General features: G+C 33.2%; 2 protein-coding genes across 6 annotated transcripts; both read left to right on the forward strand.

The window, feature by feature from the left end:
* The first annotated feature begins 14,690 nt into the window (after positions 1-14,690).
* On the forward strand, positions 14,691-34,760 carry LOC133173610 (H(+)/Cl(-) exchange transporter 4-like). 4 transcript variants are annotated; one of them, XM_061308588.1, is made up of 22 exons: positions 14,691-14,966; positions 18,626-18,844; positions 22,463-22,605; positions 23,977-24,138; positions 24,351-24,557; positions 24,848-24,928; positions 25,578-25,760; positions 25,851-25,940; positions 26,852-26,907; positions 27,063-27,131; positions 27,428-27,590; positions 27,803-27,888; positions 28,079-28,203; positions 28,470-28,584; positions 28,787-28,882; positions 29,025-29,048; positions 30,854-30,912; positions 31,165-31,272; positions 31,469-31,587; positions 31,807-31,901; positions 33,818-33,899; positions 33,941-34,760. In XM_061308588.1, exons 1-22 carry the CDS (start codon positions 14,744-14,746, stop codon positions 33,947-33,949), a joined length of 2,514 nt encoding a protein of 837 aa, XP_061164572.1. In that variant the 5' UTR covers positions 14,691-14,743; the 3' UTR covers positions 33,950-34,760. The 4 variants fall into 4 exon arrangements, with proteins under 4 accessions (XP_061164572.1, XP_061164573.1, XP_061164571.1 ...); XM_061308589.1 differs by having other exon boundaries at positions 33,818-33,889; positions 33,931-34,760; XM_061308587.1 differs by having other exon boundaries at positions 33,818-34,760.
* Positions 34,761-43,981: 9,221 nt separating this feature from the next.
* LOC133173611 (H(+)/Cl(-) exchange transporter 3-like) lies at positions 43,982-58,326 on the forward strand. 2 transcript variants are annotated; one of them, XM_061308591.1, is made up of 21 exons: positions 43,982-44,057; positions 44,874-45,092; positions 45,179-45,321; positions 45,836-45,997; positions 46,127-46,333; positions 46,650-46,730; positions 46,904-47,086; positions 47,239-47,328; positions 47,470-47,525; positions 48,568-48,636; positions 48,890-49,052; positions 49,256-49,341; positions 49,498-49,622; positions 50,027-50,141; positions 54,351-54,446; positions 54,546-54,569; positions 55,186-55,244; positions 56,302-56,409; positions 56,904-57,022; positions 57,659-57,753; positions 58,048-58,325. In XM_061308591.1, exons 1-21 carry the CDS (start codon positions 44,051-44,053, stop codon positions 58,136-58,138), a joined length of 2,298 nt encoding a protein of 765 aa, XP_061164575.1. In that variant the 5' UTR covers positions 43,982-44,050; the 3' UTR covers positions 58,139-58,325. The 2 variants fall into 2 exon arrangements, with proteins under 2 accessions (XP_061164575.1, XP_061164576.1); XM_061308592.1 differs by lacking the exon at positions 54,546-54,569 and having other exon boundaries at positions 58,048-58,326.
* Positions 58,327-60,948: the final 2,622 nt, after the last annotated feature.

Below are 60,948 nucleotides of genomic sequence, written 5' to 3' on the forward strand. Positions count from 1 at the left end.
AATAAAATATTAAACTTTGCGCACTATCTGAGAATTGTAATCTTATAGTTCTGTAGAGTTTCCAAGGATTATTTTTAAGGGAAGCCTGGATAGCTCATAGATCAAGAATGTCTTGTGACAGTCTTACTTGTCTGAGTCCAGGACTCATAGCTCATAGGTCAAGAATGTCTAGTGACAGTCTTACTTGTCTGAGTCCAGGACTCATAGGTCAAGCATGTCTAGTGACAGTTTTACTTGTCTGAGTACAGTGTTTATTGGTATACTAGACTAGCTTAAGTATATTTTTCTTTCAAATCGTTTAGATGGATAGTATTACACTATTTATATCGTGAGTGAAAAAAACAGCCCATAATCAGCTGGGTTGAAAATAGTTCTTGGCTTAACAAAATGATCTACACAGATTCACTAAATGTATTGAGATTTCTGCATGTTACAATTTGACAAAATAAAGCCATTACTTTTAAATTCCTGAGAAATAATCGTGTCTGAGAAACCTGAAATGTTATTGTTACTTACTTGTCCACATTACATCCGTAGGTCAAACTAGTATGAACTGTTAGTACAATGTAAAGCTGCGCTGTCAGTATTTCACTTAAGATTTTCTCGTACTTCATGTTGTCACTGGCATCAGTTTTGTAATAAACAAAGGAAACACGTCAGGCTGTTCAACAGGAAAATTTAAAATCGATTATGATCGAAATTTCCGTTAAAAATAAAAAACAGGTCTGTTACATCATTCAATACTTTCAAAGCTATTTACATATCTCTTGACCTGTGCAAAGCTAACATTATGTCTTTGACAACTACCAGGCCATGGATTTACACTCATACTTTTTTTAAAGCATTCACCAAAATAAAGGGATTGTTAATTTTTTCTGTTTGCGATATTCACCATTTACGGTAGAAATCCGTAATTTTCTTTTATAGTATAGTAAATATGATCGGATCTTGTCCAGTGACATATTCTCTAAGAAACAAAATAAAGACAATTACATTAGTATATGATATCCTCGCTGCTTAGTAAAGTTGTTACATGTTCTAAATGGTAATGCAAGAAGAAAATTTAATGCTTTAACGATGTTATTATATTTAGCTATAGTAACATCTTTCAGACAGAGTACATGCACATATTATATGTTCCGTCAAAAATCCATCAAGATACTTCGAAAGCCTATTATAGGATCAAAATAAAAACGCGTTATAACGCGAAAAAATGCGTAATAACGCTTATCATAAATTTATAATCCACTCGTATTGTTTTTATGTTAAGGATGACGTTTACTCAGGGTTTCAGATTAAAGAAACGAAATGTTATATGAAGTACTATATGTTAATCAAAAATTGTTCTAAATGGACAAAACAACAAAGTTATAACTCAATATCAATTTAAAAATTTAATAGTTTATCATTTGAAGAAAATATACAAGAACAAAAGTAAATATATGGTGGTGCAGAGGAAATTCAGATTAAAATTTTAGTTTTTTTCATTTTTGTCACAAACTTTTTTTTTTGCAATATCATTCACAAAATCAAGATTATATGTGTTTTAAAACATCATTTTGCAAATATTATGTGTATTTAAGCCCATGTTTTATTTCAACTAATTGAATGACATGCAATGAAGAATTTCAAAAGTATGAACAAAAACCATTCCAGACAATAAATCTAAATAATTTGTTCATTGACCTCATATAATCTTAATACATGCAGAATAAGGGCAACAAAAGTAAACTGAGGCGATAAATAAATATAGAATTCTTATCATTCAGATTCTTGTAATATTAGATTTAAAATTAGTAAAAATTAGAAAATTGACAGAGGAAATTCGGACTGGAATAATAAACAAGTTTATGGCTCGAACTCTAATTGTTTATTTATATTTAGCAAAACTTTTTCATTCCTATTACATTTTATTATCTAAAGAGTTTTGCTGCTTGTAATATTTTGTGAGTTAAAGAAATATTGGTCGTAGTATGAAAAATTGAGGTATTGTCCGAGAAATATTCAGGGTCCACTAGCATGAAAAGTAGGTCATTGATCTAGTTAGTTGAAAGTGAATAATAACACAACAATCATAGGTATACAATGTACAATAGGTGGTTTTTCATTCTTATCAGTGGAATTTTTTTGTCTTCTGAATAAACGTCATCCTTGATTTCAAAGACAGGGAAATTCATCTTCATATCACTCACGTTATGATACACCAGCCACTTATTTTGTAAATATGCTTAATAATCATAATTAGATAGGCGTGAATTATCAGTTATCTTGTTTAGGTTATTTGAGAATTATGGTTACTTTCCATAATTTTATAGTTACTTTCTATTTCAGGAATACCAATACTCCTCCTTTCTATTTTTATAAAGTGGGTTTTTTCTCTTAATTTTATCTGTTCTTCTGTATTGAATTGAATTAATTTAGCTACAATTTTAGGTCCGTAAGAAGCAATATCAATTGGGGGGACGCAACAGAAATTCTTGACAAGCGCAAGAAGGGGGATGCCATTAGACGTTTTAGAGGGGACACATGCTAGTGTATTTTATATACATAAACTGGCAAATTTGAGGGGGCACAAATTTGAATTAGCTTTGTTTTCTTTAATAAATTATATGCTGAAAAAATTATTGGGAAAAGTACGTCTCCTACATCCCCACCCTGTTCCTACGGGCCTGATTCTAAAAAGCTAGGGTGAATAACTTTAGATTGAATATTGTGTGTTATATTTATTGTATATAGAGTATCTTTTGTTTGCTTATTTATTTCTTTAACGTCCCTTCAAGAATTTTTCACTCATATTGAGACGCCACCACTTGCCTGTGGAGTGCTGCAAATTTAGACCTAAACTCGGCACTACTACGGCCTTTCAGTGGTGAGGGATCCTTTTCGTGCCAGCACCTACTGCGACACGGGACCTCGCTTTATACGGTCTCATCCGAAGGACAGGTCCCCATGTCCCGCAGTTGGATTCGAAACCGCGACGTAAGGATGAACTCCTTACTCCAGAACAAACGCTCCAACCAATGAGCCATGCGACGACGAGAGAGTATCTTACGTAACTAAAGGATATGCATGAAAAATCGTTTGATAGAAGAATTACATAAGTAAGGTACAATTTGATCATTATTCGTCATACTTGGAATCACAAAGATAGCGCCTACACTACCTACAAAGGGATTTATTCCATGTATACAAATTCTCAAATATTTGTTTTGGCCCCTTCACATATTTCGTCAATTTAAAAGTGTTATTTAAGTTTTATTTCACAGTCTTATACTTTTTAAGGAGGAAATTCTTAAAAATCAAATGTCAGTTTTAAATGTTTTTAATATTCCCAACAATCTAATTGAATTTGAATTATCATACCTACATGTATGCTATTCGGATAGTATGGAATCCGGATAGGGCCTTGTTATTCACTATCGAGCATCGACTGTTTGGTCGATGGCGCAATGGTGCGATAACGATGACGCGATGCAACGATAGCGCTATGACGATGATGCAATGGCGCGAAAATGCAATGACGATGTTGCGATAGAACGATGAAGCGATAGTGAGTATGGATGCATCGTCATCGTACCTTTGCTTCATCGCCATCGTGTGATCATTTTATTGTGCCATCGCACCATCGTTATCGCATTGTCACCGGTCACGGTAGCCTAGTGGTAGAGCGCTCGCTTCGTGATCGGGACGCCTGGGTTTGAATCTAGTTTGCCGCGCCGCGTCAAACCTAAGACTTAAACATAGGTAGTGACTGTTCCTTCGCCAAGCGCCCGACATTAGAAGTAAAAGACACGGGTCTTTCGGGTGAGACCTTAAAAACCGAGGTCCTGGGTCACGGTAAGCATTGGCACGATAAAGAACCCCACTCCTCAATGGCCCTGAGTGCCGAGTATAGGTCTAAATTTGAAGCCCTTAAAATTCACCGGCATACGGTGACGTCTCTATATGAGAAAAATTCTCGAATGAGACTTTAAACAACAGGCAATCAATCAATCAATCATCGCATTGTCGCGCCATTGCATCATCGTCATCGCGCTATCGTATCATCGCTTCATCGTCATAGCAGCATCGCTTCATCGTATTATCGTGTCATCGATGGTGATAGTGAACAACATGACAATATCCGGATTCCAATTTTATGACACACGTGATGACTTCAACTTTTCTATCGTCAACTTCCCTTATTTTTGTAGCAATATACCATTTCTTTAAAAAATGAAAATCGTGCCCATACTTTTTTGGAGGAATAAATTTCTAATTTATGTGTGTGTGTTTGTGTTCTTTATGCTTGTACTAATTAAAAACTCAGCAAAAAAGGTCCACTGCATGCGGCGTTTGACTAAAGCAATCAGTATGGTGTCTGCAGGGGGTTCCTTTGGAGAAATTCAAAAAAAAAAAATTAACAAAACATAGAAATGTTTATGACATATATCCACGGCATTAAGTAAGCACCACACGACAATTTCAAGATTGTTTCACAAAATTGGGGCAGCCGGAAGTTGGGTGAAGTGGCCATGGACACCGAGGCACTGGATGGATATATACTAGACAATGATAGTCAATCGTTGCAAATTGTTTGATTTTTAATTGGGAGACTGCTTCTGGTTTAACCCTCGGACAACCATCGGCAATTACCAACTTCATATCTTGGCACAAACGTTGCGCAGTGCACATCGCGATCGAGAAATTGGTTTTCGAGCTAAGAGGTCATTTTAAGGGTCTCGTCTTTGTCAATTCCACTGTATTTGCAAAAGGTGGCATATTAGATATACAAGTACCGTTTAGGCTAATGTTCAATTCACAAAGAAGAATAACAAGCGGTGCGTTAGCAATTTTGTCTCGTGTGTAGAGAGGACTGATATAGGCAATACCTGCTGTCCAATCCTTTTATGTTCCATTCATAATAAAATATTGTCTAAATTAAATTAAAAATCTACAACCTCTACTGAAAGACGACTGGTTGTCACAAAAACATTTCTAAACTCCCTTGGTAGTAAAGTTAAGTATTCTTCTCATTTGAACTTTGTTTAAATACCTTTACTGGAATTGTTTATCAGCTATTAATATCACTATACCATTTTTTTAAATAAACTGATTGAGATTTTGATTTATCATTATAATCCACAGAACAATATATTATAATTACTATAATTAATATTATATTACATGTATGTATATATACAAGTCATCCACGGATTACTTATCACATTTTTGATACGATGATAAATTTGAAATCACAAAATTTTACCAAAATCAGTAAATCAAAACTTAATACTTTTCAACACTTATACAAGCATTCTCCACGATAAATTAAAATCCAGACTCTTTTCATCACAGACAGCTGCTTTTTCATTAAAAATGGATTTCTTAAATTTACATATCTTGTTATTGGTCATTTACAAAATTGTTTTGTTTAAAAACATTTTGATAGTTCACACACAAATACTCTGAAGTTGAAATTTAAAAAAAAACAGTGCTCGAGTTTCTGATTGACAATATCTTTATATGTAGGTTTTAGAGATCAGGTCTTCCAACAATCTGTCGGAATGTATTCATATGAAGCAGAATTTATTCAAAAACTTGTACATGAGAAGAAAACACTTGTTTTGGCCTTGAACTCGACATTTATATATATATATATATCGACGACGTTTTACAAATTAACAATAGTAACTTCCATTAAATATGTCGATTCTATATAATCCCAGTGAACTTGAAATAAAAGAAACCACAAAATCTAGCACATCTGTTTGATATTTGGATATTTTACTAGAAAAGGACGTTAATGGTAGTCTAACATCAAAACTTAATGATAAACGTGATGACTTCAACTTTTCTATAGTCGACTTCCCTTACTTGTGTAGCAATATACCCTTATCACCTGCATATGGGGTTTATGTCTCCCGATTGATTCGATATATATACGCAAGAGAATGCTCTACGTACGAACAATTTCTAAAACGAGTCAAGCTATTGACAAACAAGTTGATGAATAAAGAATATCAATAGTCTCGTTTGGAGCCAACTGACATTTCGCAAATTTATGGTCGATATAATGACCTTGTCAGCAAATGCAATCTATTATTAAGTCGAATGCTTAATGACATTTTTTCACACTAATTGCTATGCCTTTATTTACATTTTGAACTGTCTACGAATTTTCCCGTTTGCCCGATCATGAAAAGGATCACACGGCGGGTGTGACCGGTCGGCAGGGAAGTGGGATGCTTACTTCATCCCACTTCTGATGTTTTAAGAGGTCCGTATTTGCTCTGCTCCTGATTTGTATTGTTTGAATGAACCTTGGAGTGTAATAACTGTTCGTTAAATACCCATATTTGATTCCCATATTTTATATAAAGATATCAATAAATAATTCTACACAATTTATTCTTATTTCCCCCAGAAATATCATAGGCGCTTGGTTTCAGGACCGAGCATTGTGTGTTACATTTTTATTCCATGTGAAAAAGTCAAGGAAATCTTACCATTATATTGTTTAATTGTGGCATAAACGCCGATGCCATTATTTGAATATTTTTCGAAATGGATATTGCTGAGTTTTTTATTAGTGCAAATCGCTAAAATTTATTCAGAGGTTGATAAATGAAAATATTCCAAAAGAAAAAAAGCTTTTTAAGATGCTTATCGGAATAATAATGCTAGTAACAATGTTTAAAAGGATAGGGACGGGCAATATGCGAGAAATGACACAATCAAGGACTTGAAAAACAGAATTGAAATTTTCTCGAGCTCGTTGACTTGAATCCTACAAATAATATAGCAAACTCCTTAGAAAAGTGTCAGATAAATGTTTTCAGAAATTGATGCGGGCAATATCTGAACATTTTTATTGTGTATTGAACTTTGAAATATGACATAAAGTTATCAAAATACAAATTCTGAATAGTTCAACATTCCGAAGAAAGAGTTTGGCCCCTGCATCAACTAGATCTCAATCTTTCTAGACTTTTTTTTTCTGTGGGGGTTCCATAAGAATAGGGTTTACAATCCTAGATTTCAGATTCTTAATGAAGATTCTTAATGAGCTCGAAAAGAACACAAAACTTCAAATGAGTAGTGCTTAGTGACAACGGTTATAAAAATTTCAAAAATTTCAAGAAGCAAATTTCTTTTGTAGTTGAAATAGGGGGAGATCATTTAGAATATGTATTTTGAGGCTTAGACGTTGTGAAATTCAACGTAACAAAAGTGAAGCAATTTAGAAATTTCGCTTATTTTCTTTAAAAGTTGAGATTTTCGTCCAGTATCTCAAAATTTTATTGGTAATTTTAAATAATGAATCTACGGAAGCCCATTTAGGACCTATCAAAAATATGTTTAGAATCGATATAACGAATTGTCGAATTTGTTTTAACGAATTTAATTCTTCATAACAATTTCTATAACACATTCTTTGATATGTCTTATATCCCTAAAAACTATATTCTCAAAATACTTTTTCAAATTATTTTCAAAATCATTTATTGATAATGTATTAGCATTTGAACCAATAACTTCATCAAGTATAGTTTGTATACAGTTTTTCCAACATGTTTTTCCATTTCCTGCAAGTTTTTCATCCTCTAAATACATGTATGCATGTTGCAAAAGCAAGTTTGAGTTCTCTTTGAGTTCTCTATATGTTTTATCAAAGTCTTTTAGCATTTTTTTAAAATCACTTATCCAAATTTCCGAAGCATAAGTCAAAATTGGCATAATGCATGATTCATATATCTTAAACTGAGCCTTTCCTGAGAGACTAAGATTGCTTGGTAATTTTGATTTGATTGTAAAATATACTTTCCTTGCTCTACCTGCTAAATTCTCGCATGCATATTTCAATTTACCATTATTTTTTAGGATAACACCCAAATATTTATATTCATCAACAAAAGCAATAACATCTTCTTTAAACTTCATTGTTTTACAACTCAATTTTTTAAGGTTTTAACCAGAAAATGCAATAGCATTAGTTTTTTGTGTATCTACTTCTAACTTCCAGTCACCACAATATTTTTCCAATGAATTAAGACATTGTTGTAGCCCATCTACTGATTCAGATACAAGTAATAAATCGTCTGCAAAAAATAAACTGTTAAAGTTTATGTTGTTCAATTGAACAGGGCATGTTTTTGAGAAATCCAAATATTTTGTAAAATCATCGATAAATATGTTAAAAAGTGTCGGACTCAAATTGTCTCCCTGTTTTACTCCGCGATTTGTAGGAAAAAAATCACTATGAACATTTGATTGTTTTACAGCGCATACAGTAGTAGAATATTCATGTTCAATATTAAATTCTATAAAAATTACCTCCAATACCTTTATTTAATAGCTTATGAAGAAGACCAGGTTTCCACACTCTATCAAATGCTTTTTTAAAATCAACAAAGCAAGCATATAACTCTGTTTTTTGCAGTAAACATATTTGTTGATTAATGTTTTTAAAACAAATATATTGTCAGTTGTACGACGTTGTTTTCTAAAGCCAGACTGGAAAGGACTTAGAAGAGAATTACTTTCTAGATAATTTGACAATCTTGTCTGCAAATAGTCCACTAAATAATTTTCCTAGACAACTATTTACACTCAAGCCCCTGTAATTGTTACAATTATTTGGATCACATGATTTATGAAGAACAGTAATAAATGACTGATTCCATGCTTGTGGTATCTTACCAGTATTAAGAATGTTATTAGATAATTTTACCAATGTTGGTAGGAGAATATTAGAACTTGTTTTTATAAACTCATTCAAAATCAGAGTCAGGTCCACAACTTTCTCCATTTTTTAATTTTTTGATTCCTATATTTACTTCTCTACAGGTGAAAGGGAAGTCTAAGGGCGATAACCCATCTAAATAGGTATTATCTAAGTCACATCCAAAAGGATTATCTTCTTTGGATGTTAGAAGTGTTTAGAAATGATTCACCCAATCCTCCATCCCAATAGCTGAAGTGCTTTCGTGCTGTTTAATTTTACAATTGTCGAAATTTCGCCAGAACTTTTTTGTATTGTAATAACTATCATTGACTTTATCAGCAAGAGATGAATAAAAATTTGATTTTAACTGTTTTCGTGCTTGATTATATTGTTTCCTAAAAGATGTAAATGTTCTGTGTAAAGAATAGTTATTCTGAGAGGTTTGCAACTTTCTACCTAGTTTTCTTACTTCATTTCTAAGTTTTAAACGTTCAGCAGTCATCCAAACTTTCGTAGGTTTTGCTTTTCTGTTCCGACATTGTTATAACAAAGTGAGCAATTCGTTATATCGAATTCAAAATTATTTTTTGATAGGTCCTAAATGGGCTTCCGTATGAATCTAATTAATACATGCATTAAATAGATGAAAGCACTTGTCTGTATCTTTTTCTTGTGTTTGTCAATTTTTACATTCAAAATGTAACATATATCCCCTACTACCCAAACTCCGTCACCATAAGCGGAAAACACGTCAGGTTACTCTCTGAATTATTTTTTGATTTGTTTCATGTTTGCTACACTTAGTAATGAACTTAAACATTGTTTTCAGAACCATTTAAAAAATTTCAGTTATTGAACTTATACAAAACTACTATAAATAGAACGCGTATCAATCCGTGTACATTACGTCCACTGAACCCTAACTCCGTCACCAGGGCCCTCTGCAATATGTCAATGTATTAATTAGAATTTTTTTCCAGTTTAGTATTTTCTCCCTTCATCTTAAACTTGTAAACATAGAAAATTAGTTTTTACGATTTAAAAAATTATTAAATTGTATTTTAGGAAAAGTATCAACAACAGAGAAAATAACGTTAATATAACGTATTTTTTATGTAATAACATCACGCTACGTTATCTCTAAGGTGTAGCGTATTAGGGAAAATTGAGACGAAAAATAAAATATTTTTAGCCGTATTCAATATGGTATGTCATATTAATCCTTTGGCAAAGACCTTCATAAATATGACTGACATGTAAAAATGAGCATATTGACGCACCTGTTGGAGGTATCGATGGAATAGCGCATAAAGGAAAAAGTACTTACTGATTTCCCATAAAATATGATAGATACAATAGATCATGTGTAATTGTTTTTATTTTTGACGCATTCTTGAACTTGACTGTAAAAATTTATCGGCATTTGAAACAAACACCGCGGAGTTTCCCGAAAGTGACGCAGTTAGGGTAGTGACGGAGTTAAGGTGTTCGGCGATATTATGAAACACCTTGCACATAAATACGGTATCTTTAAAAAATTCTAATTTCAGCAGTTTTTCATTTTTAATGGATGTATTTAGACAGACATAGAAAAACACACAATACGTAGACAAATACCCCATCCTGAAACCAAGCGCCTATGAGAAAGATATCATCGTTAAATTCAATCCGGAATATCTTTGTAATGGTTTTGTCCTTTACGTCGATCTTTTTTCTTCCTGTTCAAAGAAGCCAAGCGAAAAGTGTCAAATTTTGATGAATTACTATTGTGCCCTTCTGTTCAGGTAAATTATGCTCATTATATTATGAATTAGATGTTTGAATAATACCTTGTGCCTGAGCATATGCCAGTTCGCTTGAAAAGAAACACAGGCAATGTACTGTAAGAAAGTGGATCGATATTGCATAAATCACTGAATTTCTCATTTTGTCTCGTGACTAACTCCTCGTTTTCTATTTTATCCGTTGTTTTATTATTAGAAAATGATAATGACTTAGAAACATAAGTCCTTTTTTTTTGTTTCTGAAATAATTTGTTGTTATATCAGACCTAAAATATTGACTAGCATGTTTCAATGGCAAAATTTCAACTGTTATGTCATGTGGGTACCCATAGAAAATCAAAAAAAAAAAAAAGAATAACTTCATAGAATATTCCATAAATCTATGATATATGATTTTCAAGTTTGTGGGGTATCATATTCAACTTCTGGTTCCTGTAAATGGAAACTTACGAAAGTGACATTTTTTAAATTTTTGGACCCCTTGTTAAAATTACATTTCCAACCTAGTGACCTTATTATATTGGTCAGTAAAGTTTTTTTAAATAATCAAAATTCTTAAGTTTGATAATTTTTCTTTTTTATGTAAATACAGGGTTTTTTTTAGAGTCTCTCCGGGGCCGAAATTCGGCCCCATTCCCAATGCTGAAAAGTGCATATTTTCCCCAAAATTATACCTAAAAATTCCCAATATGAATAATGTATTGAGTTGTAAATTATTGAAATAATGACAAAAAGGTGTTTATGTTCTCTATGTGCAATGTACAAGCCATCCGAGGAGTTCCGAGAAGTTATTTGGAATAATAGATGTTTGCATGCATACTTTTTTTTTAAAGCGGGATTGATGTTAAAAAATTAAAGTCGGGATCGTTATTTAATAAATAAACGTGCATCATGTCAGTCTCTCAAAATGTTCAAATGTTCCAGTTTGCCTAGGATGGTAATTTTCAGGCTGGGTTGAATCGCTCTTATTCTTTAAATTGGTCAAACAATACCCATTAACCACTCATCTGGAACAAACCCACTATCAAATTTTATTTTAAAGAACTTCTTACATAAAGGTAAAAAAGATGACAAAGTATTAATATGTTCATTTACAATGTTATCATACCGTGCAGCTTTGTCATTTTTAAGCTTCTGAACTTCAACAGCCACTATTATTTCATATCACTAAAGCTGGTTTAAGCCAGCTTCATACTATTAAAAATAAGAAAAATGATTAAATATTTGACTTTTGCTTGTTTTTTCCTATTTATTTGTATGAAGCTATTTTTCCCAATTTTAACCAAATATTGCTATTTTTTTCCAAATCTTGACAGCCCCGGCTCCTGGAATCAAAGGGTAAAAAAATCCCTAAAATAGAGATTGAACAAGAAATAAAATTTCATGCATTTTTACATGAAATGCCCAAGTGACAGGGTTGGGGACCTTGTCCAAAAAGATGTTATGAAGCTATTGTTGGTCTGTAAATTAATGTTTTCATATAATTAATTAAAAGATGAATACATTGACATAATGAATCTTTATAAACAGAATGCAAAGTTATGATTTATGATTTAATTTATAAATACATTTTTGAGCTAAGAGACCTTTTCATTGATAAACTGTATTCATGTGTACTACTTTAAATACCTGCAAACTCGCACTGGAGGTCTCTGAGCTGTTAAAGGTGAGTGAATTCATTGTGACCCTTGTTTTCTGTTTGCCTTGTGTATATGAGATGTTGCATCTTGATATGGCATCTATTCATATTAGTTATACATAGTACAATGAATGTTAGTCTACCCTATATATATACATAACGTATGTTCTTCCCAATAACAGTCAGCCCAAGCTGATTTAACCAAAAGTGAAACAAAATTTGTCAATGAAGATATTTAGCCCTTTGACATTAGCTAAAATGCACATTACATTTCTGATTTTTTTTTTTTTTTAAGTAAAAGGGTTATTGAATTACTATTAATAATAGGAATACAAATCATCTTAAAAAGTGAGAACAGGTAAGGTAATTTTGAATTTTGCTTACTTTTCTTCAAAAAAGTTTCTAAAGCATTGATTGAGAAATAATAGTAACTGTGTCAGTGTGCATTGTTAACATAAAGTGTTAGAGCACAGCTCAGGGGGTTTTAATGCTTTTGTTTTTGTGTAGAAAAAAAAACATTGATGTAAAGTTAATTTCTAAATTAAGCTCTTGTAGTAGAGTTAACTATTTTAAACTTCTAACATTTGTTCTGCTAATTTTTTTTCCTTCCCATTGTAAGCAATTTACCTAAAGTGAGTGAAAGTATTATTGATTGATACATTTACTGGAGGAGCCATGAAGCAGTTGAACTTTTACACTTCTTAACAATACGAAGTTTATTAAGAAAAATTGTAGCCCAGCAGGATATTTTGATTTACATCGTATACACTGAATCACATCAACATGATCAAGATTTGCAAACTTGCTTAATATGAAGTACTCATAAGTTACAAGTAAAGATGATTATGTTAATCACTAGCATGTAAGTTGATACATGTAGATGATGTATTTTAAGAAAAATGTCAGTCCATCTTTAAAATTAAAAAAAAAAAAAATTAAGTTTAGTAATATTATAAAATTATACAATAATATTTTACATTCTACCATTTATTGGGCACTTTGACTTCTAAAAACAATCATTTTTCACTCACATGACAAAGCATCATACAATTCCTATTTTTAGTATAGGAGATTCTTGATTATTACTGTATGTTGCTTCAGTGCTTTCTACTCACTATGATTATACTTGATGTCTATTTTTTTGTCCCCATTATTATTACATGTATAAATTGTATGCATTGTATTTTACCTGTAAAATTGAACCAAGTTTACCCGGTACATGTTACATCTTTAATTTCATTTGCTAGTTTAGTATTCTACTTTCAATTGTTTTTCTTTTTTAATGAGCATTCAGCTCAGTTAGCTCTTTGCACTGAAGTTGTCAGTGAATTGACAAGATAAACCCTTATTATGTTCCCCAAACGAAGTTTGGGAACATATTGTTTTTACTCTGTTTCTTATTATTATTATTATTATTATTCTTTTTTTCTACTTTCTTCTCCGGTACTTTTTTGTCCGGAAGTGTTCTCATAGAACCACTCATCCGATTGACATGAAACTTTTTTAGGGTTAATAGGCATGTTGTGTAGGTGTTCGGAACGAAGGTCATTTTGCGCGCACATGCATGCACGTGCGCGCGCGTGCAATGAGTGAAATGACTGATATACTTGATGAAGCCGTAACTTTTATATTTCTTGATGAATTGCTTTGAAACTCAAAATATAAAGATATATAAGTAGTCTAGACAAGATAACATGGTCAAATTAACGTGAACTCACGCGCATGCACGTGCGCTCTTCTCTGATTGGCTGACACAAAAATCTCAAAAATTTCCTTGTTTTTTGACAAAATACTTTGAGATTTAGAATATAAGTATATATTATAAGGTGCTACAACATGTTATATAGGACATTCCTTGAAAACACGCGCATGCAGGTGTGCTGCAATCTGATTGGTTGAAACTTTAAATGTCTATAACTCCCTTGGTTTTCAACAAAACAGGATAAAATTTACGACACGGATAGGCACATAGAGCTCCTACATTATGATACTATCAAAACTGAGTGCAAGGCCATGCATGCGCGTATGCTGAATTCTGATTGGCTAATACTTAAAGGGTTACATCTCTCTTATTTTTCAATGAGATTCTTTAATATTTAACACAAATGTATGTATTATGAGACATATAAGAAAATTAATGTGAAAAATGTAGAAAACATGTGCAAGCACATGCGCTGAAATTTGATTGGCTAATACCCATATGGCTATATCGGAGTAGTTTTCCAATGAAATACCCTTAAAAATAAAGTGTCCATCTATATTACAAAAGTATTGTCTAATTTATTGAAGCTTGTAGGGAATGGGGCATCATAAGGGATTGGGGAGCCGTTTGGGGAACATCTGTAACGGTTCCCGTTACAATTAGCACTAGTTTACATTATTATAAGTTATTTATCTTTAAAGCTTTAAAGTAGACATGATGTTTAGAATTTGTTGTCAGATACATTTTACCTCTGGCTCCCTGCTGTGATTTCTTTCAATATCTTTCTGCAGTGAATCTGTAAATACATGAAATATGAAAACAAATTTTCATGAAATTGAACAATTCATAAATTGCAAATAAATTTTAAATGTTTGAATTTTACAGATCTAAAGACAATGTATGGGTAAAGAATGGATGAAGCAGACTATTATAGAGAGAGCGATCTGCTTCTTTCAGAGCATATGGATGCTTCCTTGAATAACTCCAATCTTAGGCGTGACGGGGCCAATGGGGACGTGGAGGGACGTCACAGCGTGGTCAGCACTGATGATGAAATGTTGGACATCAGGACAGATGCACTGGAGCATTGGCATGATTCTGACGAGGAAGAACTTTCAAAAAATCTAAGCACAAGTGAGTCTTTACTTTTATGTCATGCAACTTTCTCCATTTAACATGTTTAAAGTGCAAAATGAAGTGGTGTAACCTTCATATTAATAGGGCTCTGTATTGAGCAAAAAAATTCGAACCTTTGGTGATTGAAATTGTCAACTTTTTCGTAGAATTATAAGAAAATCTGCCTGTCCGATAGGTATTGGAAGTTATTTTTTCGATATGATACATTCTTAAATATCGATACGTATCGATTATTCGATATATATTGATACAGCCCTACATATTAACAACCTTATGTTGGATGGAAAAATAAACATATTTTTATATATACATGTATATATTATTATGATGAGTCATCAAGGGGAAACCAAATTTTCAATACACAAAATTAACTACGTGTACAGTGTGATAGGCTTTTTTTTTTAATGCTATATTGTGCAGATGTCCTGACAAATGCTACACAAAGATCCAACCTCACAACTAATGCACATGAATCATTTCTTATGTTCAATTATGGATAAAAATAATTCAATTAATTAAGCTACCACAGCTCTACTATGCTTCAGCCATTATACCTCCACTTCCTGTTAGGCAGTAATGGCTTCTGTGTCATTTATGTTATAGGCCATTGTAAAGGTCACAGTGAATAATTACAGTCTGCAGGCAATAAGTGATCTTTGCAAAAATTGTTTCATGCAAAGCCTTTGTAATTATTACATGATCAAATTATCAATTTCATACACCATAAATATGTACTACATAAATAACAGTGTAAGACATCAAAATCTGCCAGTATTGTGAAAATTGTGTTAAGTGACAAACACCAATGTGGAGGTATAGCTGTATTTTTTAGAGCCTGTCTATATGCTGTTTAATGTCTTACAACAAGTGTTAATAACCACATGGTGCAATGAGGTGCATTATAATGGCATTTTATATAACATTAAGCAGTTGTAACAGGTGAAATATCTTGGTCCAGTAGGCACAGATCATTCTGGGCTTATACGACCAGCCAGTGCTCATGTCATCCACTGTCCAGCAACAAAAAGTCCAAGATGACCTGTCCACCTTGTCTCGTTTTAGTGTTCTTATCAATGATCTTTTTAACTCTGTTTCGGAACATAAGTCAGATTTGCTTGATGAAGCATCCAGCATCAGTATTGACAAAATTGCTGGTAAGTAAGAGCCAATCGAGGTGTAAAATCAATTTACCTAAGTAGACACACAAAACCTGCTGCAAGTGATTAAATTGTTTCATTCCTTTTTAGCTCACCTGAACCAAAGACTTGAGTGAGCTTTTTCTGATTGAAGGGTGTCTGGCATCTGTCTGTCATGTGTTGTCTGTAAACTTTTCACATTTTTGACTTCTTCTAAAGAACCACTAGGCAAATTTTAATCAAACTTGCCACAAAGCACTCTTGGGTGAAGGGGATTCAAGTTTGTTCAAGTGAACATCCACATTCTCTTTCAAGTAGAGATAATAAGAATTAGTGAAAATTTTAATTGCACCTTTAAAAAAAAAACTTTTTCTCAATAATCACTGAGCCAGAAAAGATAAAAAATTATGCAAAAGTTTCATTACATAATGTATAGATTCAAGTTTGTTCAAATCATGACCCCGAGGAAAGGCATGATTAGTCACATTTATATGGAAGCATCATCAGGTAGTGTAGATTCAAGTTTTTTTTTCAATTCATGACCTCCAGTAAGGGTGGGAGGGGGAATACATATAAAAATCTTTTAAAATCTTCTCAAGAACCCCAAAGCTATAGTTAGTCATACTTACATGGAAGCATCCTCAGACAATGTAGGTTCAAATTTGTTCAGTATTTGACATGATGGGGTAGGAAGGGGCCACAATGGGTAATCAAAGTTTTACATAGGAATATATAGGGAAAATCTTAGTCATATTAATATGGAGGCATCTTCAGGTAGTGTAGATTCAAAAGAGTAGGCTGGGACCACTTGTATATTTATACTTTTCAATACTGAACTGATTTCTGTTTTTCTTTAGCCAAAGAGCACTGAGGCCCAGGGACTTCTTGTTACATTTCTGCAGATTTTTGTAATAATACTGGTCTTTTTATCCCAAATTAGTTTAATTGGCAAAACCTGAGGTATTTTCTTTCTCCCTGTTTTTTTTTTCTTTTTTTTTAACCTCTTTGAAAAGTATTTCAGTATTTTGAAGTTTTAAGCTCACCTCAAGAGGGGACTGGAAAAGGTATGCAAAATGTATAGGATTTTTTTTTTTTTATTTTGAGAGCAGGGTAATTCAATTCTAAATCCTATTGATATGCAAACATTCCCATAGCATTTCACATGTAATCATTTTTTTTTACCTTCTTGGTAGATTGATAGAGAGAGAGAAACTCAGCTTTTTAGTGTATTAACTTTGTAATAATTAATTGATAATAATAATGGCATTAATGGACAGTTTAACCCCCTACCTCACAAATGATGATAGCTAGAAATTAAATCAAGTAGTTAACTTTTTTTTTTTTGGTAAAAAAAAAATCTACATATTTCATGTACACAAAAGTAATATTAAAGACTCTTCCTTTAAATCTCTCTCAGAAAAGCTAAACTGTATAACAATTAAATTTAAAACCAACAAATAGGTGTACACATACCTGTACAGTAAAGCACTTAGACTATTGCCATGTTCATTTAAATCTTTCAGGATATGAGATTTTGCAATGACCTGTAAATATTTTTGGAGATCGTTTCACTTGATCAATTGTATTACTAGTGTCTTATTTTTTTTAAATGGAAGGATGATTTATTTTATGAATGTCTGCAATGGAATAGCATTAACAATACATTGAAGCTGTTAGGAATCCCAATAATGACCCGTGGTCATTTTATATGGCAAGGTGTCACAGTGTTGTAGTGGAATAATTAATGTGTCAAGCACCCACTACTATTTGAATGTTGTCGAAATACTTTCAAAACAGGAGAATAGAATGCAGAGTTACAAGACATTTTCAGATGATCTTACCAGAGAAGTTCCAGGTAAGGTGCGTAATCTGTAGGGCCTCATGTCTGGTGCATTTAAGACCACGATGATTACAATGACTGAATAACTGTACCATCATTATTGTGTACACTAGTCCTAACCAGCTGGGATACAATGTAACTGTAGTAAAATTAGAATTGATATGGGGAAATATTACCATAGATAAAATTTTATGGATCGGGGAAGGTGTGTGCTAGGCTATGTTGATGCATTGGCTTTTTATGTTAACGTGTTTAATAAAATTGGATTATTTAAAGTATTTTGAAAGAGCAGATAGTCAGGTAAATTACTTAAAAATTAAGTGGGAGTTTTTGTCTTACTGAAATATTTTTCAAATGTCTTTTAAAGGTAATTTTTTCAAATAAATGTGATTTATAATGTCACCACCATGACATAACGAATCAAGAAAGCTACCTGTGTGTGTGTCGTTATGCTCTGTCTGTTAAAATGTTCAAGGAAATTGAAATGTTTATGTAAACACTGGATATTTAAAAAATTCTTGATTTATAATCACCCAGCATATAATTAAAAATTTTCCAATTCAACTGTAATCATGAAGTGAGGAAATGATCATTTAAACAGTCAATGCACACAATAAGGGCAAATTACCTTTGGTAAAAATCAGTGGATGTATTATATGAAGTTTTTTTCTTCTAAACAGGTTCCTCTAACCTTATGGACACACTGGATGACCTGCCTCCAGGGATTGGTCAATATGAAGATTTCCACACCATTGATTGGCTGCGGGACATTGCCAGAGACCGCATGCGACACCGGCACATCATCAAAAAGAAAAATGATGGAGTTTGGGAGAAGATAAAGAGTGCTCATGATGCCTGGTCAGGCTGGGTCTGTGTTCTTTTAGTTGGGGTTGCTGCAGGTAAAAATTATTTATAAGAGTACATAGTACCAGTATCTTCCAACATCTGCCCCTATTCCAAGTTATATTTTTGAGGCTTTTATAATTATTTGGTGAGATCGTTTTTAGATGCATTGTCATAATTCACCAAAAAAATGGATTCTTTTTCCTGTAGGATTGATGTTACATGGCAGAATTAATGTCTTGCTTATCTTATGGTCAATAATACGAATTATCATTCCCACTAGGTATTCCTCCTGTTCTTTAAAATCTGGTATACTTATTGTTGTTGTGGCTCTATAAGTACAAAATATCAGAAATGGGGGCAGGTATTGATAACCTTTTAATTATATTGACAGGCATATGTTAATATAAAACTACTAAAAAGACCAGCTTGCAAATGAAAATTATCAATATGATAAGTACATGTAGTATTCTTCTTAGGGTCTTTAATCATTTTTGACAAGTTTACTACTAAAGCATTGTATGTATTTGAATGACACATACTTTTCATAAAGTTCTGTGTGCAAAAATTATTGGATCATTATGGGTTTACACACCCTCTGGGAATTTCAAAGCTAAATATATTACTAGTTCTCATTCCAGATGTCCATTTATTTCTTTCAAATAACATGAAATGACAAAGGGTCTGTAGATTTTTTCCAATTCTATAGACTGAAGAAAAAAGTTAGAATATTCAAGCATTAAAGAAAGCTTTTTTTTTCGGTCAGTAGAGGCAAATAGAATTTATAATTGCATATTGTTATACATGTACCTCTAAAATGGTGCCCTTTATATGTTATAAATCTATCCTAAAATGAGTTTAACATTTCAAATGTAATGTATACAGGGGCATTTTTGACTCCCTTTTCTTTTCATCGCTTTAGCCCTTGTTACAAGTGGGCAAATTTTAAACGGGGCAAATTCAAAAAACACAGCATTATCTTTTGAACATAACTGTGTCTTGGCAAATTTAAGATGGGCCAAAATTGTTTGCAGGTGTAAATAGCAAAATTACCCTGTATACAGTATTTAGTAGGTTAAAAAAAAGGATGTTTAACTGGTCGGTGAGATGTTGGAACAGCCGTGTGATTTTGGACCCTATGATCATTGATGTTTTTAAAGTCACACTTAATTTGCATCAGTTAATTCTCAGCTTATGAAGGATCTTCTGACAAATAAAAAGCTATATTGGTATTGATTTGTGTTCAACAATGACAGAATTTACCAAATTAAATATGCATTGTGGGTGAACAGAATTTACATTAAAAAAAAAAATTCACATGCATTGCAAGATAGAAAACAGCACAAGATTTGTACAGGAAACAATTTAATGGTATAACAAAACATTTATGACTAAGTTCTCTGGCAGGATGTGTTTTACTTAACCCAAGAACAGAATTATTGCCTTTGGCCTAACAGCCTACCTCAGGCAAACAGTTTAGTTCTCAGTTCCACAAAAAGTATGTTGACCTTGAACCCAGTCAATAAATGTATATTGATGAGAAACACTTTAAGGCATATTGATTTTAATAATTTTGATATATATGAAATAAAAATATGATATACAGTCAAACCTCATTATCTCAAACTCGGTGGGACTGAGAAAAAACTGAGAAATCCAAAGATATCCAGAAGTTCAGATATCAGGGGTAAAATACTTAAAGAATAAGTGGTTTTGACTTTCAAATCGGTTTGAGATACCAAAGTTCAACTCTAGTATTACTTTTTAATATGAAGTCATCTCCCCTGTTTGTCTTTGTGCTGATGTTATTGACGTTGATCCCTCTGTGTGTAGGTCTTTGTGCTGATGTTATTGACATTGATCCCTATGTGTGTAGATCTTTGTGCTGGTGTTATTGACATTGATCCCTATGTGTGTAGATCTTTGTGCTGGTGTTATTGACATTGATTCCTCTGTGTTTGTAGGTCTTTGTGCTGATGTTATTGACATCGATCCTTATATTTATGGTCATTGTGCTGATGTTATTGACATTGATCTCTCTGTGTGTAGGTCTTTGTGCTGATGTAATTGACATTGATCTCTGTGTGTGTAGGTCTTTGTGCTGATGTTATTTACATTCATCTCTCTGTGTGTAGGTATTTGTGCTGATGTTATTAGCATTGATCTCTATGTGTTGGTCTTTGTGCTGGTGTTATTGACATTGATCCCTCTATGTGTAGATCTTTGTGCTGATGTTATTGATGTTGATCCCTCTGTGTGTAGGTCTTTGTGCTGATGTTATTGACGTTGATCCCTCTGTGTGTAGGTCTTTGTGCTGATGTTATTGACATTGATCCCTATGTGTGTAGGTCTTTGTGCTGGTGTTATTGACATTGATTCCTCTGTGTTTGTAGGTCTTTGTGCTGATGTTATTGACATGGATCCTTATATTTATCGTCTTTGTGCTGATGTTATTGACATCGATCCTTATATTTATGGTCTTTGTGCTGATGTTATTGACATTGATCTCTGTGTGTGTAGGTCTTTATGCTGATGTTATTGGCATTGATCTCTCTGTGTGTAGGTATTTGTGCTGATGTTATTAGCATTGATCTCTCTATGTGTAGGTCTTTGTGCTGATGTTATTGACAATGATCCCTCTGTGTGTAGATCTTTGTGCTGATGTTATTGACATTGATCTCTTTGTGTGTAGGTCTTTGTGCTGATGTTATTTGCATTGATCTCTCTATGTGTAGGTCTTTGTGCTGACATTATTGACATTGATCTCTGTGTGTGTAAGTTTTTGTGCTGATGTTATTGACATTGATCTCTCTGTGTGAGGTCTTTGTGCTGATTTTTTTGACATTGATCCCTCTATGTGTAGGTCTTTGTGCTGATGTTATTGAAATTGATGCCTATGTTTGTATTTCTTTGTGCTGGTGTTATTGACATTGATCTCTGTGTGTGTAGGTCTTTGTGCTGATGTTATTGACATTGATCTATCTGTGTGTAGGTCTTTGTGCTGATGTTATTGACATTGATCTATCTGTGTGTAGGTCTTTGTGCTGATGTTATTGACATTGTTCTCTCTGTGTGTAGGTCTTTGTGCTGATGTTATTGACATTGATCTCTCTGTGTAGGTCTTTATGCTGATGTTATTGACATTGATCTCTCGGTGTGTAGGTCTTTGTGCTGATGTTATTGACATTGTTCTCTCTGTGTGTATGTCTTTGTGCTGGTGTTATTGACATTGATCCCTCTGTTTGTAGGTCTTTGTGCTGGTATTATTGACATTGATCCCTCTGTGTGTAGGTCTTTGTGCTGATGTTATTGACGTTGATCCCTCTGTGTGTAGGTCTTTGTGCTGATGTTATTGACATTGATCTCTCTGTGTAGGTCTTTATGCTGATGTTATTGACATTGATCTCTCGGTGTGTAGGTCTTTGTGCTGATGTTATTGACATTGTTCTCTCTGTGTGTATGTCTTTGTGCTGGTGTTATTGACATTGATCCCTCTGTTTGTAGGTCTTTGTGCTGGTATTATTGACATTGATCCCTCTGTGTGTAGGTCTTTGTGCTGATGTTATTGACATTGATCTCTCTGTGTGTGTAGGTCTTTGTGCTGATGTTATTGGCATTGATCTCTCTGTAGGTCTTTGTGCTGACATTATTGACATTGATCCCTCTGTTTGTAGGTCTTTGTGCTGGTATTATTGACATCGGTGCCACATGGATGTCAGATCTGAAGGAAGGAATCTGTGCTGAGGCTTTCTGGTTAAACAGGGAGCAGTGCTGCTGGTCTGTTAGTAAAACAGAAGTGGATGAATACTGTCAACAGGTGAGCATATGACTTCCATGGATTCACACATCCCAAAGAAAATCAGACTTGGAGAAGCAATTTTTCATTACCATTTTTAGCTCACCTGAGCTGAAAGCTCAAGTGAGCTTTTCTGATCACCCACTGTCCATCGTCCGTCCGTCTGTCTGTCCGTCTGTCTGTCTGTCCATCTAGCTGTCTGTCCGTCCGTCTGTAAACTTTTCACATTTTCAACTTCTTCTCAAGAACCACTGGGCCAATTTTAACCAAACTTGGTACAAAGTATCCTTGGGTGAAGGGGAGTTTAAATTCTTAAAATAAAGGGCCAATTCTCCTTACAAGGGGAGATAATCAGGAAAAGACAAAAATGGGGTGGTGTCATTAAAAAATCTTCTTCTCAAGAACCACTGGGCCAGAAAAGCTGAAACTTATGTAGAAGCATCCTGGGATAGTGTAGATTCTAAATTTTCAAAATCATGACCCCCGGGGGTAGGGCGGGGCCACAATAGGGAATCCAAGTTTTACATTAAAATATATAGGAAAGATCTTTAAAAATCTTCTTCTCAAGAACCACTGGGCCAGAAAAGCTGAAACTTATGTGGAAGCATCCTGGGGTAGTGTAGATTCTAAATTGTTCAAATCATGACCCCTGGGGATAGGGTGGGGCCACAATAGGGAATCCAAGTTTTACATTGAAATATATAGGAAAAATCTTTTAGAATCTTCTTCTCAAGAACCACTGGGCCATAAAAACTAAAACTTATGTGGAAGCATCCTGGGGTAGTGTAGATTTTAAATTGTTCAAATCATGACCCTGGGGGGTAGGGCGGGGCCACAACAGGGAATCCAAGGTTTACATTGAAATATATAGGAATTTTTTTTTTTAAATCTTCTTCTCAAGAACCACTGGGCCAGAAAAGCTGAAACTTATGTGGAAGCATCCTGGGGTAGTGTAGATTCTAAATTGTTCAAATCATGACCCCCAGGGGTAGGGTGGGGCCACAATAGGGAATCCAAGTTTTACATTGAAATATATAGGGAAAATCTTTAAAAATCTTATCTTCAAGAACCACTGGGCCTGAAAAGCTGAAACTTATGTGGAAGCATCCTTGGGTAGTGTAGATTCTTAATTATTCAAATCATGACCCCCAGGGTAGGGCAGGGCCACAATAGGTATTACAAGGTGGGAAATCTGGTAAAGAACAGCATGGCCAAAGTTACTCAGGTGAGCGATGTGGCGCATGGGCCTCTTGTTGGACTTACAAAGTTTTGTTGTTTGAAACCATGACATTTTAGCATAAGAATCACAGAAAAATAAAGAATATTTTTATATCAATGCAAAGCATGCTACATCTTTCTACCAGACTGACTCTGACAAACTTTTATTTTCAGTGGAAGACATGGTCTGAGATTTTTGGAGGTAGTAGATCTGGGGCTGGGTCCTATGTCACTACCTATCTCCTCTATGTAGTGTGGGCCATTGTGTTCTCAATGCTAGCTGCCATGTTTGTTCGGGTGTTTGCTCCATATGCCTGTGGATCCGGTATCCCCGAGGTCAGTTATCCTGCATTCTCAAAACATACTTTTGTCTGGAGCCCCTACATAACATACATGTACAAAGCTATAAAGAAGATGAGGTTTTGTAAATATTTCAGAGAAAGGTATAATTTTATTGTTTTTATAAAACTATAATTGTGAAATATGTTGGCCTCACCTGTGTACCTGTCATAGGTAATATACTGCATGTATTTGTTTTCAATTTTTAGATTAAAACAATTTTAAGTGGGTTCATCATTAGGGGCTACCTTGGGAAATGGACCCTCCTTACAAAATCTGTTGGTATGATGTTAGCAGTATCAGCGGGCCTCAGTCTAGGGAAGGAGGGACCATTTGTTCATGTTGCCTGCTGTTGTGGGAATATATTCTCATATTTGTTTCCAAAGTATGGTTCTAATGAAGCCAAAAAGAGAGAGGTGAGATCAGAAAATCTACTTGATGAAAGTGATTGTAAATGTGTGCATCACTACATGTACTATTTTCAAATTACTTGATTCGTATTTACAAAAGCATTTATATGTGCAGTTAATTGATTAAATTGTACTAATCCTGAGTGATTATTTCATGATTATACAATGTATTTGTTTATGGTTAGTTTATTACATGTATTGTTAAACACCCACACTATGTCATGGTTAATACAGAGAATCACATGTAACAAGAACTTTATCAATGGAAAGTTCATCTATCCTTTTCTCATTTTCAGATTTTATCAGCTGCTTCAGCTGCTGGGGTCAGTGTGGCTTTTGGGGCCCCCATAGGGGGAGTTTTATTTAGCTTGGAAGAGGTAAGCTAGAGTCGTTACTCATTTTTATATTATTAAATTGATCAAGATTCTACAGTCAAATTAACGACTAAGGAGAGATACAAACCTACCTGCTCTCCTGATTTGTCTATACTTTTTTTTTTTTACAATTTTTGACTTAAATACAATCTACAATTTAGAAGCAAAATCTCCCTTTTTTCAAATTTCCAACATTTTTGTAAGTAATTAATAATAATATTCAAGAAATTAGATGTATATATGTACCTTTATATTGCTGATATATCCATATACAGTTTTCAAGTATTTAAATTTCAATGATTAGAAACCCCAGTAAACACCCACAAACATCAAGATTAAGGGGTGGTATAGTAGATATGGAAATATAATAGACTTCTACTTGTCCAAAGTATCGCACACCCAACTAAAATACAAGATGCATCTCCTTTGAATGCACAATGAGTAAATTTGTTTAAGTGAAATCACTCTAATTTTCTGCATAAAGGACAAAATCTTCTGCATAAAAGTCAAATCTTACAAACAAATTGATAGAAAACTTTGGTAAACATCTGCTTTGGGTAGTCAGGTCTTGAGATGAATATTTTAACTGGTAAAGATAAAAGAAATCCTTTTAGTTTATGAATTACAATTACATTTACTTATTCTTATATAGGTGAGCTACTATTTTCCTCTGAAGACATTATGGCGGTCCTTCTTCTGTGCTTTGGCTGCTGCATTTGTTCTTAGGTCTATCAATCCCTTCGGGAATGACCATCTAGTCATGTTTTATGTGGAATACAATGAACCATGGTACATACAGGAGTTAATCCCCTTTGTACTCATTGGTGTATTAGGGGTAAGTTATCATAATGAGGGCTATATTCTGGTGATGAATTTTTTTTTTTAATCTATTTTCTTAGAGAATTTTATCCATTGTACATTTCAGGGTTTATATGGAAGCTTTTTTATTAAAGCAAATATTGCTTGGTGCAGATACAGAAAAAACACAAAATTAGGAAATTATCCTATAGTAGAGGTGAGTTTTATAGACTGTTATTTCACTAATCATTAAATGATCAAATTAATTAAATATTAAATAATTAAATACTGTTCGTGTACATAAATTGGTGTATTCAAAATTTAGTGCAATCACCAGGTATGAAGTTGTTGGCGAAAAATTATGAATTAGAGCTATACATGTCCATGCCATATATTGCATTTATAAATGTTTTCTTAACGGTATTAATCAATTAGCACATAATTGTCTGCGCCAAAGCCGCTAAAATATCAAGCTCGTATTTTGAAGTACACATACAGTAATATTAAATGATCAGGAATTTCGATGCTCTCTGATTGGTTGATACCCTCTTTCCTGAGGTGTACCTCAGAGTGAGTTCACCTCAAAATGAAGTTCTTGGAGGTTTATTCAGGTTTTCTTTCTTGATCAACCATAGATTTGTTTACTTTTTTTTTTGGCCAATCAAATTGTACATTTTTAAAGCATGGGTCATTGTGAATATAAACACGGCACATGCCAGTACTGAAGAGACTTTACTCCTGTACTTTGTTTTATAATACTGTTTTCCACTTTAAAAACATTATGGCTGTAATGTGTTGATACACTACACATTGTATTATGAGTGTTTATACATTATATTAACTTACATTGTAAGTGTCAAAAATGTAAAATTCCTGATTATTCAATATAACGGGTACTGACTAAGACTTCTGAATTCAATCTAGACCTCAATAAAAGTCAAAAATTGTATATGTAGCATTACTAATAAATGTTATTGGTAAAACAATCAAGGTGTCAAGTTTCCATCCCCATTTAATTTGTTCTTCATTTTTATTAAATTATAAGTGCAAAATAAGAAGTGTATAAAGTATTATATTTATAAAAAAAAAATTATTATAATGATAATTATTTTTTTTTTATTTTAACAGGTTTTAGTTGTGACATTTATCACAGCCCTCCTGAGTTACCCAAACCAATATACAAGGTCAGAACTTACAGCTGTAGGATATAAGGGAACACATGGTTATATGCATGAAAATCAGTTATCTAAAATACAACCAAATGAAATGTTTGCTTACAGAATACATTTTAAAATTGCTGTACCAGTAGAAAAAAAGTAATTATCAGTGCTTTTTACAGGTTGAACACCAGTGAGTTGATCAAGATGTTGGTAGGACGCTGTGGACCTGAAGATGACACAGATCTCTGGTAGGGTTCAGTGTAATTCAGTACATGTATTAATTAATGCAATATATCGATCATTTGTAGAGTTCATTATAGTTCAGTATTATAATTTACTGCAGTATATCAATCTCTGGTAGGGTTCATTGTAGTTCAGTATTATAGTTTATTGCATTCTTATTTTCTCAAACACTTGCTGTAAAAAAAAATTACTCTGGGGATTAAGTATGTATTTTTGACAGGCAAACATTACACCTGTGTTAACTATACAGTCCTTGTATGGTAATGACAACTGTAATAATGACTGTGAGTGTTTATTTCAGTGACTACAAGAGAAATTATAGTTCACACCAGCTGAATGAGACTTCATTAAAAACAATGACCTCCAGCACAGAGATTGGAGACGGTGTAGAAAAAGCTCTGTGGATGTTAGCTCTGGCCCTCATTTTTAAGGGAATTATCACTATATTTACCTTTGGAATTAAGGTAATGATATTCAAGAGTCATCTATTTTCATTTATGAAATACTTTTTTTTTTTCATGAAAAACTTACACTTGACAGAAAATAGAACTGTTTTAGTATAGGAAAGGAAAGGATAGATATTTCAAAGGAATGCTACAAATTTTACAACTGGAAATTAAAATTTGGGGAAAATGTTTTGAACAATTGAGATGAAACATTTAACCTTCTATTGTAGATTCCATCTGGACTGTTTATACCTAGCATGGCAGTGGGTGCTATCATGGGAAGAATGATTGGAATAGGTTTTGAACAAATTGTGGTGTAAGTTAATTAAAATATGCAGTTTAACATGTCTAGATCAAATGCTGAAAAGAACTTATATCAAAATGCATCTCTGACTGTGAAGTGATTATGATTTTGGCTAGTACTATCACCTATACTAAATTCAAAAAATAACAATCTTTATCGTGCTTATCTAATAATCTCAGTTCTGATGAATTGTTCATTTCAGTGCAAACCACGACAATCCATTCTTTGAGAACATGTGCGAGTCCAAACAGTTCTGTAGGATTACTCCTGGCCTGTATGCCATGGTGGGGGCAGCAGCCGCCCTAGGCGGAGTCACTCGGATGACAGGTGGGTGTCATTGTAATGATTTTACTGATCTTATACTTTATCTTTCATAAGTCATATCTTTGTTTTCATGTAAATAAATGTGCTTTCTGTTCAAATGTTACATGTATTTATACTTGGACCTTTTTGAGTGGTAAAATAGATGAAGGTTACAGGGCATTAAGGGAGTGTGGCCAGGACTCATCATAATAATGAATCAATCATGCCTGCTATAAGTTGTGTCTCCGTTCATGATTTATTATCAATCATTGTTTTGATTGTCCTTTTAGTGTCCCTAGTGGTGATCATGTTTGAGTTGACGGGAGGACTTCAGTATATCGTCCCTCTCATGGTTGCTACCATGACCAGCAAATGGGTAGGAGATGCCCTGGGAAAAGAAGGAATGTATCCTTTTTTAATAAGAAAAATTAACCAATGTCAAAATCCTTAAACATCATGTTCTACAAAGTAAAATTCTAATTATCTTATATATGTATTTTAAACAGTAATTGGATAGTTGTGAATACTTTTGGTTTCAGTTGTTTAGACAATAGATACACAACAGAGACAGAACAGAATAGTTGTAAACTTTCCTTGACAAATACAGTTACGATGCCCACATACAGCTCAATGGCTACCCCTTCCTGGACAGCAAGGAGGAATTTACACACACTACCCTCGCTTCTGATGTCATGAGGCCAAGGTATGACAGATATATGTTTGTTGGAAGTATTTTACTGTATACAAATTGTCAGTGTTTCTGTAGCCACTTTGACTTTGTGAATGACTGGTTGACTTTTGTTTTTGTGCAATGATTCATAATTTGTTGTCTAATGTTTTACAAGATCTGCGCGCTATGGATCGGTAGTGTAAGTTATGTGTCCATTGTTTTGCTGGAATGTAGTTTTTGATGCATCTATAACATAAGCACTTCCAAATATTTTGTGGACACTTTAGTGTTCAAACTATATTATGATGTTCTACACTTATTGTACAAATGTAATCAGTTTTTGTTTCATTTTATTTCAAATTTTGAGGAGAAAAATTTTTTATAATATTTTTTGTGCATGCAGCATGACTTTAAAAAATATTTTTTATTACAATTTTAATTATTATTTTGACATTATTGTACAGGAATAGTATATAGATTTGGCTTTCATCCATTTTAGTTTGAAAAAAAAATTTAAAAATATTTTAAAGAGTGGGATAATCAATTATTATCCCCCCTCATAACAAAATTGAGGGGATATAGTAATGCGCTTGAGAGTGTGTGAGTGAGTGAGTTTGTGCATAACAGAAATAATAATTTACATTGAGATCGATGTGCTCTTTTGCAAGGGCATGATCCACTTTGTGGTGCACTTGTCTGAAGTATTTTTCTATCCAAAATAATACATTTTTTTAATTTTGAATATTTATTTTGAAATTTCCATCTACCATAACATGTGATATGCATCAAACAGACATCAAACAGATACGTGATTTGCTAGCAGTACACATTGGTCAAGAATTCTGCTTTTAAACAACCATTCAGTACAAGTACTTTAGAGTGCCATTCTAAATTAAATGCTTTTGCTTTCAAAGAAGCCACCAAGAAACAGTAGTTTATTTGCTCTGTACGCAGCATCATAGAAATCTGTGTTAAGGTATGCATTGCTTAAATCTTCAAAGTTACGGAGATTAGTCCATTGAGCTCCATCTATGTATAGTATAGTTAGACAGATTTTGACTCCTTGAATCAATAGAGAACTGCCATTTTGGAACTGAGAATACAGTCATGTAATTTTAATGTAAAATCAGTCCATGAATCAATCTTAAATATTATGAGGAATGTCCCAAAAAGTGCAAATGCTTTTTAAAAAATTCATAAACCAGTACCCATTCATAATTATTTATTTTTTGTACATTGTTTGGAAATGATATTTTCATTATTTTGGCTTAATGTTATGAGGTTGTAGTATCATATGCAATAATAAAAACGGCATTTAATTAAAGGATGTTAAATTTTGGTGGCTGGTACACTACAAATTTTTTTCACATAGAAATTGTATTGCATCAAAGTTTTGTTTACTAACAGATTGTATGAAAATATGTGACAAAATTTACATTGATGAACAAAAGTACAATATGTGAAAATTCATTCTTAACATCATACATGGTAATTCTGTTAGATATTGTCTAAAAATGACAATGTTGGGTGATAATATTATTTATAGAGTTATTTTATTAAACTTTCTGATAATGATGCATGCTGATTCTCAACTTTATAATTTTAGTGAAACAAAAAATATTGTGTTTTTCTGGGACAATCCTCATATCTTCAAAATTTGTAATTTTTCATGTCTTAAATGTAAAATGATTTCAGGTAACATTAAGTTTTGCACTAATGAAGTTTGATTTGATGCTAACAGTTTTGGATTTTTAGTGTTTTAAGTGAATAACATCTAATCTGCTGTATTTTAAAATCAGGAAAATATCTATTCTCTTCTTAATTCCTGAAATCAGAATGTATAGGCATCTGCCACCAACATAAATACCTCCGGTTTTCCTTGATTGCCAAAATAATGCTTCTCTTGACATTAAACAAATAAACTTAATATTTTGATGGAAGTGTAATTAAAAGAAATAATGTTTGGATTTTCTTCATTATGAAGTTTCACTGATTGCATTACAGGAGAAATGATCCCCCTTTGAGTGTGATAACACAGGATTCAATGACTGTGGAAGAAGTGGGTAGGTGGAATTCATATTCATAAATCAATTAAGTCTCAATATTTTCTTACTGAATTTTTTTTTCAGTTTATACAATTTAATTGTGAAGGACCACAAAGATAGAATTATTTGCTTGAAAATAATGCTGCTGTGTGTACTAAGCATTCCAATGAAATTGTCAGCTTATATACACAATTTACATGTATATTCTTTTAGAAATTGCATTCAATTTTAAATTGAAAAAGTATTTCAAAAAATTTTTTTTTTTCACAGAACATGTTCTAAAGAGTGCATCTCACAATGGGTTCCCAGTGGTAGTATCTCATGAATCTCAATATCTCGTGGGCTTTGTTCTCAGGAGGGATCTTAGTCTCGCAATATGTGAGTTTTAACATTCAAACATAAATATGTATTTTACTTGGGTGAACTTTCACCTTAATTTAAACTTAAATTTAAATGAGATACCCGTTTTGTAAGTTTATCTTTGACTAGGAAAAAAGAGAATTTTTATATTAAAGCATATACCAACAATAACCATCGATACATCTGTACCTATCTGTCATATTTTTTTTCACAGCCAATGCCCTGAAGCTACAGGATGGTGTTGTTTACAATTCAATCGTCTACTTCACCAATCAAGTTCCTGATAACCCTAATGACCCCGCCCCTTTGAAACTGAGGAAAATTATAGATATGGTTAGTATTCCTTGAAGTTATACAGACTGTAACAAAGATGCAGAATTATTTAGGGAATATTTTTAGTCTTGTGAGTGTGTAAATTCAATCATATTTTATCTTTCAGGCATATTTCTTGACATGTGCAAGTTAAGTAATTAAATTTACCAAAGAATTATAGCAGAAGCTTGAGATATATGGCTTTTTTAAATATGTGATTTTTTTATAAATTGTTTTTAGGCCCCAGTAACAATTACAGATCAGACTCCCATGGAGATGGTTGTAGAAATGTTCAGAAAACTTGGACTCAGACAAACTCTGGTCACACATAAAGGGTAGGTCTATGAAACAGTGAAATCAATTTATTCACTCTCTTTGCTAGATATCAACAGAAGAACATTTTTAGCTCACCTGAGCTGAAAGCTCAAGTGAGCTTTTCTGATCACATTTTGTCCGGCGTCCGTCTGTCTGTCCGTCTGTCTGTCTGTCTGTCTGTCCGTCTGTCTGTCCGTCTGTCTGTCTGTAAACTTTTCACATTTTCGACTTCTTCTCAAGAACCACTGGGCCAATTTCAACCAAACTTGCCACAAAGTATCCTTGGGTAAAGGGGATTCAAGTTTGTTCAAATGAAGGGCCATGCCCTCTTTCAAGGGGAGATAATTAGGAATTACTGAAAAAATAATGGAATCATTTAAAAATCTTCTTCTCAAGAACCATAGGACCAGGAAAGATGAAACTCATGTGGAAGCATCCTCAGGTAGTGTAGATTCAAGTTTGTTCAAATCATGATCCCCGGGGGTAGGGCGGGGCCACAATGGAGGATCAAAGTTTTACATAGAAATATATAGGAAAAATCTTTAAAAATCTTCTTCTCAAGAACAGCAAAGCCATGATAAGTCAAATTCATGTGGAAGCATCCTCAGGTAGTGTAGATTCAAGTTTGTTAAAACCATGACCCCCGGGGGTAGGGCGGGGCCAAAATGGAGGATCAAAGTTTTACATAGAAATATATAGGAAAAATCTTCTTCTCAAGAACAGCAAAGCCATGTTGAGTCATATTTATGTGGAAGCATCCTCAGGTAGTGTAGATTCAAGTTTGTTAAAACCATGACCCCCGGGGGTAGGGCGGGGCAACAATGGAGGATCAAAGTTTTACATAGAAATTTATAGGAAAAATCTTTAAAAATCTTCTTCTCTAGAACAGCAAAGCCATGATGAGTCATATTTATATGGAAGCATCCTCAGGTAGTGTAGATTCAAGTTTGTTAAAACCATGACCCCCGGGGGTAGGGCGGGGCCACAATGGAGGATCAAAGTTTTACATAGAAATGTATAGGAAAAATCTTTAAAAATCTTCTTCTCTAGAACAGCAAAGCCATGATGAGTCATATTTATATGGAAGCATCCTCAGGTAGTTTAGATTCAAGTTTGTTCAAACCATGACCCCCTGGGGTAGGGCGGGGCCAAAATGGAGGATCAAAGTTTTACATAGAAATATAAAGGAAAATATCTTCTTCTGAAGAACTGCAAACCATTATTAGTCATTTTGATATGGAAGCATCCTCAGGTAGTGTAGATTCTATTTTGTTCAAATGATGACCCGCAAGGGTAGGGTGGGGCCCAATGGGGGATGGAAAGTTTTACATAAGAACATATAGAAATATTTCTTCTCAAGAACAGTAAAGCTATGTTTAGTCATATTGATATGGAAGAATCCTCAGGTAGTGTAGATTCAAGTTTGTTCAAATGATGACCCCTGGGATAGGGAGGAGCCACAATGGGGGATCAAATTTTTAGAAAGGAATATATGGGAATTTTTTTTTAAAATCTTCTCAAGTACAACAAAGCCATTTGTTACATTGACAAGGAAGCATCATCAGGTAGTTTAAAATTCAAGCCCCCCCCCCCCCCCCCCCCCCCCCGGTCTTTTCAATACTGAACTGATTTGTGCTTTTGCTGAGCCAATGTGCTCAGGTGAGCGATGTGGCCCATGGGCCTCTTGTTTTATAGTGCCTTAGATTTTTTTTCATTTTTAATGGTTTTAAAACAATCAGTGCTTTTTCACCTTTTCTGATAAATAAATGTACACTGATGGTGATTATTCACTAGAAACTTCATTGCAAAAGGGTGATTAAATTGCTTGGAAAGTAGATTAAACTTCTTGTCTTTTAAAACATTTTTTTTTCTTTTATGACAGAGGCATGTTTCACATAGTAGTGCCATCTAATTGATGTATTTTTATTTCATACAGGAGATTACTTGGAATTATAACAAAGAAAGATGTTCTACGCCACATTGCTCATTTAGAGAATCAGGACCCAGAGTCTATCCTCTTTAATTAGTTCATTTAATCAGGACCCTGAGTCTATCCTTTTTTAATTAGTTCATTCCTTGTTATTGCCTCGTAGCAGATAAATTATCTGTATTCCAATAAGTGACAAATATGTTATTGTTCAAAGAGTGTGATGGATTAGTCTCAAACATGTTCCAAGGTGTCTGTGAGTATGACTGTGTTTATCGTACATTTAGTATTGTGCTATCATGTTGTTGATTGTACATTTCACTTGTGCATTGTGTGCAATTCTGTATAAATTGATAAACATATGACATAATGATTGTGTATTTAGTATATTTATTTATATTATGAACTAGAATGTGATACTTTACTATTAAGCATTTTTTCATTTCATTGTAAATCGCTCAGAGAGTGAATGGTTTTGTTGAATATTTAATGCATAAATGTGATGAACTGATGGAAGGTACAGCTTCTCCCTAGAAACAAATTGTTTTACTTTGATTACAATGACACTGATGCTTTTAAACATGAGAAATAGTCTACAATTAGCTAAAATGGATATTAATTTTTTATTTATTTTGATCATTCTCATAGAAGCTGGCAATTCATCCAAGTTTATGAACTGGATGACAAGATAAACAGTTTACCTACACTAGACCTCTAAAGCACTGTCAGATGCTAAAATGACTTGACTGACTATCCTTTCTAAGATTTTGTATTGATAAAGTGTTTTTCTGATGAAAGAACGAAATTTAAATATGAATTCATGCAATCAAGAAATGTACTAATGCATTGTATGACATTTGGCAATAGATAATACTCTTTTATTATTAATATATATGTATACTTTGTAAATGCATTGCATTGTAAGATGATCAAATAAAGAAGCTGTATTAAGTCTTTTCTGTGTTTAGATGAAACATTTTTGTTTCTTTCAAGAGGTCACGTGGAGCTAGAAAACTGTTGATTTACCTGTACCTCAAAAAATTATTTACAGTAATTAGTATGTATATTAAAAGTACTATTTTTTATGATAAAATATCCCATTATTATTTCTACCCCCCCCCCCCCCCCAAAAAAAAAAGGAATTAAAACATTTTTTGTTGTCTGGAGAACCAAGGAAAAAAAAATTGGGATTGGAAACCATATTGGATTGAAAGTGATTTATATATTCAAAAATGATATAACACACCAGGCAATGGGCCAAACATGAAAAAGACATTGACACTTTGTCAGAGTTGATTATAAGTGGATGTTGAAATCTCAGATTAAGCGATTGAGTAGCAATATGAAAACCATCTATCCTTCTGTACTCAATAATTCAGAAGTGAAAAAAGAATTAGATTACGCAAACATTATGTGCTGTCCTAGCTGGCAAAGCAGGTAAAAACATTGTAAGGTTCATTATCTTATTTGTATTTTAGAGGAACTGGGATTTATTTCTTTGAGTGGTAATCCAACTTTATAGCCATAGCTCCCTTTCTAAGGAGGATATGCTTCAAAATCATATGTCAGTTTTAAATATTTTAATATTCCCAACAATCAAAATGAATTTACCATATCCATACTGGATTCTTAAAGTTAATAAAAAATCTTTACAAACAAAGGTACAAAGCAGATTTCAGTTAAATGTTCTACCAAGCCTTTTTTTTTTTTACTCTTCACTAAAATATTAACAGCAGTGAAGGAGAAACTTCAAGAGTACTGTACAACAACATATTCAAGTAGTGGTGTTTATATAAGATGTCGAATCAGAAATCAAATCTCCCAGGAACTTTTAGAAAATCTGAAATCACAAAACTTTTGACTTCACATACAGCTGCTTTTTCAATAAAAATGGAACTCGTAAATTAAATTACCTTGTCATTGCTCATTTGTAAAATTATTTTGTTAAGAATCATTCTGATTGTACACACAAGTACTCTGAAGTTGAAATTAAAAAGATGCTCGAGTTTCTGACTGACAATATCTATGTCGTATTTGTAGATCAGGTCTTCCAACAATCTGTCGGAATTGCCTAGGGTACTTATTACGCCCCGTTATTAGTAGACCTATTTTTGTATTCATATGAAGAATTTATTCAAAAACTTGTACATGAGAAGAAGACACTTGCTTTGGCCTTCGATATCAACTTGACATATAGATATATCGACGACGTATTATCAATTAGCAATACATGTAGTTTCTTCCATTCGTATGTCCACCCGATATATCCCAGTGAACTTGAAATTAAAGATGCCACAGAGTCTGACACATCTGTTTCATGTAAGTCATATACGGTACCAATTTTGATGCACCAGATGCGCATTTCGACAAATTATGTCTCTTCAGTGATACTCAAGCCGAAATATTGGAAATCCAAAATATTTAAATAAAAAAGACTTGGAAGAGCTGAAAAAATTACCAAAAACTGTAGCCAAATATCTGGATATTTTACTAGAAAAAGATAATAAATGACTTCAACTTTTCTATCGTCGATTTCCATTACTTTGTAAGGAGCAATATATCCTTATCACCTGCATATGGGGGGTTTATATCTCCCAGTTGATTCGATACGCGTTCCACTTTCGAACAATATTTTTAAAAAAGGAATATTATCGACAAACAAATTGATGAAACAAGGATATCAACAGTCTCGTTTTAAGTCATCATTTCGCAAGTTTCTATAGTTGTGAAGAAGAAGAGAAGTGCAGAAGTAATATATGCTGTTAAGATACAGATTTTGGAGAAAGTTGGCTGTTCAGAAGAAACAGGGTGTCCACTTTTACGGCTAAAGGACGGACATATTTTTAAGCACCCCTGTAAAATTATTCAGTTGGAAGAGGTTTTTCACAACTGCAAAGATGTTCAGTGTCCTGTAAAAAAAGACAACATCAGTAACACTATGTTTGTAAAGCACAGAGAGTTCAACTCTTACATTTTGAATAGATTCAGGTTGTGAAACTCTTTGCTTGGTTTTTCATGTAAAGTATTAAAGTGACCCCAAAGTTGGAATTACAATATTTTCAGTTTTTTGGGGGAAATAAGACAATAGATGGTTTTTGTAGTTTTGTAATGATTGTCAATATTGTGTGAAATCAATGCATCAAACAGTAATCAAACTCAAAGGTCCATTGAAACAACACAAATTGTGATTTAACAAGATATTTAAAAATCTATTTTTACAAAATATTATTTAACGTTATTTGAAAGTTTTATATTCTTCCTGGTCTTTTACTTATATAGCTTAATATTTGAAATAGTGGATTTTTGGATGTGAAATATAAGTGTAAAAAATCCACTCTCTTAGGAATATGTCACCCTTGGAGTGATGCAATGTGTCTACCACCATTAAAGAAAGTTTATTGATTTTCAACAATTAAAAGTCTTGTCAGTAATTTTAAGGATAGTGATTATTCCATATAATATTTTGGAATCTCTGTGAGAAACTTATCTTTTGATATTTATAACAAAGTAGAATTATTAGAATCCATATGAATTCTGGTAATTATTCATGTGGAGTGATTGTCTCAAATGAGTGAATAGAAATTTAAGTCCGAGTGTTTGATCTGATTGTTCCCTTTGGGGTCTTGACATGCTTCTATTATGTTTCCTATTCTTATTTGAATGTTTTGATGTTTCAAAGTATATATGTGAATCATATTTGTAAAGGCTATGTTCTTGATTACTTTTTGAATTTATTCTTTATGAACACTGGAGCATATATATAACATTATTGAAAGTCAAATATAAGTACAGGTGACTCTCGATGGCTCGAACTCCGATCTCTCGAAGTTCTCGATCTCTCGAAGTGAACCTCCGGTCCCGTTTTTTTCCTCTATATAACTAAGCAAATTTACTTCCGATCTCTCGAACTTCCAATCTCTCGAAGTTCTCTATCTCTCGAACCAAGACCTGGGTCCCGTTACACACATTTCATTGTTTTTTACTCTCTATCTCTCGAAGTTTTGATTGCGCTTTGTACACGCCAATCAAGCGTGAAATTAATGCAGCTTGGACTTACCTGGATAACAGTGAACGCCTGGGGCTGGCATGGAGGTGTTAATTGGGTGTTTACATAGATGACACTATACCTGTGAGCATCTGAGTGTTGATATAAATAATTGGTTATAATTGGTAAATTGTAAACGAATTGCTTCACAACTTATTTTTTGACTTGACAGCGCGACGAAAATTTTTAGAAAATAATTTAAGAGGCGTGTCAATAATTTTCCATAGATTATGAAGTTTTTATTAGAATGTACATAATCCCAGTATGACAAACATTGCACAAGAAATCCTATCTCAAGAATTAAATACCGATTTAATACGAGAAATCTGTTAAAGTACCCGATCAGGCCCGTGGGTTAACCACACCGACGATTGATATTCAGATTTTATGTAATCGTGAAATGGGAACAAATAAATATTGAAACTTAAAGAGATCGTTTTATTTATTCAAAATACGATCATTGTTGTTGAAATCAAGTGAATTATCTGTAAACTACGAATGAAAACGTGCAATGCTATTATCAACATATACTTCCGGTATTTATAATAGTGGAACAATGATGATCGGAACTGAAAATTCCGGATTTTATTCACTTTCTATCTCTCGAACCCCTCGATCTCTCGAACTTTTCTTGCGGTCCCTTGAACTTCGAGAGATCGAGAGTCACCTGTATATATACTTTGACAAGTGTTTTCATTTTCTTTTCATAATGTAAAAGGAGAATCATTCAAAGAAAGAAAAAGTAGTACTAGTATTCTATTTTCCATTAGAATATGTTCATTTGAAATTTGCATTAATATCTTAATTATTTTGAAATTACACCCCCCCCCCCAAAAAAAAAGAGAAAGAAATCAATTGCTTAATATGCCTGGAATATTCAACCAATTAAACATGGATATAACTTAACATGTGTATTACATGTGTACATGAATACACATATATTTCATATAAATCAAACATGTATAATTCATCTGTATTTTTCCACACATGTATAACATATATAAAATATATATAAAATATATGTTATACATATGTGGTGAAGAACATGTGTTCAACATATATATTTTCTCACAGGTGTATTACACATGTATATTATATATGTTTTACATATAAATGAAACACATATTTTGCATGTGTATATTTACACACATGTATTACATGTATAAAACATGTGTTGAACACATGTGAAACCAAACATATGTTTAACACATGTGGACATTTTTCCTGTGTAGTCGATATAATGACCTTGTCAGCAAATACAGCCTATCATTAATTAAGTCGAATGCTGACTGATAATTTTCATACTAATTGTTAGGCCATTATTTAAACACCCCGATCATGATAAGGAGCACACAGCGGGTGTGACCGCTCGACAGGGGATGCTTACTCCTCCATGGCACCTGATCCTTCCTCTGATGTATTTAAAGGTACGCCCGTATTTGCTCTGTTCCCGATTCATATTGTTTCAATGGACTTTTGAGTTTGATTATTTGCTTTAGATCTATGGTATTATAAATGGTATAATCAAAAGATTTGGAATATGAATGTCAAGTTTACGAATATAAATAACAGGTTTTTGAGTACTAGTACTAAAACGAGTACAGTCAAAATATAATACAAGAGTTGTAATATTTCAGCATTTTACACACCATATACTAGCGGATCAAGGAGATGGGCGAACATAGCGTGCAGAAAGCCTATAGCTTCAGAGATATAAAAATCATGTTCAGTTTGTGAATTTAATATTTAGAGTAAAGTTCTCATTATTGAAATTTATGACATTGTGATAAACAAAACTTTTCTGAGGAAAATTTTCTCGGAAAAATTTATTCTTTTATTAAAAAAATTAATGTGGTATTCGTGGGGTTCGAACCCTAGCAATAAAAATCCTGAGTATCATTTTCTTTCGAGACTAGCACGCTAACCACTAGACTACACAAGTCCTGACGAACAGTGGCATTTAAATCATGTTTGTGATATGACCCTTGACTTAATGGACTTCAAGTATTTCTCGAAAAGATGCGAATGTTATGTCATAAAATTATGTTTTTAAGGTATAGTGGGTCATTACTCCATATTTTTGGTAACCAAAAAATGTATATTTTTATGCAAACTTTGAGAATTAACTTTCAAAAAGGTGGAGCGAAGACCCACTCATATCGAAAAATAGTGTTATAGTATGCGAAAATGACTCTTTTTGCCCGCTTTAGTGTGTGTCTAATATTTCACAGGCAAATAATTTCAATCTTTGAGGGATTTTTGCAAATTGTAGAGATTTTACATAAAGTATATTTTAATGTTAGATGAAATATCAAGGAAAATTTTTATATAATTGAAATTTAATTTTTCATCTCCATGGTTGTCACACTATAGGCTTATCGCTCGTCATGTTCACCCATCTCCTTTCAACCCGGGTCAGTATTGTACAGGTTCTTACAAGGAAGTACAAGTTTTGGTTCTAATAATGAAAGTCAGTTGTAATACAAAATTAAGGTTCTCAGCAGGAAAATCCCAGCCAGCTGTTTGGTTTGTGATAATCCAAAATGAAAATAGCAATGGAAGGATATATTGATCTATACTTAGATAATGACGTGTTTTGTCATCCTTGAGATGAGTTAAAATGAGAGGAAATAGCGTACATGTTTTATATCAATTTCTGACAAAGTTTCCTGCACAGTGCATTATCATTCTGGATGTCGGAGAAGTTAAAAAATTGAGGCTAAATTCATGAAAATATTCAACAATGCTATTCATATAAATTTTGTATTTTGTATGTGTTTATAAATGAAGGAAAATAGCTAAACTATTTTATATAAATATCAGTTATCTAGAGAGAAAATGGATTTTGAAACTGATATATTTCTGCAGAACGATTTTGAATCATTTTGTTTTTCATATATATAACTATCCTGATTAGAATATTAGGGGAGCGCTGTAAATAGTGCTTATTAACTTCAGTTAATATCGACTGCTTTGTTCGCTTTTGTCTTATTCACTTTCAAGAGTAAAATAAAAGAAATGTTTTTAAGTTGCAAATTAAAAATCTTTATAGCCGAATATTTTTTGCGGTTTTCGACAGAATCTGTGATGTGATTGGTTAAATACATAATTATGAGGGTCAAATAAAATTATACTCATCGAAACATGGAAAAAAACTCTAAAATGGCGAAGTGTATATATACAGTGATACATTCCTAGATTCATAGAGCTTGAATGTTTTGAAAATCTCTGACTGGGCAGTAAAATGTATATTATAAATGAATTTGAACTTGACACGTCATACCCGTAATCGGTGAGGTATCGTGGTCCAGTGAATGTTTAACCCTCAGTCTGGATCCACACGACATGTTCTGATGTCGTCCACTGACCAGCAGCAGAAAGTCAAGAATGACCTGTCTAGTTTGTCACGGTTTGCTAATGTTCTCAGTAATGTGCTTACTTCTGTATCTAAACACAAGTCAGATCTGCTTGATGAGACATCCAGCATCAGTATTGAGAAAATTGCTGGTAAGTAATTGTCACGTGCGATGCTCAGATTACTTTAAAAACTTTCAATATTTGCTTTCGTAAAAAGAATGCCATTTCATATGCTTATATTTTTATGACATATTTAAAAGAAATTCTATTCAGCTTCATAAAAAGTTTTTGATTTACATAGACTTGTTTTTTTTTTTATTTCTCAATATGTTTTGATTGTTTTATCTTTATCGTATTTGATTGTTTTGTCTTTATCGTATAAAGCAGTTATTGTTTTATAGAACTATATCGGTAGATAACAAGATCAAATTCATGTGATGTGAATTGCATTTTGATTTTTTAATAGATAATAATAATAAAATAAACCTGGATGATTGATCAATATAGCTTAGCATTAACATTAAAAAGACCTTAACTTTTACCAAAGTTATTAAAAAATGTTGAATATGTTCTTGCATCAGTGTATCAAATATGCAGATAACAAACAGTAATCAAACTTAATAAAAATCCATCGAAACAATACGAACCTTGAGCAGAACAATCAAGGAACTCTAAAAACGTCAGAGGTGGGATCAGGTGCCATGGAGAAGAAAGCATCCACTGTGTGCTCACTGTCATGACTGGGTAAACGTAGACAATTCAGAGTGAAAATAATGTCCTATCAATTTGTATGAAAAACTTCAGTCAACATTCGATTTAACGATAGATTTTATTTGCTAACGAGGTTTGTATCGACCATAGAATTTGCGAAATATTGACTTCAAACGATACTTCCGATACCCTTGGATCATCTACTTATTTTTAATAGCTTGGAAGTTGTTTGTACGTAGAACATGCACTAGCATATCGAATCAACTGGGAGACATAAACTACATATGCAAGTTATAATGGTATATTCCTGAAGAAATAAGGGAAGGTGACGATAGAAAAATTAAAGTTATCATGTTTATCATAAAGTTTAGTTGTTAGTTAACCATCAATGTCTTTCTCTCGTAACATATCCAAAAATGAAACAGATGTGTCAGACTCTGTCGTATCTTCATTTTGAGTTCACGGGGATATATCGAATCAACTTAGGAATGGAAATGAATATTGTTCATTGATAAATTTATATACTATAGTATCTAAAGAGACTTCTTTTCATGCATAGAAGTTTTCGTATCAATTGTAATTTTATTTCCTTAGATCAAGGCAGTTACTATCAGAGTACAGATGAAGAAGGAAAATATAGTGAGAAAGTTTTGTAACTAAAATTTTAAGGAGATTGCTGAAATAAGAAAATAACATTATTTATTCAAATATATTTAAAGAGGGTCCATGAGTATCTTAACAAAAGCCATGAAACCTCAAGCAAATTAACACGAATATAAAGTGCAAGCACACATACTTGAAACATTTATTTCATATATTAATCCCAGATTAAGTTAAAACTTGAAGGATAAATGTTATTGGAATAACATACAATATTGTGTTTGTTAAGCTTCAGAGATCTGTTTATTTTTTGTATATTTTTCCTTGTATTTTGTGAATGTCTATTAATGAATGACCTTTAAGCACCACAAGGGCTATTGAAAAACCCATAGACCTGTAGGCCATCTCATTGAATACTAATAGTCGTGGTGGATCGGTGTATCTACAATACCCCAGCTCAATGTAAGATTTTGACATGGCCAGTGTAATAGTACCGTAACAATACTACTGACACTTTAGTAGTCCTCACACTTTGGGTTTCTTGACTTTGTACAGTGATGTAACAGAAATATGCAGTAATATGAGGAATTCCTGCTTTTAAATAAGAAGTTATTATTTTTACAGACATTTTTAAAAGAAAATATTGTAAAAAGGACTGTAGGAGAATCTCAGTTACGACGAAGTGGAAATTATTCCTGATTTTTAATTCTATCGCTATAGTTTTTCATTGAAACGATGTAGCTAAACCTTTTCAGTGGATGTTGTTTTTTATATCATATTTTCCTATATATATATTTTTTTTCATTTCCCTAAAAATGTTATTGGTTATGAGCGTGCAAGAATCGGATAATAATGGGGAATGCTTACAGATGTCATATCTCTCTAAGATTCCTTTTACACACGATGAAGACTTTATACTAAATGAGGAAATAAACCAAAGTATGGTTTCAATTTCTTTGTATTTGATTAAACTAAATGAATAGTTTGAATGCAAACATAAATATTGGGTTATCTATTTGAAAATTCGTGAGGTCTATGCATTTTTTTTTTCACGAAGTATTTATATGAACTTCATGAAATACAACTGGATGAAAAACATTAGGACTTGCACGTAATATGATAAACTAAGAACTTTTTAAATACATATCTATTCATGTATTAGGAAACGTGGTTATAGGAACTATGTCTATGGTTCTCCGGGAATTCTAGTAGTCATGTTTTACTGCATAATTACCTAGAATTGTGTTTCCAAAGAACAGATTTCCTAGTTTATATTTCAAATATAGTTATCATTACTTGACAACGTTAATTTGTACAAATTTCTAATGAAGAAATATTATCCAGCAAAAAAAGTTACACATCCACCTCACAAACATCCACAAAAAATGTTCCTGAGAACTATAAATGATATATATCTAACAACCAGACCGATGTTATTTCTGGATACATTTCCAATAAGCTTACTTTCCTGTTGTAAAAAATGAAATAAATACCAGGAAATTCTTTTCATAAAATTTTCTGATTTAAGGATGCAAGGTTTGTGTTATATTTCTCTGTCATATAAACGGTTAAAAGACCTAATATGAAATTATGCTGAAAGAATATCATCATGGTGAATACTGAATTCCTTGTCCCTTTGTCATTATTGTTATCACAAACACTGTATATTATTATCATTACTGCAAAGTCTGTAAACTTTTTGTGTAAAAATTGTTTCAAGCCAAAGTAAAGAAATGAAATTAACAATATGCTTACTACATGTAATTTTAAAAAAAAAAAAAAAGAAGAAAGACAAGAAGACATTTTGCCGGGGGATAATTTTGCTTTTTTTTTCAGATTACATTTTTTTTAGGTTATAATCCAAGGCGTTCAGTCTTAATATTGTTGTAGTTTAAATTCTGTTGATGTTTTTTAATCATTAAAACTGTATTGAAGCAAGGTTTCTACATTAAAATGATATCCTATTTATATCGTAAAAGAAAATTACTTTCATCATTTTGCTCAACTCATCTCAAAACAAATTACATCACCTAGATGTAATAAGTTTAAGTTATGATAAGAATTTTTCCGTATGGCCCATCAAATTTGAAACTTTACTATAAACAGCCTGTCATAAATCCAAATAATTTCAATGTGTTTATAATTTAACAACATAATATGTGCCTTTTTAAAAAATTTTCATGTCTTCTACATACTAAAAGTTCTGGATTACTGTTTTTATTTCGCTTTTGCATTTTATTTTGTGATATTTTTTTTTTCAAATCTTTAGTAGGTACTTTCAAGACATCGATGTCTAAAAAGCAAAAAGAAACTGAATTGACAATGTATAAATACACAGTGAATCAATTTAAGGTTCTTCAAACTTGACTGATTCTCTGGATGACCTACCACAAGAGATTGGTGAGTATGACGATTTCCACACCATTGATTGGCTGCGGGACATTGCCAGAGACCGCATGCGACACCGGAACATCATCAAAAAGAAAAACGATGGAGTTTGGGAGAAAATTAAGAGTGTCCATGATGCCTGGTCAGGCTGGGTCTGTGTTCTTTTAGTTGGGGTGACTACAGGTCAGTTTCGTAAATATCAGTTTATTAAATTTGTTTATTTAAGAAATAAGAATCAACAATTATGTTAATACTGGTAATTTGTACAGGTCTTTGTGCTGGTATTATTGACATCGGTGCCACGTGGATGTCAGATCTGAAGGAGGGGATCTGTGTTGAGGCTTTCTGGTTGGACAGAGAGCAGTGCTGCTGGTCCACTGACCAGAGAGGTGCTGGTGATTATTGTCATCAGGTAATATCAGCAGGTCACAGCCAACAAAAACATTATACAAGGGAAAAATCATATCACCAGGTCACAGCCAACAAAAACATCATACAAGGGAAAAATCATATCACCAGGTCACAGCCAACAAAAACATTATACAATGGTTAAAAATCATATCACCAGGTCACAGGCAACAAAAACATTATACAAGGGAAAAATCATATCACCAGGTCACAGCCAACAAAAACATTATACAATGGTTAAAAATCATATCACCAGGTCACAGGCAACAAAAACATTATACAAGGGAAAAATCATATCACCAGGTCACAACCAACAAAAAAAATTATACAAGGGAAAATCATATCTCCAGGTCACGACCAACAAAAAATTTTACAAGGGAAAAATCATATCTATATCTTGTAGAATTCAAAAAATTAAAAAAAAATTGTTGAAATTTCTACATCAAATTCTATTAGAAGGACGTGTTTATAAGTAGAATATATTATTGACGTAGACAATTTCTCTTTTTCATTGTCAGTGGAAGACATGGTCAGATGTCTTTGGAGCTAGTGGATCAGAGGCTGGGTCCTATGTCACTTCATATGTATTCTATGTTATATGGGCCATAATTTTCGGAATTCTAGCCGCCATGTTTGTTAAGGTGTTTGCTCCGTATGCCTGTGGATCAGGTATACCTGAGGTCAGGAATATTTAAAATATTAGCATAGACTAATGCGATAAATGAGTTTCATTAGCTAACAGTCTCAATCAAGTTTTTGTTGGAACATGTACTATAAATTTTACATATATTTCTTCCGTTTATCCTTAGATTAAGACAATATTGAGTGGATTCATCATTCGGAATTACCTAGGAATATGGACCCTCCTGACTAAGTCTGTTGGTATGATGTTAGCAGTATCAGCGGGTCTAAGTTTGGGAAAGGAGGGACCATATGTTCATGTAGCTTGCTGTTGTGGAAAATTTTTCTCATATCTATTTCCGAAGTATGGTTCTAATGAAGCTAAAAAGAGAGAGGTGGGCTTATACATATACGAATGGCTGCTTTATTTATGTACAGCTGATGAATTCGTACTACTTAAAATTTGTCTTACAAAACTCAAATTAAATGCAAAAGTTTTCAGTTTCAATGTGCAAGGTATACTTTTGAAATGTTCTTTATTGAAGTTGAATACACATGTATAATTATTTTATTGTAACATATAACGTCCTCTGTTCCAGATCATAACATCCAAAATACCTGTAACATATAATTGATGATTCAACAAATTAATTATGATTAGTGTTAATTAATTAATGAAGAATGTTTTGTCACGTTTTATGTATATTTCAGATTTTATCAGCTGCATCAGCCGCTGGAGTCAGCGTAGCCTTTGGAGCCCCCATAGGAGGAATTTTGTTCAGCCTGGAGGAGGTAAACCCAATAAGAATTCATTTCACTTTTTGTTTTTAAATAATTCAATATATTCAGTTAATCAAAACATACGAGTACACCTTACACACACACACACAGAGAGAGAGAGAGAGATACGAGTGAAGATTTAATATGTTTGTCTTGACCATGTAATTTTTCGTATATTTATAAAGGTGAGCTACTATTTTCCTCTGAAAACATTATGGAGGTCCTTCTTCTGTGCTATGGCTGCTGCATTTGTTCTTAGGACATTCAATCCATTTGGAAGTGACAGTCTAGTCATGTTTTATGTCGAGTACAATAATCCATGGTATATGCCAGAATTAATTCCTTTCATACTTATTGGTGTATTAGGGGTAAGTTTTTAAAATAAGTATACATATATATATATATATATATATATATATATATATATATATATATATATATATATATATATATTCTTCCTCACATATTAGCTAAATTGAATTCATATTAATTTTATGGATTTTCTTGTTTGATTTTGTAGGGTTTGTACGGAAGTTTTTTCATAAAGGCTAATATTGCTTGGTGTAGATACAGAAAAACTTCAAAATTAGGAAATTATCCCATAATAGAGGTGAGTACATTTTTATGATCTCTGACTTTGTTCCTCTTCCGTATTACGACACTGGAACGGTTCAAGGAACCAGTATTTTACACATAAAGCATCATACTTGATTCTGTGATAATATTTACTATGTTATATTTTTTTTTATAGATACTTGTTGTCACGTTAATAACAGCACTGCTGAGTTATCCTAACCAATACACAAGGTCAGAGTTTGTAGGTACAGTTGAACCTCAGTATCTCGAACATTGAAATCTCGAATACCATTAATATGTCAAAGTGAGATGAATTAAATTCCCTACAATTTTCTTTATATATTTATATTATATATAAATCTATTACATATATATTCAAATCATCTGATTTCTCAAAGATTTCTTTTTCTCAAGCCCCATTTAGTTTGAGATAACGAGGTTTGATTGTATATGATTTTGCCAAAAATATGCATTTAAAAAATGAATTTGATAAATCATAGGAAAAAAGAAAAGTAATATTTGTTACTGGCTATGTTAATAAATTTAAGTGTTACCACTGGCCACGGTTTGTCCAAAGTTACATAGTGGACGATAGGTCGTGTCTACAGGATATGTATATTGCACTTTATCAATTTCCGTAATGCTCATACTCATTTAAAAGTTTTAAGATGAACAGGTCATTGTCTTTCACAAGCTTATCTCTTTTCAAAAGAGGGTGAGCTGGCACTATAGCCATTACCATGCAAAGAAACAGATTTTCTGAACAATTAGTTTATTTTGCTGAATCGTTTAATTAAAACCACCTTCTCCTTTGACTGTCAGTGTAATTAATTACTGAGTCACTCTACAGCTAACTTAAAAGCTTTAATTGTTCTTTAATAATTGTTAATAGAAAGTCTGATAAATTATTATACCCCCGCTCCGAAGGAGAGGGGATATAGTGTTAACCTTTTTGTGTCTGTGTGTAAGTGCGTCTATCCGTACCATTAAATTTTCGTCCCAGTTTTCTCGACAACTACACATTGCAGATGCTTGAAATTTTAACACACTCTTTCTTTAGACATGCCATAAGGTGAGATTCATTTTTTACGAATCCGATGTCAACTTCCTGTTTATCCATGCATCTGTCCGTACCAAATTTCCTTGCTGAAATTTTTGCACACTCTTTGTTTTGGCATGCCATATTGGATTCACGAGAGCTTATATTCACATCAGAGCGGGGGTTTTACTAGTAAGCATCGGCTCACAGACTTCTTGTCTTCATTTTTTTAAGGATGAACACCAGCGAGATGATCAAAATATTGGTACAACAATGTGGACCAGAGGATGATACGGATCTCTGGTAGGAATAACTGCTTTTTTTTTTTTTAGATTTGCGTTCTTTATTCTCTTGCTAAAGCAAAATATCTCTGCCGACTTTGTATTTTAAATTATGTCTGAAGTATATTTATGTCTTTCTTCGTGTATATTGATTTGATTCTTCATTTTAGCTATGATTCAGTGCACTACGAAAATGAATATGATAAAATAATTTTTTGATATCCTTAATGTCAGAATCATGTAAATATTTTGAAAGATGAAAATGTTTATTTCAGTGACTACAAGAGGAACTATAGTTCTTATCTGCTGAACACGACGTCCATTAAAATTTTGACCTCTAGTACGGAACTTGGAGACGGTGTATATAAAGCTCTATGGATGTTAGCCCTAGCCCTTATTTTTAAGGGAATTATCACTATATTTACTTTTGGAATAAAGGTAGACATCTAATTTACTTTTACACAAGTTCGTTTTGTGGAAATAAAATAGTGCCAGTATATAAGAGTCATGTTTTGTTAAATACAAGAAAAAAATCAGCAGGAGAGAAGATGATCTAAGTAATATTTTGATACATTGACATAAAGCTTCCGGATTGTCTTTAAGTTCTTACGATATAGTAAGACATTAACGCATTCATATAGATTCCAGCTGGATTGTTCATTCCTAGTATGGCAGTGGGTGCTATCATGGGCAGAATGATTGGGATAGGTGTGGAACAAATTGTAGTGTAAGTTGTGAGCACATGTATCCTAATTAGCATATCTAGAACACTTACGTGTGATTTCACGTGGATTACAGGTGTCTGTGAAATCTTTGTCAAAATAATTCTAATTTAGAAATACATGTATATATATGTTATATAGTTTTAACAATTTCCTTTCAGTGCAAACCATGACAATCCATTCTTTGAGAATATGTGCCAATCAAAACGGTTTTGTAGAATAAACCCTGGCCTGTATGCCATGGTGGGGGCAGCAGCCGCCTTAGGGGGAGTCACTCGGATGACAGGTATAATCAAATTAAACTATTCTTATTTTCCATTCCATTTATATATCTTATATTGTTTGTTTTCAATTTAAATTCCCATCCAAATTATTCAGTATATGAAAGAATAACAGCAGTTTACATGCATATTATATAAAATTATTAAGCAATTCTCTACTTACCATATAAAACAGGCAATAAAATATCAATTCTCTACTTACCATATAAAACAGGCAATAAAATATCAATTCTCTACTTACCCTATAAAACAGGCAATAAAATATCAATTCTCTACTTACCCTATAAAACAGGCAATAAAATATCAAGAAAAAAACTTAAAGCATTTGCACAACAGCTGCCAATAATGTTTTCCAGAGTCTGTGTAGAAACTAAGAATGTAGATGTATTATATTTTAATGTTTGTTTAGTGTCCCTAGTGGTGATCATGTTTGAGTTGACGGGAGGACTTCAGTATATCGTCCCCCTCATGGTTGCTACCATGACCAGCAAATGGGTAGGAGATGCTTTCGGAAAGGAAGGAATGTATCCGCCAATGAGAAAATTAGTTAATACAAAAACTTAACCTCATGTACTGTAAAAAATGTAAACAGGAGATGAATCATATATATGTGAATTAACGTGTTTTAGTTTTCTATATATTTATTAACATCACAGTCTTATTTCTTTGGATTATGTAAATATCTTCCTTTCCCCTGTCTAGTATATAGATCTGCATATTTGTCCAATTCCCAACGTATATACTGATCTCTATCTTTTTATGTATCTAACTCCAATAATTTTTTTTTTGTAATTGTCTTTCTTCTCTGTATTGAAATTATATTTATCATTTCCTCTACCTACAAACTTTTATGTATATCCTTCACTTTTTTGTCATGAATTTGTGTCAATCTCGCTATCTTATGATATTTATTTACCATTTCCTTTGATGTATTCTGTTTTGATGCATTCTGTTCTCTATACGATATATGAGCTCCAATTCACTGAGAGGACATTAATTAACTGTAATTAACTGTATCCCCTTTTCTTTGTTAATCTATGTGTCCCTTCCTTTACCAGTTGTTCTGTATCCTCTCCCCTTTCAATTGATTAAACTATCTTTCCATCTATATATATATATAAATTGTGGACCTCTATTCGTGTCCTATTCTGCATTTGCTGGCATTTGATTTCTTTTTTCATGTATAAGTATAATTGTATTATTTATTGACCTGCATGTCATTGGCCTATTAAGCTTCATGAAGGAATTTTCAACTGTTTGCAGTTCCGGTCCTTTCCCAAGGTTTGGTAAGTTTTGCCTTCCTTTCCACTGTACACTATATAATTTTTTTGCCTTCTATTCGACATTCAGATATATCGATGAAATTTAATTTTCATTCATACGTTGATTCAAGATATCCCATTAACTCGAAATAAAAGACACCACGTAGTCTGACACAACTGCTTCACATTGGGTATTTTACTAGAGAAAGTCATTGATGGCAAAGTTACAACCTAACGTTTTTAAAAGATATAATGAATTTCAACTTTTCTATTGTCAACTTCCTTTATTTATTTATGTAGCAATATACCAATATAACCTGAATATTGATTTTATATCTCCCTGTTGATTTGATGTGCAAGAGCATGTTCTACGTACGAAATTTTTTTTAAAACGAGGTACATGTAGGCTACTAACAAATGATACGTACAAAATAAATTTAAAACGAGGTAGGCTACTAACAAATAAGTAGATGATAAAAGGGTATCAACAATCTCGTTTGAAGTCAACATTTTGCAAATTCTAAGTTTGATTTATAGCCTTGTTTGCAAATACAGTCTGCCGTTAGGTCAAATGTTGACAAACATCTGTCATAAAAATTGTTATGCCATTATTTTCACACTGAACTGACTATAGATTTCTGTTTTCTCAATCATGACGAAGATACACAATGGATGTCACTGGTCGACAGGGGATGCATACTCCTCCATGGCACCTGATAACACTTCTGATGTTTTTGAAGGTCCGTGTTTGCTCTGCTCACAATTTGTATCGTTTCAATTGACTTTAGAGCTTTGTTACTGTTCGTTATCTTCATATTCTATTGTAAATTTACTTTCCTCTAATATTTCTTTATATCTCTATCTCGTAATTTTATGTGCCTTTTCCCGCAGTCACTATTCTGTAAGATTTTTACGTCGCGGGTTCGAATCCCACTGCAGGTCGTGGAAACCGGTCCTTTGGAGGAGACCGTATAAACCGAGGTCCCATATCGCAGTAGGTGCTGGCACGAAAAAGATCTCTCACTGCTCAATGGTCCTGATTGCCGAGTATAGATCTAAATTTGCAGCCATCCACTGTCAAGTGGTGGCTTCTCCATATGAGTGAAAAATTCTCGAGAACAACAAACGAAACTTTTATGTAAGTTTGTGAAATTTCCTTCCTCAACTAATATTTACTATCTATTATCTTTCTATCTTATATCTATCTTACCATTTTATATGCCTTTTGCCTTAGTAACTAACTTGTATGTTTGTAAAAAAAATATTTCCTTTCTCTAATAAGATTTTCTGAATATAACTCTCTCTTGTAATTTTATGTGGCTTTTGCCGTAGTAACTACATTTAGCCTGTATATTTGTGAAATTTCCTTCCTCTATAAAATGTGTTCCTGTGTTGCAGTAAATGCTGGCATGAAAACGATTCCTCACTGCTCAACAGCCATTTGGTGCCTAGGCCTAAATTAGCATCTCCCAAAATTGATGGAGTCACAACATAAGTCAAATATATTCCCGAAGGGAGGTTAATTAAACATCCAACCTAACAATTTCGGCGTCTTTACGGTTACCTTATTTTTATCCTTTTCTGCGTAGCTAACATGTATGTACATGTATGTCCTTTTGCAATCTGAGCGTTTGCGTTTTTTTATTATCTGCGTTGTTCTGTTATTCCCTTGGTTTATTACCTGTTTTCTTTATTGAAAATATGTATGTAGTCTTTTAGACCAGGTCTTCCAACAATTTGTTGGCTTTTCGATGGGCTAATTGTGCTCCTTTATTATCCGACCTGTTTTTATATTCCTATGAAGCAGTATTCAAAGACTTCTACATGAGAAGAAGAAAGCTCTTGTTCTGGTGTTTCCAGGGGTTATTTGGCCCTGTTCATGATTCGTTTTGTTATCTTCACCTTTTACATTTTGACCTTTAAGTTCTTTCATTAAGATTTGTATATGTACCATTGTTTTCTCTCTTGTATATATACCTTTTAATATGAATGTACATCCTTTCCCCATCAACTAGCCTGTGATTCTTCCTGTCTATTATCCTGAGTATTTATCCCGTCTTTTATCTGTTAAATGTATTTGTCTTTCTACTAGCCTGGATGTGTATGTCATCTTAAATATATATCGTAGAACAGATTAAAAAGATAAATTAATTTGTATTTAAAGTTGATACATGTTGAAAAAAACATTGGTTCTGGACAGCAGTTTGCCATTTAAACGCAATTTTCCTTTCCTATATCTGTTGATTTCATGCGTGTTTTTTCCTGCATGTGTATCCTTTCCTGTATGTGTGTCCTTTCCTGTATGTGTGTCCTTTCCTTATGCGTGTCCTTTCCTGTATGTGTGTCCTTTTCTGTATGTGTGTCCTTTCCTTTATGTGCGTCCTTTTCTGTATGTGTGTCCTTTCCTGTATGTGTGTCCTTTCCTATAAGTGTGTCATTTCCTGTATGTGTGTCCTTTCCTTATGCGTGTCCTTTCCTATAAGTGTGTCCTTTCCTTTATGTGCGTCCTTTTCTGTATGTGTATCCTTTCCTGTATGTGTGTCCTTTCCTGTATCTGTATCCTTTCCTATAAGTGTGTCATTTCCTGTATGTGTGTCCTTTCCTTTATGTGCGTCCTTTTCTGCATCTGTATCCTTTCCTATAAGTGTGTCATTTCCTGTATGTGTGTCCTTTCCTATAAGTGTGTCCTTTCCTGTATATGTATCCTTTCCTGTATGTGTGTCCTTTCCTGTTTGTGTGTCCTTTCCTGTTTGTGTGTCCTTTCCTGTATGTGTCCTTTCCTGTTTGTGTGTCCTTTCCTTTCCTGTATGCGTGTCCTTTCCTTTCCTGTATGCGTGTCCTTTCCTTTCCTGTATGTGTGTCCTTTCCTTTCCTGTATGTGTGTCCTTTTCTGTATGTGTGTCCTTTCCTTTCCTGTATGTGTGTCCTTTCCTGTATGTGCGTCCTTTCCTGTATGTGTGTCCTTTCCTGTATGTGTGTCCTTTCCTATAAGTGTGTCATTTCCTGTATGTGTGTCCTTTCCTATAAGTGTGTCCTTTCCTGTATCTGTATCCTTTCCTGTTTGTGTGTCCTTTCCTGTATGTGTGTCCTTTCCTGTTTGTGTGTCCTTTCCTGTATGTGTGTCCTTTCCTGTTTGTGTGTCCTTTCCTTTCCTGTATGCGTGTCCTTTCCTGTATGTGTGTCCTTTCCTTCCCTGTATGCGTGTCCTTTCCTGTATTTGTATCCTTTCCTGTTTGTGTGTCCTTTCCTGTATGTGTGTCCTTTCCTGTTTGTGTGTCCTTTCCTTTCCTGTATGCGTGTCCTTTCCTTTCCTGTATGTGTGTCCTTTCCTGTATGTGTGTCCTTTCCTTTCCTGTATGTGTGTCCTTTTCTGTATGTGTGTCCTTTCCTCTTTTAATTTCTGTAGTTACTGGCCTTAGTAGATTGAATTTAAACATTAACACAGTTAATAGAAATTCCTTGACAAATTAGATATGATGCCCACATACAACTCAATGGTTACCCCTTCCTTGACAGCAAAGAGGAGTTTACTCTCACAACACAAGCTTCCGATGTCATGAGGCCAAGGTATGAAACACAAACTTCATATATTTCTGCAATTGCATTTGTATCTGCTTTGCTTTGTGATTTTTTTTATACACGCACCGTTTTGCAAATATTTTCTAGGTGTGCGAGATACGGATCAGTAGTGTAAGTTATAAATCTGGGTCTTTTCCTTAAAATGTAGGCATTCTATACATCTTAAGCATACCATTCTCAGAAATTTAAAGCACTCTGACATTTGTTTTTAATTCTTCTTACACGATATTTTTGCACGAATATTATCAATAACTGTTGCGATATCGTTGAGGAGCCTGTACCTAGTTATTTCAAAGGTCTAGGGTTGTTGTTTAATGCAAAACAATTTTCCTTTATTGAATGATTAATAAATGTATAATTTTTTCTCTAAAATAAAATTACTATCCGTACAATGATTAGCCTGCAAATATTAACATATCCCTCACTTAGAGGAAAATACAATCTGATCAGGAACAATTTCTAGATCACAATGGTTTACTAATGGTTACGAATTAACGTTCTTCTCTATGCTGCTTGGAAGAATTTACTACAATCTTTTTTTTTAAATACTTCTCTCTCTCTCTCTCTCTCTCTCTCTCTCTCTCTCTCTCTCTCTCTCTCTCTCTCAACGATCAATAGAAAATGTTATGTTTGTTTAACAGATAAAAAGTAAATATTTAGCCAATATTTGTACACAGCAATAATAAAGGTTTTGACATCCATAAACAGTAAAATACTTGTCTTGCAGGGAAAATGACGCTCCTCTGAGTGTGATAACACAAGATTCAATGACTGTGACAGAAGTGGGTAAGTAACACAGAAATAGGCAGTACAAACTTGCGGATTAGATATTTATTTTAATTATTATTGAAAAATTATTCTGATGAGTAGTCTTTACGAGTGTAAAACTGAGCTGTCAGTCGATATGGTACACACCTTATGAAATTTCTCTATTTTAAATTGCTCTCATGAAATATGGAGATAACCAACAGTAATCAAGCTCGAAGGTCCATTGCAACTATACAAATTTGGTGCAGAGCAATCACGTACCTCTAAAAACATCAGATGTCATGAAGGAGTATGCATCTCCTGTCGATCTGTCTTACCCGCTATGCGCTCCTTGTGATCGGGCAAACGGAAAAATCGGTAGACAAATCAGTGTGAAAATAATGGTCTAACAGTATGTATGAAAACTAAAAAAACGGCAGTCAACAATCGACTTCATGATAGATTGTATTTGCTAACAAGGTCATTGCATGACCATAGAATTTGCGAAATGTTGACTTTAAACGAGACTTGATTTTCTTGTTTCATCAACTTATTTATAAATAGATTGCCTCGTTTTAGAAATTGTTCGTACGTAGAGCATGTTCTTGTTTTGTTAGTCATGTTAGCCATTGGTCATCTGAGAGCAACATCAGAAATAATGTGCATGATGTAGATGGTTTATGATGTAATGCTACGCAACGAGCACAATTGTTTAATGTTGAATTAATTTTACCTTTCACTAGCTCGTTGGAAACTTACAATTAAGAATTATACATTTATGAATAAATAATTCAAACAATTTTTTCAGTAATCAGTAAAAAATCTTACAGAATTTGAATGTTTGCTAGAGTAAATTTTGAAAATTTATACTATTTTGTAATGATGTCATAAAATGTGTGCAAAACTGTGTAAAGATTTATACAGAAAATTGCACAAAGTGGAATATTTGAGCACCAAAGAATACTTACGATTTATATTTTTGAAATTTATTATTCATGTCATTTGTTTTCAAAAAAAGTCAAGAAATAATTACCAATCCATGCACTTTTTGAAACTTTTTTTTCTTCTTTTTATTTTGTTATATATCTGTTAACAGAGCATTTATTAAAGAGCACATCTCACAATGGGTTCCCGGTGGTTATATCTCAAGAATCTCAATATCTCTTGGGCTTTGTTCTGAGACGGGATCTCAGTCTGGCAATATGTGAGTATTTCTCATTCAAATATTTCACTTTTTTTAATTAAGAGAAGGACCGATTATTTTTAAGGAAGGCGTGGCAATCTTCAGGAATGGCAAGTTAAGGGGAGTAAAATTTTCTTTTATCCAACGAAAAACGTTATTTCAACAGCATAAAATATTCATTAGTCTTCTGTTTATTTGTTTTGGAGTAAATATAGAAACTATTTATATCATATTATTTGCCCTGTATCTAAAGCATACCTTTTACATGTATCTAGAAATTAAATTTTACAAAATACTACTTCATTTGATTGTTCAAACAAGTAATTAGAATCAAATGGTTGTTTCCTTAATCCTTACTGTTAACAATACATTTAAAACATGCAATTAAATAACCGTAAAGGTTAACGTATATACTAGATGCAATTCATTTCAAAACCAATAATATTAATAATATTCGTTCCCAAATACACGTATTGCGACTGATTTTGTGTCTAATGATAATCTTTGTATTGCAGCCAATGCACTGAAGAAGAAAGATGGTGTTATGAATGAATCTTCTGTATACTTTACAACTCGAGTTCCTGACAACCCTACGGGTCCTACTCCACTGAAACTAAGGAAAATCATAGATCTGGTAAATAAAAACTCCAGTGAAAATTTGAAACGAAATAGGTCCAGTTTTGTTAATATGAATTCAATTAAAGAATTAAAATTAACAGTATACATGTATTTGAAAAATAATTCACTGTTAGTGTTTTTTAAGTGATAAAAGTTAATTTTTTTTAATTTCCAAGCTGCTGAACAATTTTGAATTAATTTATGAGCTTGATAAGTTTGCAACGCAAACCATTTGTGTTATAACGATTTATTATAACAATGCCAGCTATTGATCAAGTGTAATTAAAAGAAACGAGTTAGAATCGAAAACTGGGCTACTGAAGATCAGGATCCTTGGCCATAAAAATAGATGAGCTCATGTTTTTTACTCAGTATCTCAGTCTCACTTTTTCTCTATCAATTATAATTTATGACAAAGGATGTTTACTCCTTCTAGGCACCTGATCCCATCTCTGTTGTTTCCAGGGGTCCATGATTTTGCACTGTTTATGATTCCTATTCTTTACTGGACTGGAGATTGATCATTGCTCGTTATATTCACCATTTACATTTCTGCAAAAGTGAGACTGAGATCAAAAATGAGCTCGACTAAGTTTTATGGCCCTAGAGCCAGATTTTAAAAAATAAGTTAAGTTTTCGACATTCTTTTTAGGCCCCAGTGACAATAACAGACCAAACTCCCATGGAAATAGTGGTAGAGATGTTCAGAAAACTTGGACTCAGACAAACTCTGGTTACACATAAAGGGTACGTCTATTTCTGTATCAAACAGGGATGCTACTTTAGTTATGATTTCTATAGCTGCAAGATTTCAACAGCAGAAGAATATTTCAAAACTATATGGTGTCAGAATGTTATTATCACATTTCTGCAAGATTTAATGTGCAGCGAAAAATTGAAAAGCAGGTTGGTACTTTCCGAAAATGATATAACTTTTATGTATAAATATGATTAATGACACATGCACTTGATATATATTGCAGTGTTTACCACCAATTGATGTCATGCAGGCAATTTATATATTGTTTCTTCTTCTGACAGGAGTTTACTTGGGATCATAACAAAGAAGGATGTCCTCCGCCATGTTGCTCCCTCTGAGAATGAGAATCCAGACTCTATCCACTTTAATTAATTTCTTGACTTCTTGTACAGAATAGATTATTTTCATTCTATTGACATAAAACCAAATCATTGTTCATAGAATTTCATGCCTTAAATGTCAGCCAAATTTTTTTTAAAAAGCAATATATCAAAATTGTGCCTAAGTCCTACGCAAATTGTTATTGCACAATTGGTCGAAAGGATTTTGTTCATTTCTTAATAAATGGGAAATTTATGTCCATTGCCATTTTATGGGGATACAATTCGAACATGGTCTACAAAAATATTAACTGCTGTGAAGGAGAAACTACAGACATAGACTTATATTGATTCAAAAAGTGGTGTTAATCAATTGTAGATTCTCAAAAAATCCAACAAATTTTTGCGAATTTTATATCGCATTTTTCCCAAAATCAGTAACTTCAAAAAAGTGTAACTTTTGGTTTTATACAATGACCAATCATTTCTGATCTTAAATTGGAGACCAGACTTTCTACATCATAGACAACTGGTTTTACTGACTATAGGCGATAAGGGCCAACTAACAACTAAATATGACAAACGGAATGACGTCACTTTTCCATCATCAGCTTACCTTATTTATGTAGTAATATTCCACTATCACCTGTATATGGTGTTTACGTCTCTCAACATATTCGAATCTCAAGAGCATGCTCCGAGTACGATCAATTATTAAACCGAAGCAGGCTACTGACAAATAAATTGATGTTACAGAGATTTCAAAAACCTCGCTTAAAGTCAACATTTCATAACTTTTATGGTCGTTATATTGACCATTTTAGTAAATACAGCTTATCATTGGGTCATATAGTGACTGAAATATTTCATACCAATTATTAGGCCTTTATCTTTATACTAAATTTGACAACGGAAAGTTCAAATCTTGTACTCTGAAGTTATTATTAGGCGGAAGGAACCAGGCGCCATAGGCGAGAAGCGTCGTGAGAGCGAGAGTCTCTCTCTCTCTCTCTCTCTCTCTCTCTCTTTATGCCTCTTGTACACTTTGGCGGAGACCCAGTAGTCTCCGTTTCTGTGTTTCCTCATTGAAATTTCTATGCATTGTTGGAAGGCCTGGCCCCGGGATCATGAAACGTCTTGAGGTTAAATCAAATTTTTAATATTGTGATAAAATGTTGTAGAAGTTAAGCAATCACAAAATATTGTTCTATATTGCTTTACAAGAGTTGTCATCTGCAAAATTAAAGATTAATTTAACAATAAATAAACATTTTACAGGCCATTGAAATTTTGACTTAAGTCTAAGCTTGTTTCATAATCTTGGGGCCAGGTCTCTGAAGACTATATAGATACACAGCTAATATGGCAATAAATGATTATGTGTCAAATGTATGTTTACCATTTTTAAAAAAAACGAGCAAAATACATAACGTTCATTCCGACGAGCTAATATATCATCTGATAGTGCTATAAAAGAAATGTTTGAATACGCAGACTATATAGTAATTATATTAGAATTCTACCAATCCAACACATTTTATCCAGAAAGGGTTTTAATTTTACAACAATTTAGGACCACCAAACACATCATTAATATTTTCCTTGTGAGAACAGCCAAATATATATGTACCAAAACGATGGTTATGTTTTTTGAGATGTTACATGTGAATCGGCTGAGATACTGTTATACGTAACAATGTAATAAGTCTCTATTGAATTTCTGCATGCAAAACATACTTTTTTTCTGCTGAGGCACCTCCAGACATTCCACTTTTGCGTCAATGCTGTTAGGCTACAAAGCATACCATTAATATTTTTCTCTTAACGGGCTGACAGACATACCTTGAAGTTGCATCTGTTGAATATCCTCCAGTAATATCCTCCGCTATAGAGGGACGTCCAGGCAGACCAATAAAGTGTCTGATATAAGACATAGAGAATAGGCGTCTTTATTAGCCATGGCCAAAGCGTGTCTTCGTTGCCTGCTAGTACTGTGTACTGATGACATCATGGCATGCCAGTCGTTCCTTATTAAATAACATCCAGCACTTTAAATATTAATATCTCTGTAAAATGACACCTAAAACTTCCAATATGTATCTGTTTAATGACCTACAGACATCAATAAGGTGCCTCCCCGGGATCCAGATAAAAACCCTCTCCTACTTGGAAACAATTATTTAACAACAGGCAAACCGTCAGACAACCTTTAAAAATTTTGGGAAGCAAACACGAATAAAATGCCACTATCTCGATAAACTGTTTAACACCCTATTCATATTTCTCTGCTAAATATAGGAAATATGTTTCTGCTCATGAAGGATTATCAATAAGGAGTTTTTCATAGGGTTACCTTACATACCAGTAATAAGTTCCTGTTACTGTACGGCAAGATACTCAGTATATCACTAAACTACACGTATATGATCTTTTCATAAGACTACTGTACTTATCAGCAATGTAGTCTCTAATCAAGAGACTTTAAAGTCCAGGGAACTTGAAGCCATTTTTTATCGGACTCAGGCCCCGGGGACATAAATCTTGGATGGTCTCACCTTTGATCTCATTACCACTTTTCCGCTATAAGTTCCTTTTGGTAAAGTAAGACTGAGCTCAGAAAGCGGTGAACTAGCTAACTTTCATGGCCCGGAGCAAGATGGTTTTTATTTAGAATGAGATTATAAATTATTGTGAGACAAAGATACTATAATAAAGTGATTCGTTCGTGAATTCCATACGTAAGACCGAGATATACCAAATATTACTGTTCTGCTAAAGCGAATGAATTCTACGATGAGAGAAAACTAATAACTTTGTCCTTTACATTGCATAATTTCAGGAAATTTTGTCTCCAGCTTTGCT

The sequence above is a fragment of the Saccostrea echinata genome, unplaced genomic scaffold (genome assembly GCF_033153115.1).
Source record: "Saccostrea echinata isolate AGI-Se365-2 ecotype Australia unplaced genomic scaffold, CSIRO_AGI_Sech_v1 ptg000056l, whole genome shotgun sequence".
NCBI lineage: Eukaryota > Metazoa > Mollusca > Bivalvia > Ostreida > Ostreidae > Saccostrea > Saccostrea echinata.

What these genes read in the sequence shown, in the direction of transcription:
- LOC133173610 (XM_061308587.1), top strand. Translation starts at nt 14,744, where the DNA reads ATGGATGAAGCAGACTATTATAGAGAGAGCGATCTGCTTCTTTCAGAG. An exon ending in GCCCTGGGAAAAGAAGGAAT is followed by an intron (nt 28,585 to 28,786) that starts GTATCCTTTTTT and finishes TGACAAATACAG; the next exon opens with TTACGATGCCCACATACAGC. An exon ending in TCTGATGTCATGAGGCCAAG is followed by an intron (nt 28,883 to 29,024) that starts GTATGACAGATA and finishes ATGTTTTACAAG; the next exon opens with ATCTGCGCGCTATGGATCGG.
- LOC133173611 (XM_061308591.1), top strand. An exon ending in TATTTACTTTTGGAATAAAG is followed by an intron (nt 49,053 to 49,255) that starts GTAGACATCTAA and finishes GCATTCATATAG; the next exon opens with ATTCCAGCTGGATTGTTCAT. An exon ending in GCTTTCGGAAAGGAAGGAAT is followed by an intron (nt 50,142 to 54,350) that starts GTATCCGCCAAT and finishes TTGACAAATTAG; the next exon opens with ATATGATGCCCACATACAAC.